This window comes from Glycine soja, chromosome 6 (assembly GCF_004193775.1).
Source record: "Glycine soja cultivar W05 chromosome 6, ASM419377v2, whole genome shotgun sequence".
Lineage (NCBI taxonomy): Eukaryota > Viridiplantae > Streptophyta > Magnoliopsida > Fabales > Fabaceae > Glycine > Glycine soja.
The window spans coordinates 16,789,353-16,844,259 of record NC_041007.1 but is presented as its reverse complement, the minus strand read 5'-3'; the positions used below and the strand labels follow the sequence as shown (position 1 = coordinate 16,844,259).

The window sequence follows — 54,907 nt, the reverse complement described above, 5'->3', positions numbered from 1 at the left end:
CATCTGCAAATCAATTGTAATAGAATTATATTCCATACCCATTCTCTTATCGTTCTGTTATACTCTATGCTGGCCAATGATTGACAATTTCTCCTCATTTGTAAACACTATAAATATCACCCATATTAATGAAATTAGCAAAGTATTTTTCCATAATTCCCATTAGCAATTTAGAAGTTAGACAATTATCTTAGATAGTTATCATATCAACTGGTCCAACCTGCCAGAGGCACCCTTCACACCATGCTTGAACACAATACTCGTTAGGCAACTATTGACTGCCTCGAGGAGGCTGTAACACGCCAAAACCATGCCACCATGGAAGTTAGGCTCAACTCCATCACAGACTGCCTGGCCGCCCTTACAGTCACCCTCCTCCCCCAAAACCCCCCCATGCACCTACCCCACCTTCTTCTTCATGACCTCACATAAAGCTCGAGGTGCCGCGCTTCAATGGCCAGGATCCCATGGGCTGGATCTTCAAAATTTGTCAGTTCTTCGACTATCAGAGGGGCCCTAACCATGAGAGACTAACTGTCACATCCTTCTACATGGAGGGCCCTGCCCTCTCATGGTACTAGTGGATGTCGAGGAATGGGTTCCTCACATCGTGGCCTGCCATGCTTCAGGCGCATGAATCACACTTCGCCCTTTCATATTATGATGACCCTTAGGGTGCTCTATTCAAGTTAACTCAGTGAGGTTTTGCCAATGAATATCTCACTGAGTTTGAGCGCCTCGCGAACAGGATCGTGGGCCTTGCCCCTTCTTTCCTCCTTAGTTGCTTCATTTTCGGCCTGTACCTGGAACTACATCGGGAAGTTCAAGTGCTCCAACCTCATTCCTTGCTTAGGCGGTCACTCTCGTCGAGCTTTAGAAGGACAAATTAAGGATCATTGTCGTCACTTTTGCACCCCTGTTCACCCTTCGCCTTCTACACTAGGTGTTGTCACTTCACCCAACCCTAAATTCTTAGTCAAAAGCTTGACCACGAAAGAGATGACAGTCAAACATAACAAAGGTCTCTACTACCAATGTGACGAGAAGTGGATCATAAGGCACCGCTGCAAGCCTTGCCTCCACCTTTTCATCGCTGATGACGATAAACCCTCGGACTGGGACCACCCCAACACGGAGCCACCAACTTGTGCTGACGATACACCACCTCTTCCCCAAGTCAGCTTCAACACTCTCTCGAGGATTTCGGTGGCCGAAACATTCCGTTTATATGACCATATTCGTCATCATCGCGTCACCATTCTCATGGATGGCGAAAGTACCCATAACTTCATCCAAAGTCGCGTTGCTAAATTTCTGACCCTACCCGTAACTCCAACACCAACTTTGCATGTTATGGTGAGGAATGGAAACCGATTGACCTGCGACACTATATGCCCCAAGTTGACATTGTCGTTCAGGGCCACCAATTCACCCTTGACCTCTTCCAGCTTCCCCTTTACGGTGCTGATATTGTCCTCGGGGTCTAGTTGCTCCAAGAACTGGGCCTTATAACCACTAATTACACCTCTCTAACTATGTCTTTCACCCACATGGGTCGGCCCATCACCTTACATGTGGACGTCCCTCTTCGTCTTAACTCTGCCTCAACCCACCAACTGAAATGCTATATGCACACCCAAAGCTTATCAGACCTGTTTCAATTGGTCCAAATACCAGACCCAGACCCTCCACACACAACTGGCTCTTCTGCACCCCAGCTTCGTCATCCATACCCCTTGTCGTCACCACTCTGCTTTCGCACTTTGAGCCCCTATTACAGGAACCTTCACAACTACCCTTTCACAGTTCAATTTCCCACCACATCCACCTTGTACCCAATTCAGCCCCAGTCAACGTCAAACCTTATTGATACCCATATTGCTAGAAGTCAGAACTTGAAAGGCAAGTAGCTTCTACGCTCACGGCTGGTCTAATACAACCTAGTCATAGCCTCTTCTCCTCGCCGATGCTACTAGTAAAGAAGAAAGAAGGATCATGGCGTTGTTGTGTTGACTATCGGGCTCTGAACACCATCACAGTCAAAGACAGATTTTCCATGTCCACAATAGACGAGCTCCTCGATGAGTTAGGAAAGGCTTCTTGGTTTTCCAAGTTAGACCTCCAGCAAGGATTCCACCAAATACATATGGTTGACGAAGACATCCCAAAAATGGCTTTTCGTACTCACCATGGATATTTTGAGTATAAAGTCATGACGCTCAGACTATGTAATGCCCCTTCGACTTTTCAGGTGACCATGAACAATCTTCTCAGATCGTTCCTTCGCAAATTTGTTACAATCTTCTTTGACAACATCCTTGTCTTAAATCCATCGATTTTTGACCACCTCGAACACTTGGAAATTGTCCTCACCACCTTATCTCGGGGCCAATTCTTTTTTCATTGTTCTAAATGTTTGTTTGCTCAAAAAAACTTACACTACTTGGGGCATATCGTGTCGGCTGACGGCATGGCCCCGGACGCAGACAAGATTCAGGCAATAATGGCATGGCTAACCCCTTCATCACAATCTGAATTGTAAGGATTCCTCAATTTAACGGGGTTCTACCAGAAATTCTTCAAGGGATATGACACAGTGGTCTTGCCACTTACCTTGTTGCTAAGGAATGACCAATTTATATGGCATTCGGAAGCCCAACGGACCTTTGAAGCTCTGAAACAATGTATGATTGGCACCCCTATTTTGGCTACGCCAGACTTTTCACTTCCTTTTACCTTGGAATTCGATGCTTTAAGCGTTGCCATGGGAGCAATCCTCCTGCAAAACTCCCACCCAATTGCTTTTTTTAGCAAACCTTTTTGTCCTCGTCTTCAATGTTCATCGACGTATGTTTGCAAACTTCACACCATAACAACAACAGTGTGCAAGAGGAGACACTACCTTATGGGTCATCCTTTTGTGATTCTTACGGATCACCAGAGTCTCAAAGACCTCATGTCTCAGGTGATACAGACTCCCGAACAAATACTTACCTTGCCAAACTCCTGGGCTATGATTACACAATCCAATACAAGTCTGGCTCCACCAATATCATTGTTGATGCTCTCTCCCGGGTTCCCTCCAGTCAGTTGTATTCTCTGTCGCTTCCCAATTTTGAATTCATGGAACAACTCCAAGCTTTTCTGTTGGAACACTCGTCATACTAGGACTTAATCTCACAAATTCAACAACACCCAGAAGTCCATCTGAATTTCACAATACACCATAATCTCATCTTCCTCAATGACAAGATTTTGGTCCTGGCAAACTGTCCCTTCACCTAACTTTTGTTGGACAAATTTCATCAAACACCCATTGGTGGTCACATGGGAGTTTCTAAAACTCTTCATCGCCTTCATGACAGCTTCTTCTAGAATGGTATGCATTCAGACGTTTGCCGCCACGTTTCTCATTGTCTTGTCTGTCAACAAACCAAGTATAAAACCAATAAACAGTGGGCCTCCTCCAACCATTGCCCACACCATCTTCGATCTGGGAGGTTTATCCCTACATTTTATTTCAGGCCTACCGTTGTCGAACGGTTTGACCACTATCCTGGTGGTGGTGGATAGATTTTCGAAAGGGTTCATTTTGGTGTCATTCCCCCACATTACACTGCGCACAAGGTAGCCACCCTCTTCATGGACATTGTATGCAAACTTCACGACTTCCCTCGTAGTCTAGTTTCTGACTGCGATCCCCTGTTTATCAGCTCCTTTTGGCTCGAATTGTTCCACCTAAGTGGCACAAAGTTATGGATGAGCACTGCCTACCACTCGCAAACGGACGACCAGGCGGAGGTCCTCAATCGCATTCTCGAACAATACCTCAGAGCTATTGTCTATAACAGTCCCGCATAGTGGCTCAGATTCCTTGCACTAGCGGAATGGTCTTACAACACCTCCGTCCACTCCGGCACTGGTTTTTCCCCCTTTGAGGTCACATACAACAAACGTCCTCCTTCCATTCCCAATTACCTGATAGGATCATCACCAGTGGAGGCCATTGACTCTTTACTGACCACAAGAGCAAACATTCACACCACTCTGATCTGACATCTCGCCAAAGCCAAGCTTCCATGAAACAATTTGCAGACATTCATCGATGCGATGTCCAATTCTCTGTTGATGATTGGGTGCTCATTCTCCTTCGTCCGTATTGCCAAACATCACTTACGCCTACATACACAAAACTAGGGAAACACTTTTATGGCCCTTTTCAAATAGAGGCACACATTGGTCCAGTGGCTTACAGCCTCCAGTTGCCTACTTCTTTCAAGATCCACTTGGTCTTCCATGTCTCGTTGCTGAAGTTGTATCGCGGTCCCTCCCTAGTTGATCAACAACCTTTATCCCTTGCAGCTTGTGATAACCATCTGATAGTTGAACCCATGACTATTCTGGACTAGAAATAGGACAAAACAACCACTCCCCCTACCAAGTTGGCACTGGTTCAATGGTTTGGACTCCCACCTGAGGACACCACGTGGGAACATTGGAACGAGCTCCGGGACTCCTACACCTTGAGGACAATGTTGTTCTCCCAAAGGGGGGGGGGTAATGACAACAATCTAGCTAGCAACACAGACAATACCAGGCCCAAGAAAACATGCATGAGGTCCCAATACCTCAGTGATTTCGTGTAGCTACTAGAGCAGAAGAAGACAAAGCCAGTAGATAATTACTCCACTACAAATCAGTCGTAACAGAATTATATTCCATACCCATTCTGTTATCATTTTGTTATACTTTTTGTTGGCCAATGATTGACAATTTCTCCTCATTTGTAAACACTATAAGTACCACCTATAGTAATGAAATCAGTAGTGTATTTTTCAACAATTCCCATTAGCAATTTAGGAGTTAAACAATTATCTTAGATACTTACCATATCAAACTCCCTTATCCCTATGCCCAAAGCTAAAGAATCTAGCATCTAGAACAACACATGAAGAAATGAATGTCAGACTATTGAAGTTCGAGAACAAGTAAACTAGAAAGTCAAGTAGATTAAAACTTAGACTGTGTTGTGAAATAGAAAGTAATTAAAAACTTTTTTTATTTTTTTAAGTAAACATTAAAATAATATTTGATAAAAAAATAATATGATTATACAATATAAGTCATAATTAAGTTTCTATGAATTTTTGGGTTAATTATAATGTTCTAGATTAAGAAAATATTATTTAATCTGACCTCGAATGTATGCTTTATGAGGATATTTTCTAAAAGTACTAAAATAACCATAATTAATCCCTACACATGTTTATTAGTTAAGATACCTTTTATGTCATTAGTGTTGTAATTATATCATGAGATACACTACTAGCTAAATCAAGTCTTCCACTTATGGCAATGCTTTTCTTACTCAAAATTAGCTAAAATTTTGAACCAACAACCCATGTGAGTCTGCACTACTATCCAAATGATCCTTCCCTCGAGGGAGGGAGAACTTTAAATTTACCATAACACATTCAAGTTAAATGCATTTGGGTTCCACCAAGCTTTAAGGTCTAAAAATCGTAAACATAAAGTTATTTTCCTACCCAACACTCACGTATTCTCTCCCTTTTAGCTATTGGCCAAAACAACCTAACTTCTTCAGCTTTTTCTTCCATGGAAACTTAACCTTTAAAGATCTCCACCTTTCCTAGTTTTCCTGGTTGGTATTGGCTCAAAGCCTTCATTAATTCTCTCCATCCTCCACAAGTTAGGCGAGCTTCTTCTTTCTTTTCTTTTGAGAATAGAGATACACACAATTTTAATTTATTCCTCTCCTTGTCATAGTTTTGTAAGTGCTATGGATGGATTCATACTCTCCTACCAATATTTACCAAATATTTATGATTATATGTTTTTGGTGTTGTTTTAAGATGTTTTAAACACATAATGACCAAGTTCTTGACGTTTCATCACACACAAAATGTATACAATGAAATTTGGACCAAGACCACATTATGAATTCCTTTAGACCAAGGAGAACAAAGGCTCAAGGTTGTTGGACAAATGGTAAAAAGATTAACTTGAGAATCTTAATCAAAGATGAAGTAGATTTAGTGAAAGTTTAACCTCTAAAACTTATGAAAAAGGTTTGTCTTTGTATAGAACACTATATTGAGTGAATTTCTATACCTCAATACAATAGTATTAACTTAAATTTAAGATTTATAAATAATTCATTTAAGAGTTGGTAGACTTAGGAAAAAGATTGACCAAAAGTTAGCTCAATCTAAATTAGTTTTAGTAATTTAATTAGTAATTAGGTTAATTAATGAAGGGGAAAATGGTAATTTTGACCAAATAAAATTAATACTATAATTAAAATAATGAATTTCAGTTGTAATGAAAAAATTTAGGGTCAAATTTGAAGGTTTAGTAATTTAGTAAGTTACCTTTAAAAAATAATTTTATAAGTTAATTTAAGTTAAAAAAAATATGTATTATAATGAAAATTAACTAAATAAGGGTAAATAAATTATTTTGTCATACTTTAATTAATATCACACTTAAAATAAGTTATTTTATATATAAATCATCCACAAAATTGCTCAACCTTATTCATGAGCTCATTCGAGTTATATTCTCCTTGTTATCTTTCTCATATTGAGTGTGAGAAAATCTCATGCTTAGTGTGAGGTCCTTCCTCTATATTAGGAGTGCTCATTATTTGAGTGTTTATCTAATTATAATCATATCTAATAAATAATTAGACTATAAGTGAGTATTATAACTATAATTGATCTATGAAGCATTTTAACATTAAATTAACACCTACCAACTCATGAATCATGCATTTCAAGAGATATTTCCCAAATCTATCAAGTTAGAATTCAAATCTGACTTTCCCAAATTAAAGAACATAATACATGATCAAGAGAAGAAAAAGGGAAGGAGATGATGCTAAAGGTGTGAGTGTATAGGTGTGGCTCTAATCCTCCTTGCTTCTCTTATTCTTCTCTTCTAGCTATCTTCTCCAATGTTATTAAATTCGGTCTGGATGTGCTAGTCTGATTGGTAAAAATCTTATTGGACTGCATATGCAATTTACCCGACATTGATATCACTCACTTGATCTAAAATTGGTCAAAATCAATGTCTTGTCTAGTTCAATCCTTACAATTTTTGGTTTGTCCAATTTTAATGTTAGTCACACTTCTCCCATTTACTTTTTCTGCACCTGACTCTCCTTCCCATGTATTGATTGATGTTGCATGTTATACATAACCTACCCTATACCATTTGCTTTTGGCTTTCCCCATATGTTGCACTTCCTTATATTGACATTGTAATTTTTCAAATTTAATATTTGTACCTTACTTAAGGTGTCACCCATTTTTAATAAAATTTTGTAAAAAATTTCATGTTTTGGGATTAACCTTGGTCCCATGGTTAACTAAAACAACGCTTCCAGTTTTCCAATGTATCAACTTAATATAAACATTGCAAATAAAATTTATATATTATATATGTAGTATAAAACTTCATAATGCAAATCGATTTATGTGGTTCAACTATTAACTAATTGGTTCGACCATTGACCCATTAGCTCAATACCTTGATTGAGTCAATGACATATTTGATTTTAATAACTCTTCTTTTCTCGCTCCCTTCTCCAAGAGCAAAGTGTGGAGTGTGGAGTGTATGTAGAATGAGGGGGTTGAGAGAAGGTTTATAAGTTTTAAGTGGATCTAAGTCCCTATAATATTGAGCCTTATGAGCTTTTTCTTTTAGGCAATTTTTGGTCCACTCTTTAACTCATAATTTAGAGTATAACTCACATGATGTAGAGCAATTATAAATCACATCATATTATGTACTAATAATGCAACATTGTAATATTATCATTAGCACCCTATTTTGTGGTCTTACATTTGACATTCTACATAGAAAACCAATAATAACATTACCAAGTTCCCCATATTTATTTTCTAACAATGAGGGTAGAAAACTAGCCGCCTTGGTTCATATGATAATTATCTTATGACAATGACCATAAGAGCATCTCCAATCCACAATCCCACCAAAGTTTCTCTTTTATTTTTTTGATAATATTTTATACTTCCTTATAATGCCACATCACTTCTCTTACTTTAAACAACCTAATCAAAGTTTTACTACAACCAAACAACTCACAAAATTTTCTCTAATGGACCTCATAATAAATCTATTTTTTATATTTTATTATTCATATGTTTTTAAGTTAATATATTTTAAATGATAATTGTTAAATAATAAATAAATATATGATACATTTTAATTAAATAAAATTTAGCTTTCAAAATTAAAATACATAAAACATAATGCAAATTAAAATTAATAAAAATAACTTTTAAACTACATAAAGAAACATAAATAACTATCACTAAAATATAGTTCAATTTTTGTTATTCTCGCATCCAAAACATTCTCATATATATTCCACCAAGTTTGCTTGAAGATGACAATATATTTCCTTTTGACGTATATGTGTTATTCTTTCTAAATATCTTCTAAAAGCTCCATGATGTCTATTAAAAACTTCAAGTGTTGAGACATCATTACTTGGACCATCGTATGAACAATCAAAATTGACTCATATTCTTCTCGTTCATTTTTGACAATCTTATTATGCAATATTATGCATGCATCCATTATCTACTTCAATGTATTTGTGTTTCAAAATCATGTCAGTCCATATATAATTACAAATCGTGATTGAAGCACTTCAAAAGCTCTTTCAACATCTTTCCTTGCTGCTTCTTGATGTTGTGAAAACAATTTTCTTTTTTCTCCTAGTGGCCTTGGGATGGTTTTTATGAATGTAGCCCATTTTAGATAGATACCATCTGCTAAATAATACCTCGTGTTGTATGTGGTTCCATTTATTGTAAGTTGTACCTCAAGAGCTTGTCATTGCAAAACTTCAACAAAGACACCAGATTGGTTAATGACATTATGTTGTTATTTGAACCAACAACACCAAAGTATGTAAGCCAAATCCATAATAGTTTCTTTTTCGTGATCTTCTCTTTGTTATTGACCTTTCCATGATGTAGGACACTTTTTCCATTCCTAGTGCATACAACCAATGCTACCTAACATACCGAGAAAGTCACATGCATATCCAATTTTTAAAGCACATTCAATGTCATTATAGTTGGGCTTTCTGAGGTACTTGGTCCCAAATACCTAATTCACTCCTAGGACAAACTTCTGTAAGCATTCCACAGTAGTGGTTTCACCAATCTGAACATACTTATCCATGCTATCTGTCAGTGATCCATAATTCAACATACGAATTGCAACAATACATTTCTACAACGATGAAAGACTCGCTCTCCAAGTTACATCATTCTGCAAGTGGAAATACTTGTCATTGTTACTACCTTCTTTGACAATATGCAGGAATACATGCCTTTGTATTCAAAACCTTTGTCACAATTGATTATCGATGTATATTGGACTTGTAGAGAAGTAATCATTAAATAAATGAAGACAACCTTCTTCACAATTTCTTGGTATATGAATTCTTTTACGAGCGTGTTGCTTGGAGTTGCTACCTTTTCTCACACGTTTATCAATTAATTTTTTAATGCACTTATGTTGGTATCGAATAACACTTAACTCATTCAGTAAATTTTCAATCAAGTTCACTGTCAAAATGCGAAATGTAAGGATCCATTTGACAAAAAAGGCAAGAAATAGTACACATATACAATTAAAGAAAAGAGAAATTAGGGAAACAAAGTGGTGTGATACAAAATGACATCATTAAAACAATATATACCAAGAACAATATATTTCCATTCGTGGATTAGGAAGTTATCTATATATGTAGTTGGGTTTAACATGCTTTAAAAATGTAACTGTTTTTCAAAGTTAAAATAAAATGTTGTAGTGATTGAGTATTGTAATAGTTGAGGGTAAAAACGTTCAAAAAAAAGATGACACCTGTCGCAACCTACCCTTCGGCGGGAGGGCGACGCGTGACTCGCGGGATGCGTGTTCCCCGAAAGGAATACGCGCGGAGTCGCCACCAACGTTTATTTGAGGAAAACGTCGGAAAAACCGGAAAAGACGCGATCTACGAACTTTTAAGTGAAAGGTTCGGGAGTTGTATTTACGCACGGGGAAGGTATTAGCACCCCACACGTCCGCCCCAAGGGACGGCAGCCTTTAATCGAATGTGCAAACATGACTTTGATTTTTTATGTTCCCTTTTTATGTCTCTATATCCTTTATACCCTTTTTATATTTTTTCTTTTTTGTGGTCGACAAGGGTGTTTCCCTTTGCTCCTACGTATTCCTCAATTTGTGATGAGGAAATCAGACCTACGTAGTTCTTTCGGAACAAAGTGTTTGGTTAAGTTGTTTTTTGTCTTTTTTGCAAAAAAGGTCATTTAAGGTGTTGAACCATTAAACGGTCTTTTGATTTTGAAAGGGGAGAAACGTTAAGGCGTTGGACCATTAACGATCTCTTGTTTTTGAAAGGAGAGAAACGTTAAGGCATTGGACCATTAACGATCTCTTGTTTTTGAAAGGAGAGAAACGTTAAGGCATTGGACCATTAACGATCTCTTGGGGTGGTCGACAAAAGCGGGGCTTTTGCTCCTACGTATCCTCAATGAGGAACTCAGACCTACGTAGTTCTTTTTTATCAAGTGATTCTTTTTTACTTTAAGAGGTGATCATTTTAAGGCGTTGGACCTTAGAAATGATCCATTTTACTTAGTGAGAAAATGAAATGACAAACTTCAAAAGCCTATTTTTATGGACGAGCTTGACTAGGCGAATTGATTTTAGCCTTTAGTTTCACTTTAGTTATTAATCAATTCGATTAAGAATGAGAAATCCCAAAGAGAAAACGTCCGATTGATTTTCCGCTTTATTTTACTAAAAGATGTCTTTTTGATTATTATATTATTTTTTACCTCTTTTTGATTTCCAACGTGGTTACGGCACGACCGAACGGTCGGAATTTATTTTAACCGAAGTTAATGGATAATACAATTCAAACGTTCGGTGGAAATTTATTTTATTTTTAAGTTAAGCGAGAAATGACTTAAGTAAAATGGCTTAAGCACGTCAACAGGGGGTATAAAAAGTAAACAAAACGAGAATAAAAATGCACGAAACACAATGTGGACCACTACGGGTACATAGAATGAATCGAAAAGCTTGGTTCGAGGTACTTACCCGTTGAAGATCGAAGAACGATGAAGAACGAATGAAGAACGTCGAAGAACGGTTGAAACCTTTGCGAAATTCAACACGGAAAACGTTACGGAAACGTTTCGGAAGCGCCTCGGCTTAGATTTTCTTCACGGAAACGATTTTTCCAAGCAAATTCGAAAGAGAGAGAAGTGCCAAAGGGGCTGAACCCTTTTCTTCTTCACTTCCTCCCCTATTTATAGCAAAATAGGGGAGGTGGTTGCCGCCCAGCTCGCCCAGGCGAGCTCAGCTCGCCCAGGCGAGCCAGGTTGCTTCCTCCAGAAGCAACAGCCTTCTGGAGGAATATTCTAGAGGGCCCAAGTGGGCCTGGGTGCTATTTGCACCCCCATTTTTACTAAGTACACCCCCTCTGCTGTTTTTTTTTGGTGATTATTTTTTCGTAAAGTTACGGAAACTTACGAATTTCGTAACGATACTTGTTTTCTTTCCGTAATGTTACGGAACCTTGCGGATTACATAATCATCCCCCTTTTGACTTACGGAATGTTACGGAACCTCACTTAATTATGCAACGATGCTTCCATTTGATTTCCGGTGTGTCACGGAAACTTACGGATTGTGCATCAATATTTTTTTGGTTTTTTGGCATGTCCTGGAATTTCATAAATTGCCTAATGATGGGTGCCAAGCACCTCACGAGGACCAAAGAATGGTCGCATGTCATCAAGCAAAGGTCCCCGGACGAAATTAGGGTATGACAGTTGCCCCTCTTTACTTGTCTTTTATTGGAGATAAAAGGAAAGTAAAGATAAGACACTAATTTCGTTCCTCTCGATTTGACGAGAGTCGCAGGTGACCATAAAATCTCCACATGCAAATGACTTGTTGTTCCCAAAATTCCACAAATTGCCTAATGATGGGTGCCAAGCACCTCACAAGGACCAAAGAATGGTCGCATGTCATCAAGCAAAGGTCCCCGGACGAAAATTAGGGTATGACACTAATTTCGCTCCTCTCGGTTGACGAGAGTCGCGGGTGACCATGACTTGTCGTTCCTAGAATTTCACAAATTGCCTAATGATGGATGCCAAGCACCTCACAAGGACCAAAGAATGGTCGCATGTCATCAAGCAAAGGTCCCCGGACGAAAATTAGGGTATGACACTAATTTCGCTCCTCTCGGTTGACGAGAGTCGCGGGTGACCATAAAATCTCCACATGCAAATGACTTGTTGTTCCCGGAGGAACAAAAGGTGCAGAAGACTATGTCAGCCTCTGCATGCTATCAAGCGTTCTGTCTTACAGATAGCAAAAGAATGTTTATACGGATAACCACTCGGGTATTTCCGCGTATCATCGGGCCCGCCGCCTCTGGATGATACAAGGGTGCAGAATGACCAAATTTGGTCTCTGCTTGTCATCGGGCCCGCCGCCTCTGGATGACAAAAGGGTGCGGATAACCGTAAGGTATCTCCGCGTATCATCGGGCCCGCCGCCTCTGGATGATACAAGGGTGCAGAATGACCAAATTTGGTCTCTGCTTGTCATCGGGCCCGCCGCCTCTGGATGACAAAAGGGTGCGGATAACCATAAGGTATCTCCGCGTATCATCGGGCCCGTCGCCTCTGGATGATACAAGGGTGCAGAATGACCAAACTTGGTCTCTGCTTGTCATCGGGCCCGCCGCCTCTGGATGACAAAAGGGTGCGGATAACCGTAAGGTATCTCCGCGTATCATCGGGCCCGCCGCCTCTGGATGATACAAGGGTGAAGAATGACCAAACTTGGTCTCTGCTTGTCATCGGGCCCGCCGCCTCTGGATGACAAAAGGGTGCGGATAACCGTAAGGTATCTCCGCGTATCATCGGGCCCGCCGCCTCTGGATGATACAAGGGTGCAGAATGACCAAACTTGGTCTCTGCTTGTCATCGGGCCCGCCGCCTCTGGATGACAAAAGGGTGCGGATAACCGTAAGGTATCTCCGCGTATCATCGGGCCCGCCGCCTCTGGATGATACAAGGGTGCAGAATGACCAAACTTGGTCTCTGCTTGTCATCGGGCTCGCCGCCTCTGGATGACAAAAGGGTGCGGATAACCGTAAGGTATCTCCGCGTATCATCGGGCCCGCCGCCTCTGGATGATACAAGGGTGCAGAATGACCAAACTTGGTCTCTGCTTGTCATCGGGCCCGCCGCCTCTGGATGACAAAAGGGTGCGGATAACCGTAAGGTATCTCCGCGTATCATCGGGCCCGCCGCCTCTGGATGATATAAGGGTGCACGTCACATGACCTCAGGGTCAGTATGACAAAGATTATGTGGCGGCCGACAAAAGCAAGGCTCTTGCTCCTACGTATCCTCCAATGAGGAACTCAGACCTACGTAGTTCTGGATAACTTGTGAGACTTGAAAAGTCTCCATCGGAAAATGCTGACATCTCCGGAAAAGGCGCAGATGACCACATTGGCCTCTGCTCGTCAATCACACTTGGGGTCACTGAATAACGAGGTGCGGATAACCGTAAGGTGTCTCCGCGGGCTACTAGCTCTTGAGTCATGGCAACAAAAGGCGGTATGGTCAACAAAAGCGAGGCTTTTGCTCCTACGTATCCTCCAATGAAGAACTCAGACCTACGTAGTTCTGGATAACTTGTGAGACTTGAAAAAGTCTCGGTGTTTTCTCCACTAAAATGCAAACATGCTTTAGCAAGGAGACAAATATTCCAACTGATTTAGAGCAGCATATGCTTTTTTGAGTGAAAAACAATGCGTCTACCGGGGAAGGAGAGCCTGCTGATGAAATCTCCCATAACCATAAATGAGATTTTGGATGTTAGCATTTCGTTTCTAAATGACCATTTAGAGGAAACACTGGGTTCGACAAAAATAGAAGAAAATCACTCAAAGTGTATCAATCTCGCACAGGTAAGTGTTTCATCCTAATTCCGAACCATAGATATGTCATGACTTGACTTTGCAAATTATTTCCTATCAAATCAAAAATTACATGCGTGATCATGGATCAATAGGGCTTCCCTTGGGAATGGGTTCTTTTGGTGGTTTTTTTTTTTCGGCTTTTGTGTGTTTTTGGCTTTTGATTTTTCTGGCTTTTTCTTTTTCTGTTTTTTTTTGTTTAGTGCGGGGCGAGAAAAAAAAGTCGCTAGCGCACGGGATTTTGGTTGGTAATCAAAGGGAGAAGACCATTTTAGGTCGTGGTTTCCTTTCCTTTTTCTTGTTCATTTGGTGACAATTCTGTACTGTTCAGATATTGTCTGGTCCAAAGACCTCTCTGCACATTTCTTCTGGTTTCTTTGACCAGGAGCTTCCTTCTTTTTTACTTTCTCCCATTCTTGGTTGGGAATTTTCTTTCTTTTCTTTTTTCTCTTTCTCCCACTCTTTGATTGGGAATTTCCTTTCCTTCCTTTTTTGCTTTCTCTTTGATTGGGAATTTCCTTTCCTTCCTTTTTTGCTTTCTCTTTGATTGGAAATTCCCTTTCCTTCTTTTTTTTTGCTTCCGAGGGTAAGGTTTATGGTGAGTCAGGATTTTGGCTCAAGGCTTGTAGAATGGCTAGACATGATACATGTCAGGGTTTGGTTTGGTTCAAGGGTAAAAAGGGATGCCCCACATTATTTCCATGACACAAATGCAAAAATGATGATTTGGAAATTTTATGCAAAACTGGCCACGCATGCACCTATGTGGACACTCAAGTGTCAAACTTTTATGGTCATGTGATGCTAGGGCTCAGGATTCATTTCCTCTATTTTAAATCAACCCAATGTTTCCAAAATATGTTCTTTTATCAATTTGTGCATTCATCCGAGTCCATTTCGGGCGTCCGGGGAAATTTCATAGCATTCACCCTTCAGGTGTACACATTTTTTTCTCTTCAAAAATCGGTTATGATCAATGAATTTTTTTCGAAGAAGAGTTGGAAATCATCTCTTTTCAAAAGCATGTCGGTTTTTAGCTAGACAACTTATTTTCTCTTTTTCCACCTTTTTCCTTACTTGCCTTCTTCTTTTTTCTTATTTGCTCTCTTTTTCTTTACTTGCCCTCTTCTTTTTTCTTATTTGCTCTCTTTTTCTTTACTTGCCCTCTTTTTTTTTTTTTTTTACTTGCTCTCTTCTTTCCCTTTTGTTCTCTTTTCCATTTCATTTTCTTTTCTTTTCTATTTTTATTTTTATCATGATTTTTTTGTTTATTTTACATATATACTTTTGGACGATGTTCCTAAACGAAGAACTCTACACGGTTCCAGAATTTCAAACATCATCGATAGTAATGATATATAAATACTAACGCAACAATCTAAACAAAAATGTATGCGCTGTACAAATGACAATCGAAACAACAAAAACAAACATTAGTCTCTCAAGTCAAAACAATAACATAGAATAAAAATGACAAAAGAAATATGAAAGAAAACATGAATCTGGGGATCTCCCAGTCACGTATCTCCACTCCCTCCCAAGAAGTCAAGCAAATCGGCCATCTCCTCATCCTCGTGGGCTTCTTCTCCATCGCTGGGAGCTTCTGGGGGTGCCTCTCCTGCTTGGGCCTCGGGCCAATCTCCGGGCCATGCAACCTCTGCCCTGAACTGGTCTGGAGTAGGGCATGAAAAAGAAGCGAAGCCCTGGCTCTGCATGCTAAGGCTCATCTGGTACAGACAATCATGGGTCCGTACATGTGCTCGGTGGTTGGCCGCCTGCTGGCGAACCAAATGCCGTAAATACTGCTCCATGTCAAATGCCCCAGCCTGGCCAGCCTGATGAGGTGGTGGGGGCGCGCCTGCGGCCTGTGGAGCATCACCCTGAGCCTGTCTCTGGGTACAGTACTTCTCAATAAAAGCCCGGGTGATGGGCGGCCGAATCACCTTGGTAGGTGCAACGGGGACTCCGAACGACTGGCAGAGTCCTGTGATCAGTGCGGGGAATCCCAGGGCCCTGTTGGACTTATCTGGGTCCAAAGGATGCCTAGTGGGCGCCATACCTGCAAAAATATAGATGACATCAGCGATCAACTGAGCCACATGGATGCTCATCCGTGTCAGGATGGCGTACACCAGCTGGCACTTCGGCATGGGGAGGTCGGAATTATGATCGGTGGGCAGGATGTTGCTGAGGAGCAACGTCATCCATATCTGGGTCAGGGTGGTCATGTTGGTGCGCATGATTCGCACTCGCCTCCCTGCAGCAGTCCGGGCAAAATCCTGTCCCGGTATACATAGCAGCTGGGCGATGGCCTCCTCATCGAACCCGTCAGACCGGTTCCTCCTCTGGCCATACTCACATTCCTGGCCCTCTTCCAACACCAACGGATATCCTAGGAGTTGGCCGATAGCGTCGGCATCAAACGGGATCCACTGACCCCTTACCCAGGATCTCATGTCACGCACGCCCTCCTCTGTTGGCCAAGCATTGGCATAAAACTCAAGGACTATTTCTGGATCAAACTTGGCCATGGGAGTAACCAGTGATGCCCACCGCCGGCGCCCTATTTCCTCCTGGAAATCAGTATACTCGACGTCCCTGAGCTGGACGCGTCGCTCCCGGAGAAACGACCATCCCTTGATGGCCTCGAAGCGCTGCTGGTGTACAGCACTCCTAAAGCGGTGACTATCATACTCCGGAGCGGAACTAGTTCCTTCGGCTGCCTTGTCCTTCCTGGACCTCTTTGAGGCAAGCTTCCTCGGGGCCATTTCCTGCGAAGGAAAACATTTGGAAAGTTAGTTTTACCAGTGGGACACTACTCTTAAAACAAAAATGACATACAACCTCCTCCCATAAATACAAACATCAATGTAAATTTAGAGCAAGCTTATGCGCATATTTCCCTACGAACGTTCACTTGCACAAGACATTCTATTAACTAAGAAAAATGCACCCATATACAATCAAGGTAGCTTCATTACCTAGATTATTTACATGTACTTCCAAGGTGTATTTGTTATTTACATCACACACGCCTCCTTGGCTAAATTTACATACATGCATACTCAAAGCATTTTGGGGTACCAAAAATTGCACATGTGCACATCTTGGTATTTCTAATACCTATACATACACAAACTTCATGATGAATATTGACTATCTACACAATAAAGTGCTACATTTCATGCTTTTTTTTTCAAGTTTTTGCTACCTAAAGCCACATGCAAATTCAAGCATATTTTCCTTTGCTGACTAAAATTGTATTCAAATTAGAAGGTATATATTTTTTTGTAATATGTTTTCTTCACATAACATGCAACACATTTATATATATTTTTTGTGAGACATTTTGACTACCAAAAATTATATATACATACATCCAAGTATTTTGCTATCATACCCAAAGTGTAAATTGCCAAAGGTATCTTGCTACCTATTCTAAACCTACACATTCATGACGAGCACAATTCCTAAACATCTAGGCGTAGGGAAAATATTGTAGTGTGGCCCAGAGCCGATTGCTGGCCAAAAAGGGTAACTTTACCCAATATGCTCCTCCTCTTGTGTTCTTTTTGCATAAAATTTTAGTTCCTAGGCCTAGGATATATGCGGGGCAATTACTCTAGCCTTGTTCAGGAATGAATACATATTCCAAAAAAAGAAAATGTGTACAAACCAAAATGCCCCATGGGTTGTTTCCTTACAAAAATCACGCGCTAATGCCATTGAGGCATTTCACCGAACACTTGGTGGGCGCGCGTTTAGGCGTCAATAGCAAGAGAACGGGGACAATGTGGCATGTCCCATTGTTCAAAAATGCATTATAGGCCTAGGGCCATCCCATACACACCCCTAATTCAACCTAATCAAGCAAGAAAACAAACCAAAATTGCCCTATATATTTGAGTATACTCCCATAATTTAGAGCACCAAAAGGAGATCAAAATACACCAATGAAAAACTAGAAAGCTTAGGGATGGAACACTTACTTGTTGGTGATGAACAAAAGCGCAAAACGGAATCAAAAATGCGAAAAAGGATGGCCCTAGGGCTGCAAACTCGTCAATCCCGTGGGTATGGCTTTTGAAAGGGGGGAAAAGAAGTTTTTGAATGTTAAAACGCCCCCCCTTTCGTCATTCTTATAATTTGGTGCAGGGGTGGCTCGCCCAGGCGAGCCCAGCTCGCCCAGGCGAGCTAACCTGCACATTTTTTTTTTTTTTGAGGGGAATATTAACCATGTCCCCTCCCTTCTCATGGATTAGCATCTTGCCTAACTTGAACTTACTTAGGTTAGAATTAGGCGTTGATTACTTATTTTTTTACTTTTTAAAACAAACAAAAAGTAAAAGAAAGCTGCAAAATACAAAGGATACGGGGCTGCCTTGCAGCGACATTCTCTGCTTGTTTCGCACAGAGAAGGGCAACGATCGGTCGGTCGTGACCCCATCCCCACTTGCGTTCGTCCTTAAGTACCTGCAAGTAATAAACAACCAGGTATGGCCAATCTTGACCGCGTCATTACCCTACCTTGATTGGTTTCTGCCGTTCATGTTTTGTCTCTACTCCAGAAGGTAGCCCAAGGTGATCCTGCCCCTGTTTTACCACAACAATATACATGCGTATGCGTATGCGTATGCATGAATGTTTTCAAACGCAGAAAATTTAGGGAAAGTTGGTTCAGGTTCAATTCTAATTAAGCGCTTGAGGGATCCCATGAACTGAGCGGAAGGGCTCAGGTGATCACAGATTAACGCAAGGTGTGAAACTAACGTGAGGACTAAAAGCCTCGAATCCACGTTCATTTCTTTGAAAGATTGTAACGAGAGATACAACAGACAGGAAATCCCTGGGGGAAATCCAGAAAACGCATAAAGATAAAGAACATGCAGCGACATCCTTAATTGCCCCAGCTTCTAAGCATAATATTGTTTGACGACATCAGAGTTCACGGGTGAAGGTAGCTCTTCGCCATCCATGTTGGTAAGCACCAGGGCTCCTCCGGAAAAAGCCCTCTTCACAACAAAAGGCCCTTCGTAGTTCGGGGCCCATTTCCCTCGATGGTCCTTGACAGCATGGGACATTTTCTTTAGCACAAGGTCTCCCTCATGGAACTTGCGTAAGCGTACTTTCTTGTCGAATGCACTCTTCATTCTTTGCTGCTATAAGCGCCCATGACTCATGGCCGTTAAGCGCTTACCCTCAATGAGGTTGAGCTGATCATAGCGTGTTTGAGCCCACTCTGATTCCTTTAATCCGGATTCTGCCAAGATCCTTAATGACGGGACTTCTACCTCAAACGGTAACACAGCCTCCATCCCATATACCAATGAGAACGGCGTTGCCCCAGTTGACGTTCGCACTGAAGTCCGGTAACCGTGTAACGCGAATGGGAGCATCTCGTGCCAATCCTTGTATGACACGGTCATCTTTTGGATAATCTTTTTGATATTCTTATTGGCCGCTTCCACGGCTCCATTCATCTTTGGCCGGTAGGGCGTGGAATTGTGATGCTGGATTTTAAACTCCTTGCACATTTCTGCCATCATCTTATTATTCAGGTTGGTGCCGTTGTCCGTGATAATCTTCCTTGGCAAACCATATCGGCAGATGATCTCTTTCTTAATGAACCTGACCACCACATTCCTCGTGACATTGGTATATGAAGCCGCCTCGACCCACTTGGTGAAATAATCTATCGCTACGAGGATGAAGCGATGACCATTCGAGGCCTTGGGCTCAATGGCCCCGATGACATCTATTCCCCACATGGAGAAAGGCCAAGGGGTGGACATGACATTCAGAGGATGTGGTGGGGCATTGACATTATCTGCGAATGCTTGACATTTGTGGCACTTCCTCACATGGACACAACAATCACTTTCCATGGTAAGCCAGTAATAACCTGCTCTTAGGATCTTCCTGGCCATAGCATGTCCGTTGGCATGCGTTCCAAACGAGCCCTCATGGACTTCTTCGATCATGTGATTTGCCTCATTGGCATCCACACACCGCAGGAGTGTCATGTCGTGATTTCTTTTATACAGTATGCTTCCGCTCATGAAGAAACCGGCTGCCAACCTCCTCAATGTCCTTTTATCGTTGTCGGCAATCTCTGGCGGGTATTCTTTGCTTACGACATATCGCTTGATGTCGTAATACCAAGGCTTTCCGTCCCGTTCCTCTTCCACTTGGCAACAATGTGCGGGTTTGCCACGACACCAAAATTCAATGTAGGGTAGATCCCCGTGCGGTGTTAGCTGGAACATAGACGCCAACGTAGCAAGTGCATCCGCCATTTGATTTTCCTCGCGGGGAACATGATGGAAGGAGATCTCATCGAAAGTCTTAGCCAATTCCTTGATATAGGCTTTGTAGGGCATCAACTTGGGATCTCTAGTTTCCCATTCCCCTCTCAGCTGATGGATTACCAACGCTGAGTCGCCGTACACCTTGAGTAGTTTGACATTGGAGTCAATTGCTGCCTGGACGGCTAGGGCACATGCTTCATATTCGGCCATGTTGTTGGTGCAGTCGAATCCTAGCCTGGCTGTGAAAGGTACACATTGATTGTCCGGAGAGACCAACACTGCCCCAACGCCATGACCTAGAATGTTTGACGCTCCGTCAAACCATACAGTCCATTTGTCCCGATCTTCGTCCAACTTTTCCTCGAACAAGGCCATGATGTCCTCATCCGGGAATTCCGGATGCATGGGCTGGTAGTCGTTAAGAGGCTGTTGAGCCAAATAATCTGCCAAAGCGCTTCCTTTTATCGCCTTTTGGGTGACGTAGACTATATCAAACTCAGATAGCAAGACTTGCCACCGGGCGATTCGTCTTGTGAGAGCTGGCTTTTCAAAGATGTACTTAACCGGGTCCATTTTGGATATCAACCAGGTAGTATGGCTCAGCATGTACTGCCTTAGGCGATGGGATGCCCATACTAAAGCACAACATGTTCTTTCGAGCAAGGAGTAATTCATCTCACAGGTCGTGAACTTCTTACTTAGGTAGTAAACAGCACGCTCTTTCTTCCCGGATTCGTCATGTTGCCCCAGCATACACCCCATGGACTCGTCCAAGATTGTCATGTACAAAATGAGAGGCCTTCCAGGTACTGGTGGCATAAGCACGGGAGGATTCATTAGGCACTTTTTGATCCTTCCAAAAGCCTCTTGGCAATCCTCATTCCACCGATCAGTTTGGTTTTTGCGCAAGAGTTTAAACAACGGCTCACAAATGGCGGTGAGCTGCGATATGAATTTGGCAATATAATTCAAGCGCCCCAGGAAACCTCGGACTTGCCTCTCTGTACGGGGTTCTGGCATCTCAAGGATAGCCTTCACTTTTTCGGGGTCTACCTCTATCCCTTTCTGGCTTACAATGAAACCAAGCAATTTCCCTGATTTGACCCCAAAGGTACACTTAGCGGGGTTCAACCTTAATTGATATTTCTTAAGCCTTTCGAACAATTTCCGCAGGTTGACAAGGTGTTCTTCCTCGGATTTAGATTTAGCAATTATGTCGTCCACGTAGACCTCGATCTCTTGATGCATCATATCATGGAACAAAGCTACCATGGCCCGTTGATAAGTTGCCCCGGCATTCTTGAGTCCAAAGGACATCACCTTGTAACAGAACGTTCCCCACAGGGTGACGAAAGTAGTCTTTTCCATATCCTCGGGCGCCATCTTTATCTGATTGTAACCAGAGAAACCGTCCATGAAGGAAAATAAAGCGAAATTGGCCGTGTTATCTACGAGGATATCGATGTGTGGTAAAGGAAAATTGTCCTTGGGACTGGCCCGATTCAGGTCCCGATAATCTACACACATTCGTACTTTCCCATCTTTTTTAGGAACTGGTACGATGTTGGCAACCCATTCTGGATACCGAGCGACGGCCAGAAATCCAGCGTCAAATTGCTTCTTCACTTCTTCTTTTATCTTCAAGGATGTTTCGGGCTTCATCCTCCTCAGTTTCTGTTTTACCGGGGAACACTCGGGATTTAGAGGTAATCGGTGCTGTACAATGTCAGAACTCAAACCGGGCATATCTTGGTATGACCAAGCAAAGATGTCTTGGTAGTCTTTTAGCAGGATTATTAATTCTTCACGGATAGGTGCGGTAATACCTGTACCTATCTTTACTTCCCTCTTTCCACTGCCAATTCCTAAGTCTACTAGCTCTGTTTCTTCTTGATGAGGCCCCATTTCTTGGTCCTCATGGGCGACCATTCTTTCTAGTTCTGGGGGAAGTCCCACATCCTCATTTCCTTCATCTTCCGTTTGATTCATCTCTTGCTCGAAGTCGATAGACGGGTCCCAGGTATTAGTACCTTCGGGGGACTCGTCATCGGATCTGCCGTTTTAGAAAAAGAAGTAAACATGCAAATGAATGAGAATGGGTAGAGACCAGGAACAGATGAAGAAAGATCCTTGTATTATAAATTCAAAAACAAAAGACACAAAGCCTTAACAAAAGGAAAAACTCTAAAGCCTAGGCCCAACTATAGAGCTTTTAAAACCGTAAAGGTTTACATTATGCTTGTTGCGTAAATGCCGGGGCGTTCCTCCACTCGCCAATTTCCCAGCTGGAAATCAGGAGGGCATGGTCGTACCAAATCCAAAGTACTCGGAATATCATCTTCGCATATCGCGAACGCTTGACCTTTGTCTCCCGAACCCGCGCTTATAAAGCTTCTACTTATGTGGCAGGGCGGGCTTCCTTCACCTTCTTGTCTCCAACGCGAACTTTGACCATTGTTCTTCCTTCCCGCGATGCTTCTTTTCATGTCCGCCTGAGTGGGCTTATAGCCTAAACCATACTTCCCACGATTTCCTTGGGTATTTATCAGGCTAGTTATGCCGCCGTTGTTTTTTCCTAAACCCATCCCGGGTTCATAACCGTTCCCCAACATAACTCGGGCCATCATTACCGCTGCATCGGACAGACAAGGCTGCCCAAAGAGGGAGTCCACGAAGGAAATGCTGACCACCTCAAAAGACTGGAAAGCAGTTTCTAACGATTCTTCTGCGGCTTCCACATAAGGCATGGAGGATGGGCAGCTTACCAAGATATCTTCCTCGCCTGACACGATGACCAAGTGCCCCTCCACTACGAATTTCAGCTTTTGGTGGAGTGTAGAAGGCACAACTCCCACTGAGTGGATCCACGGGCGCCCCAACAGGCAGCTGTAGGGGGGGTTAATATCCATTATTTGGAAGGTGACTTGACAGGTGTGAGGGCCTATTTGTACTGGGAGATCGATCTCTCCCCTAACCTCTCGGCGAGTGCCGTCGAAGGCCCGAACCACCATTGAACTTGGTTTTAAGTGGGAAGCATTGAATGGTAACTTCTCCAAAGTGCTCTTAGGCATCACGTTTAAACTGGAACCATTATCGATGAGCACCTTGGCTACGATATGGTCCATACACTTGACTGATACGTGTAAAGCCTTATTATGCCCTCTCCCCTCGGCGGGGATTTCTTCTTCGGCGAAGGCAAGATAGTTGTTGGTAGTGATATTGTTGACCAGCCCTCTGAAACCTTCTACCGAGATATCTTGGGCCACGTGAGCCTCGTTCAGCACTTTTACTAGCAGAGCCCGATGAGGCTCGGAGCTCATAAGTAACTCCAACAGCGAGACCCTAGCCGGGGTTTTGTTGAGCTGTTCGATAACCTTGAATTCGCTCTGCTGAATTATCCGAAGGAACTCGCTGCCTTCCTCTAGCGACACCTCCTTTCTACCATCCTTTTTCTCCGGGGGCCCCTTTGCTGGAATATCTTTATTCGAAGCGTGGGGTGCTTCGCCATCTTGTTCCTCCACCACTTTTCCTTTTCCCTTGACGTCGGCGGGTTGGACTGGTAGGTCCAGAGGTGCGAACACACGACCACTACGGGTAACACCACTCAGTCCCGTGATATTTGTTACTTTAGCTGACAGCGAGCTGACGTCAGTGACTTCTTCTTCCTTCTTCCCCGGAGGTGTATATCTCCACGGGACCGCGTGACTATTTTGGTACGGGAAAGGAACAGGTTTGGCCATTAAGGGGTGTCCGGGCTTTTGCGAAGCTGCGCTTTTAGTGAAGTATATCACCAAGGGTTTGGGCTTCGCAACACCGCTCCCCTCCGTAGATTGCATGCATATATGCTGCTATTCTTTTCCTTCAATGCCGACTTCCAGTCGACCTTGATCTATCATCCGCTGTAACAATTCCTCTACTTCCAAACACGTCTCCATGTCATGCATCTCACCGGAATGTAGCAGACAGGAATCCTCCTTACACCCACTATGGGGAATCACACCTCCCTTTTGTAGGGCCTCAAAGATAAACCTCCTAGGGGTTGCCACATCCCTTAAAGGTTTAGACCTGTGCGGCCTATCGGATTCAACTGCATTAACTGCTCCCCCTCCATGATTGGCGAGCGGGTTGGTTCTCACATTGGGCCGATCCTCTTGGAAAGTCAGCCATCCAGCATCCATTAAATGTTGGACCTTGTATTTAAGGGCCAAGCATTTTTCGACGGAATGCCCCGGGACACCCCCATGGTACTTGCAAGTTGCGTTAGGGTCATACCACTTCGGGAAAGGGGGTTCGAGGACCCTTCCGGGAGTTACCACGGCCAAATGATTGGCGATGAGGGATGGTAGAAGATCTTCGTACGTCATTGGGAGCGGGGTGAATTCCGGCAATGGCCTCGGAGGGAAGTTCCTTGTCGTGTTGGAATTACCGGCCGGTCGAGTCGTGTTCGGAGTTGGAACTTGGGGAGCTTCCCTCTGGGTGGGTGCCTTAGGCTGCACGGGTGTTGAACTAGAGGCGTTCCCAGCATGAGCCGAGAAGCTTGGGTGATGTTGCGCGTACTGATGGGTACCATGAGGTGTTTGCTGGGGTTTGACCCACGCGGGTGTTGAAGAGACGGCATGGGCATCTCCTTCCTTCCTTTTTGCCCCTGTTGCCCCGATTCTTTTGGCATTCACGTTTGTGGAGGAAACGTAATCAAACTTTCCTCTTTTCAATCCAACCTCGATTCTTTCCCCGGCAAACACCAGATCCGCAAAGCTGGACGGCATGTAACCCACTAGCTTCTCATAGTAGAACACTGGCAGAGTGTCTACCATCATGGTGATCATCTCTCTCTCAACCATGGGAGGAGCTACTTGTGCCGCCAAATCCCTCCATCGCTGCGCATATTCTTTAAAGGTTTCACCCTCTTTCTTGAACATATTCTGCAGTTGAGTACGGTCAGGAGCCATATCAGAATTGTACTGATACTGCCTTAGGAAGGCGGTAATCAGATCCTTCCAAGTACGGATACGGGAAGCTTCCAAATTAGTGTACCACACTACCGCAGCTCCGGCCAAGCTATCCTGAAAGAAGTGTATCAACAGCTTTTCATCTTTAGAGTGGGCGCCCATCTTACGGCAGTACATTTTGAGATGGTTTTTGGGACAAGTCGTCCCTTTATACTTGTCGAAGTCCGGCACTTTGAACTTCGAGGGAATAACAACATCGGGTACTAAGCAAAGATCCGTCATGTCTGCGAACGGATAGTCCCCAAATCCTTCTACGGCCCTCAATCTTTCCTCAAGGAGATCGAGCTTCCTTCTTTCTTCAGTTGCTGGGGGCGGCCCTTCCGTGGACAGAACTATTGGTGGTACTGCGATGTTGGGTTGAGGCAACGTGCCTGGTGCCGGCCCTTCGGGGATCGGGGGATAGAACTCGACATCCCTCCGAGCATAATCTTGAGGGTCTTTGTGGACTTCGTCGGGCTGCTGAGGAGGCTCTCTTTCATGGACGGGAGAAGCAATGTGGCCCGCATCTTCTTGCAAGACGGGTGGTGAATAGTTGGGCGGCAATCCATAAGGGTAAGCCGCTCGGTTGTATCCCAGGTGAGGGCTGCCATCGTGCCCCAGTGTGTCCCTTCCCCGTCCTACTATGTTTGAGGGAGGATGGTGCGTAGTTGCCAAGAGAGTCGGGTCTGCTTCGGCAGCCGAACTGGCAGCGGCGGCGGTGGCCGCGTTCTTCTCTATGAGCTGCTTCATACTTAACATGGCCTCCATCATGGAGGCCATTTGTTCTTTCAGAGCCGACATGTCGGCTTTCATCTGTTCCTGCGTCTCCTCTTGATCACCCATCGTTCTAGATTTGGATCTGGTGCGATAGGGATCCCTTGCGGCGCGTTTAGTTATGGTGTTTTTCCCTAAAAAACCAAACGTGAGGAGTGGGTAAAGAAAGAAAATGCATGCTAGAGATGAAATGTAGGAGTGATTTGATTTGCACAAGCTTTTTGGAGTAGAAACATGGGACCAACTCATTTTATTTCAAAAAGGAAGTCGTATCTAGTCAAGGTCTTAGAGACCATACAAGTTTCCTAACGATTTCTAATTATATGGGCCATTAAGTCTATCATATGCTGACAATAGCCGAGAAGCCCATGAATCTCTTCGGGGGCGGAGTAGGTGTCTGCCATCGCCTTGGCCTTGGCTAACAATCGGGGAAGTTCTTGACTCCCGTTCAAGGTAAGAGCAAACCGATCCATCCACATGGTTGCCTCTTGGTGTAAAGAGTCGATCACCCTTCCTCTAGCCTCTTTTTCCGCGTATACTTGGGCATATTCGTCCGCAATCCTATGCTCGTGGGCCGCGGCTAGACCTAACTCTTCTTGGTACTTGGCGATGATAGCTAGCATGTTGGTCTCCGTCTCGCATAAACGCTGAGACAAGCTTCTTTTGGACCTTGAACAGGCAACTAACTCCTCTTTCAAAACCATGCTATGTGCTCGCGACTGGTCCCTTTCTTCCTTTCGCAACTTGAGTTCACTATTGCTACCCCATAGAGCTCCGCGAAATTTGTTCCGGCCATACTCTTCCTTGCGAGCCCTCTTGGTCTCTTGTTCAAGGGCTCTTGCGGTAATTGCATTCTCTTCCCGTAACCCGGCACACTCCTTCCGAACGTGTGTAGCGGCCAACTTGAACTTCTCCTTGGCAAGTTTTGCCTTTCCTAACTCGCTTTTGAGAGCTTGGACTTCTTCGTCCTCTTCCGGTGCTTCAAAACTCTCTTCGCTGACGACTTTTAACTTGGCGAGCCAATCTAAACCTCGTATATGAACTTTCAGCCATTCGTGGTACCCACCAATGATGCCATTACGAATGCCTCTAAGCTCTTGATCTTTCCTTAACGGGGTTTCCCATGCCTTATGGATTCTTTGTATAGTCTTGGAACTTTGTGCGCCGAGATCCCTCACAAAGAAAGGAGACATGCTTTCTTCCGTCGGTGCTCCCCTCATGGGGTACCCTAGTTGTCTTATAGCGAGCGCGGGATTGTAGTTAATACAACCCCTCGTTCCTACCAGCGGAATGTTTGGGTATCTTCCACATGAGAAAAGGACTCCTTCTTTTCCTTCCTTCCATCGAGGGAACCAACTGATTGTTCTACCTCCTATCCCGGCCAAGAGCTGGTCCCAATCTATTCTCCTCTTTTCAGTACACGAGCGATGGCTCAGGAGCGGACATGGATGTCTTGTGTCTTGTTGGAAAAAGTGTGAAACCAACCAAACACAGAGGGCGGGTAAGCAACAGATGATCCGTGCGCTACTCTTTTCGCACCTTCGGTCAAATGTGTCAAATAGATCTGCCAAGACAGCTACCACCGGACTTTCCTTGCTATGGTGGTAGGCAAGGAAAGCGTCGATTGCTGCTAGGTCTACCAAACCATCCACGTTTGGAAAGAGGACGACCCCAAAAATTAGCAAAGCTAACACATCCATAAACGGGACCCAGTCTCCTTGATTGGCCATACCCTTCGCCTTGTCTTCTAGGTACTTCTGTGGTAGGCCCGCTATGCCGTTCCGAGTCTGTTTTATGCGGTCCAAACCTCTTGCTGAATCCTTGACCACAGTTGCAATTCTGCTCAAAGAGGGGAGACACCCGGAGGAAAGATATGGTTTTCTTCCCCCAAGAGGACATCCTAGAATTTCCTCAAATTCTTCAATGGTTGGTACTAATTGGAAGTCTGCGAATGTGAAGCACCTCAAAGGCTGGTCGTAGTATTGGGTAAGTGATGCAATGGCTTCTATGGACACCTCTGCTATGGTCAACTCTAAGATCTTTCCGTAAGTCTTGCGGAAGGCTTGCATTTGGAGGGGTTCCATCAACCGTCCTAATTCCTTGATGCTGGTGGTATTTAGGCTTTTGACCTTGACTTGGTAGAACCTCTTGCCGGTTTGATTTGTTCCCATGCTTACTAAAGTGAGACAAAAGCTGGTGCAAATCAAAACTCCGATATCTCATGGGTGGGATGGATGAATGCATGATGGAATGCATATGACACAGATGCAATCTAGGAATGCGGGGGTCCGGGGAATTTGTCCCCTTCTTAGATACGACGTCTAGGGGTAGCGAAATGCCCCAAAGCACGTTTTTAAGAAGGCGACACGGACCCTCCGTTGGTTTGTTTACAGTAGGGATCAAGACAGAACCTATATGCAATGCCTATGCAAAAGACACAATGCGGGAATGTGCACAGTATGACAATATTTACCGAACATAAGCAAAAGGGTATATGATACTCATGCATGGCAGTGTGAAAAATGGCACGCAGCGTGTTTGCTCCGTGCCCCTATTTAAGGGACCTATAAGGGAGAGGACTAACTAGGCTTTTAGCAATAATCCCCAAGGTAGTTATATCTCTCTTGATGGTTTCTAGAGGTATCATCCCCTTTGAAGAACATATTGTAGCAGTAGGGACTACTAGCAACAATAGGTTTTCAAAGAGAAAAGCTCTAGATGAGGGTTCACTGTAATCAAGCAAGTCAGAGACCTAGCATGATCACAGATTCACCTCCACTCCTTATGCTCCCATGAACCCGGGTATAGGGCCCTTTTTCACTCACAGTGTGTGCAAATAGTGTTGGTGTTTGTGTGCATCAAATGAATAAATATTTACTTCATGCATACATTTAAAATGCACTAAAAGCAACAAAGAGTTTATATACACAAGAACATAATGAAAGGAAACCAACAAAGGGGTAAGTCACGGTAAAACTTTGCACAAAATTAAATGGTCTAACTCTCTAAAAACAGTCCCCAGTGGAGTCGCCAACTGTCGCAACCTACCCTTCGGCGGGAGGGCGACGCGTGACTCGCGGGATGCGTGTTCCCCGAAAGGAATACGCGCGGAGTCGCCACCAACGTTTATTTGAGGAAAACGTCGGAAAAACCGGAAAAGACGCGATCTACGAACTTTTAAGTGAAAGGTTCGGGAGTTGTATTTACGCACGGGGAAGGTATTAGCACCCCACACGTCCGCCCCAAGGGACGGCAACCTTTAATCGAATGTGCAAACATGACTTTGATTTTTTATGTTCCCTTTTTATATCTCTATATCCTTTATACCCTTTTTATATTTTTTCTTTTTTGTGGTCGACAAGGGTGTTTCCCTTTGCTCCTACGTATTCCTCAATTTGTGATGAGGAAATCAGACCTACGTAGTTCTTTCGGAACAAAGTGTTTGGTTAAGTTGTTTTTTGTCTTTTTTGCAAAAAAGGTCATTTAAGGTGTTGAACCATTAAACGGTCTTTTGATTTTGAAAGGGGAGAAACGTTAAGGCGTTGGACCATTAACGATCTCTTGTTTTTGAAAGGAGAGAAACGTTAAGGCATTGGACCATTAACGATCTCTTGTTTTTGAAAGGAGAGAAACGTTAAGGCATTGGACCATTAACGATCTCTTGGGGTGGTCGACAAAAGCGGGGCTTTTGCTCCTACGTATCCTCAATGAGGAACTCAGACCTACGTAGTTCTTTTTTATCAAGTGATTCTTTTTTACTTTAAGAGGTGATCATTTTAAGGCGTTGGACCTTAGAAATGATCCATTTTACTTAGTGAGAAAATGAAATGACAAACTTCAAAAGCCTATTTTTATGGACGAGCTTGACTAGGCGAATTGATTTTAGCCTTTAGTTTCACTTTAGTTATTAATCAATTCGATTAAGAATGAGAAATCCCAAAGAGAAAACGTCCGATTGATTTTCCGCTTTATTTTACTAAAAGATGTCTTTTTGATTATTATATTATTTTTTACCTCTTTTTGATTTCCAACGTGGTTACGGCACGACCGAACGGTCGGAATTTATTTTAACCGAAGTTAATGGATAATACAATTCAAACGTTCGGTGGAAATTTATTTTATTTTTAAGTTAAGCGAGAAATGACTTAAGTAAAATGGCTTAAGCACGTCAACAGGGGGTATAAAAAGTAAACAAAACGAGAATAAAAATGCACGAAACACAATGTGGACCACTACGGGTACATAGAATGAATCGAAAAGCTTGGTTTGAGGTACTTACCCGTTGAAGATCGAAGAACGATGAATAACGAATGAAGAACGTCGAAGAACGGTTGAAACCTTTGCGAAATTCTTCACGGAAAACGTTACGGAAACGTTTCGGAAGCGCCTCGGCTTAGATTTTCTTCACGGAAACGATTTTTCCAAGCAAATTCGAAAGAGAGAGAAGTGCCAAAGGGGCTGAACCCTTTTCTTCTTCACTTCCTCCCCTATTTATAGCAAAATAGGGGAGGTGGTTGCCGCCCAGCTCGCCCAGGCGAGCCAGGTTGCTTCCTCCAGAAGCAACAGCCTTCTGGAGGAATATTCTAGAGGGCCCAAGTGGGCCTGGGTGCTATTTGCACCCCCATTTTTACTAAGTACACCCCCTCTGCTGTTTTTTTTTTGTGATTATTTTTTCGTAAAGTTACGGAAACTTACGAATTTCGTAACGATACTTGTTTTCTTTCCGTAATGTTACAGAACCTTGCGGATTACATAATCATCCCCCTTTTGACTTACGGAATGTTACGGAACCTCACTTAATTATGCAACGATGCTTCCATTTGATTTCCGGTGTGTCACGGAAACTTACGGATTGTGCATCAATATTTTTTTGGTTTTTCGGCATGTCCTGGAATTTCATAAATTGCCTAATGATGGGTGCCAAGCACCTCACGAGGACCAAAGAATGGTCGCATGTCATCAAGCAAAGGTCCCCGGACGAAATTAGGGTATGACAACACCAAATGAGATTATTCCTTTTATAATAGTTATAGATTATAGATAATAGATATAGACTTATAATAGTTATAAATATAAGGTTTAGAAACTAATGTTATGCAACAACTACTTTGACTCCAATAGCTAGTTTGACGCCCAACAACTAGGTCAACCCATGTTTTTTTTAATTATTTCACACAAATGATTGTGATATTGAAGTTGTGTCTTTGTCATCCCAGTTGTATCTTTCATGAGGGTGGCAAACTCCATCAAAAGTAACTTTCCCTCTCGATTTTGGACTTCAGTCTCCTTAATATGTATATGATCTTCTGATTTTGTCAATACCTGACTCAACAACTCTTGCATTGCCTTAATCTCCATGAGGTCAAAATTTGTTTCTTTAGACTTCTCTTTAGCTTTCCTTTTTGCCATTTTTGTTCCCATCGGACATTGTAAAGATGATGTTGGGTAAAATTCACAATTTGTTGTTGTGTTTGATTGAGATGATGATGTGTACGCCCATGAAGCCGATGTCTTTGTTCTTTTTGAATAACCTTCACCGTACATTGCAAGCCATTTAGCCTGGTTCCTCACTTCATGCCATGCACACTCATATTTGAATGCTTCTCCTTGATCTTGAATAAAAAAGGCTAAAGCATCATTGATGACATCATCCTCAAAGCTCGTACTTTTCTTCATCTAAACAGCTTGTGCGTAACAACTACAAAACTTTTGAACATCATTCATCTTTGTCCAATGAGAATTTAGTGCACCTATTCTCCTCTCTCATTCTTGTTAACACAATTTTCATTATAATATATATTTTTATCCTTAACCAAAATCCATCTCCCTTTTGATTAACTCCAACAATTGTGTGCTTTGAAACATTCAACCATGTGCTAACGAATAGTTTATCCTCATCCATTCGAAACCTTTGTTTAGAATTCACATGACCACTCAAGCTTATATATCTTCATTGATTGCAAAAATTTCCAAGTTAATTTGGGAGGAAAACAAAGGAACTTGAGACTTCGATACAAATTCCATTAGTGTCTACACTTGTTGATCAGAGCAATCTCCGCCCCTACTCATCGTTGAAGCACCACCAAACATGACAAGGCTAGTTGTTGGGTTCGAAAAATTCATTCCTCTTTGGCCTGACATTACATATGGATGACTCATATGACATGTTTGGTGGAAAGTAATTAGGGAATGGAAATTGGGAAAAAGTTTCTCATGTTTGGGTTATTTGGAAAATTTGAAGATTGGGGAGGATTTGAACATTTTGAGCATTTGGGGATTGACAATTTGACATCCAATGGAAGCCAAATTTGGATTGTTATGAGTATTCTGATCCAATTGTGTGTAAAGAGAAAAAAAAAATTTAAGAGAATAAATAAATGAAATGAGATTATAAAAATTGAGAGAATCATTGTAAAAAAATGTTTCCTAAATGCATTATTTATACTCCATAAACTTATCTTGCATAACGTTTAAAAAAATTTACTGTTATATATAAGGATTGAATTCACTATTAAACTATTTTTTTATGACAATATTAATTTGAATTACAACCATCTCTTTTACCGTTAAAAAAATATTGTATAATGATTGAATTCATTATTAAAATGCTTATTTATAGCAATTTTAATTTAAATTACATTCATCTCAACAACAATAAAAATCAACGTTGTCCGCCACGGGAAGAAAATAGAATGAATTGTATATCTAAATAAAATACAAGTTTATTCATACAATAACTCAATTGGTCCCACTTGACGAGTAAAGAATCTGGTATTGCAGTTGGAACCCATTTCATAAGCGGGACCCACAATGACACGTCTCCAATCTAAATTTTTCATTTGGGTTTCTTCTAACACACAAACAGTGAGGGTTTGGGTTTCTCTAAAAGCAGGTTTTTCACGAAAGAAAGAATAACTAAACGGCTTAGTTTTGAAATTTGAATTTCGAAAAACCTCTCTCACGTTGAAGAACGCTGCTGCATCCAACCCCACCTCGACCCAACAAAACCCCCAAATCTCGATTTTTCATCGCTGTCTCATTCACCACCCTCATATCCTATCCGTTTATTACATAAAGCAACACGAGACAAGCCAACCTTGTAATATAAATCCAAACGACACAACATCATAATCACACATATTTCACCCCTCATCTCAACTTCTTTTCAATTCTCGCATTTCGGAATCAGATATGGAAGAACCCGTCATGGAACCACAACCCTCCGCTGCTGCTTCCTCTGGTATGCCATTTCTCACTCTCACACCCAACTTTCTATTCTTTGTTTGTTATATCATTCTTTTTTTTATTGGCAAATGTTAATTTGTTAGTTTTTGTTAGCCGCTACCTTTCCTCCCTTCCCTTCTTTCTTAACCAACCACCCAACTTTCTATTTTTGTTTGTTATATCATATACTGTAGTATGTGCAAAACAATAACGGTTTAAATGGGTTGTGTTCTGTTATGGTTATATTCAGGGAACACCACCAGACTCAGGCTTCAGAAGTATGCGCTCCGATCTGTCAATAAATCGAAGGAAGACAAGTCAGAAACTCCCAATTGCTCCAATCCTACTTCTGAAACCAAGAGGTAATCAAGCAATCCGAAAGTTTTTTACTTTAATATTATACACTGTTACTAATAATAGCCGTGTAAGGAACTACGGATGGTTATCTAATCACAAATTATCATGATTTTGGTAACTTTTAACTACAATTACCTTAAAAATTGTACTTACTGGTTACTACTATAGTTTCTGATTGGTTGAGTGTTCAACGATTTTATACTGAAATGCATAGTAGTTAAATTAAAAAATGTAGGATCTGTTTACTTGGGAAGGTGTTTTATGTATAATTTCCTGTTTTTATTTTAATTGTAGAACTGTCACATTGTTACAATCTGTTCAAAAATTTGTACGGGATAAACAACTTATGTTTTTGGTCAATTGAGAATCTTGTAAATATGCATGTTTAGTTATTATGTGAAAAAGGAAATGATTCTTGAACACCAAAGAGTGTATATGCCTTGAGAGAGATAGAAAGATAGGAGAAATAAGTGATTGATAAGATTGATGATATGATGTGACATGAAGAGAAAGATAAAGAGAAATGAGAGGTGTTGATGAGGATTTTGTAAGTTTTGGGTGTCCAGATATCACTACTCTTATAAAAATTTAGAATTGGTGATTGGACGGCTCAATTTGATATATGCCTATCTTTTAAGAAGTTTCATTTTTATTTTTCAGGGGGAGAAGTGTAGGTGCTTCAAGTGTAAGTAAAAGTGTGAGTGTTCTTGATTTTTCTGGCAAGGACAAGTCTGGTAGTGCCAAGCCACCAAGAAGGCTCTCAATTCCTGCCAAAACACCAGCCACTTCAAGACCCAAGCTGGGTGGCAACATTATCCCAATCACTGAGACTACAACTGGGAGGAATGCTTTTGGTCAAGGCAGAAGCAAAACACCAATTTCTGACATTTCCAAGACATCTACCCGAACCAAGTTAAATCTCCTAACTTCGGCTTCGTATTGGTTAAACCAGATCAAACTCTCTGAATCTGCCGCCAAGCACTCAATTTCGCTTGGTTTCTTCAAACTAGCTTTGGAGGCAGGATGTGAGGTACAACATAAATCAAATAATCAATACACACAAATACAATGCACATCTATATGTCATGCCATATTTTCTTAGGACAAATTGCATTTATATCACCAAAATCTAAGCATATTTGTCTGACATACAGATCTTTTGCAATTAATGTCCCCCTTTCTATTAATAGACTTCCATCTTGCAAAGAAAGTATATAGTTTGGGATCATGTGGTCCTGACTAATCTCCACATAACCACATTTTTTAATTTATGAAAAAGAGGCGTGTGCCAGGTAGAGATTGGTCGAGATTATATGGTCTGGATCATGTAAAAAATTCCCCTTGTTACACAACTCCCTGATTTATTAATTGAGGGACCTCCATGTAAGGTTAATAAAAGGAAGGGATATTGGATGCAAATAACAGTTAGTTTAAGGAGTATGAATGCAATTTTGTCATATTGTTTATGGATCTGGTATAGCATATTGGCAAAGTCACTTGTCTGCAAATGCAGCACCCTTATTTGTTTGCTCATTAACTGATCCAAATTTTTCTAATGATTTATTTTTCTTTTGAATATCAACCACAGCCTCTCGGGCCAATGCAAGAAGGGCTAAAATCATATGTGGGGAGACATCAGCTTGATGGCCTTGAAGAAACTGTGAAAGCATTGTTTGAGAGCTATAACATCTCAGAAAGCATGGAGCAGTTGCAGGTGTCTGAGACAATTTCACATGTGCCAGAAGAGGGTACTCGCTCTTCTGATGATGATGTGCATAGCTCTTCTTCTACCGTGGGGACTAGAAAATTGAAACCAAAGTGCTTAAACACTGATTCTGCTCAACTCACACCTTCAACAGAGTCAACAAAGAAGGAGACAAGTCAAAAGAGTAATCCTGGATCCAGGTTGAGAGGGAATCTCAGCACAAACACTACAACTCCAAGGTCTGCTCTAGACAACAGGAATAATAGGTTGGTTAAAAAATCTGAGAAGCCAAGCAAGCAAGAACCAAATAAGGAAAAGGGCATGGTAAAGAGGCAGGGAAAGAAATCTGATGTTAAAGGCAAGTGAATAATTGTGCACAGCAATATTTGTTTTGTGATATATGTGATACATTTCTAGTTCTGTTAGTCTAACACTTACATGATTTTTTTTCTGCTCACAGTTACTGCTAGCACTCCAAAGGGAGACAAAGAAAATATGGTAGGTGGCTTATTAATATTAAAGTATAGTTTTTAAGGAGATTTTTTTTGCAATGCAAAAGATAGTTTTTAAGGAGTTGATGCAGTGAAATATATGGCTTATGTTTTTGTGCTACTCTTGTAGGAAACTCCGACCACTGAAGAGAACAGTGTGACAGAAGTGGTGTAATCAATCTCATGAGCTTGCAATTCTGAAATTTTGTGATTCCCAACTTTGAAGTTTGCCTAGGGTGTTCTCTGTGTGGAGCGTGCTTTTGTATTATTGTATAGGCTGCATTTCTCTTCGCTTGGTCACTTGGCATAATTTGTGTTTGTGTTTGTGTCTATAGAGGATTCCATATTATTTGTGAAGGCAAAAGATTTAATTCGATATAAAACTTTATTTTCTTCTGTATTAGTTTACGAGAATCTATTTTCTGATCCTTCATGCGAATTTAAAGTATATATGCTAAATTTAAATTATAAATGTTAAATGATTATTATGCCCATGTATAGGTTAGGTGACATTTATATATGCTACAACACTGTCAACACGAGAAAAATCACTGAACACGCACATATTTAAATTTGTTACATGTAAAAAGAATCATTCTAGAAAAAGAATATTTAAATTTAAGAAGTTAAGAATTCACAGTTATCCTGTCGTCAAATTACAATAAAGAATGGAAATTTTATAGATTTTTACAACAATTTTAATAATAATTATCATAAAAGTTATACCAATTGTGGTTCGATTGATGGTGTAAATTTTCTTATACACTAATAATACATTATCATTGAACTCAAAATTAAGTGCATATTTTTGTCTTGCCATCGATATTGGTTTGTACTTTGGTTTTTTAATTTTTTATAAAAAAGACTAAAATTTTGAAATTTAAAAATTAAATACATTTTTTTTGTCTCACTAATCATCCGTTTGTACTTCGTTTTTTTAAAAATCTTTTTTATCATTAAAATTGTCTCCCTTTCTCCATTATAATTTTTTTTATCTGAATTGACCAGGAATAGTGGACCACCATTCACACTCAATTTGTTTTCCATTTCATTCCCGATTCTCTAACGTATCATGGACAATTTTAATGACAAACAACGGTATAGGAAAACAAAGCCGAAAAGAGTGCAGCGGAGACGAATGGACCGTTTTTAGATAATAACACTCTTGAATTTTAAAAATAAAATTAAACAATTAATTTTCATATAATAATGATTTATTTAAAAAATAAGAATAGAGTAATGAATTAATTTGGAATTTTAAAACAAAAAATATGGTAATTTTTAAATAATAATTGACTATCTCCATTATCCTTAGAAATTTGAAAAACAAAATTACTTTTTTCATCTCCTTCCAGCGATAAAAAAAATATCAAGCAGTTTAACATAAAATAGATATTAAAAAATATGGTTGTGAATAATAAATTTTCAAGAAAAAAATCAAGAAATTCATTTATTAGATTTAATTTGATCACTTTATTTTTAAACGTTTTAAGTAGGTCCTAATTCTATAAAATATATTTAATTTAGTCCTTTTATTTTAAAAAAGTTTCAATTACTTTCCTTATTTTTTAAAAGATTGATTTAATTTAGTCATATTTTAAATCAAATTTGATTGCATGTTTTTAAAAATGTTTGAAGCTAATAGAATAAAATGAGATTAAATTGAATTAATTTCACATAGAGATTAAATTAAACCTTTTAAAAATAAAAAAACCAAATTCAATTTATATTAAAAAATAAGAGACCTAATTAAAACTATAAAAAAATAAAAGACTAAACTGAACATAATAAATAAATTAAGTAACAAGAAAAATAATTTACCTAACATTTATAACTGTTTTATATCTATGTATATAATAAACATTTTTTATTCTACAACCCAATAATTAGATAAAATATTTTAATTTTAGTGAAAAAATACGAAATAAAAATGTAAACACATGCATGATTTTGCATTTTTTTAAGGTAACTTTCCATTTCACTAATTATCAAACTTAGATATTTTTAATACTACTAAAATCCGATAAACTATGCCCAATACACAAGATAATATAAGTAGTAAATAAATTCATATAAATCAATATGTATTTAAAAAATATATTAAACTAAATTTAATATACACATCATTAAAAGATGATAAATATAAAATTAATATAGCGCAATAGAAATACTAACATAGGCACTGTCGTCGTGCCTCCGGACGCAAGTTTAACATGAAAATATCAATGATAGCGAGAGCAAATTGTCGTCACCAAATAAAATTTCACTTTTACTGGCATAATAAATTAATAATTACTATATGGCTCACACAAGTACACAAATACCAAGGATGGCTGAAAACAATGTCGCAGAGGGGGTATAATGGGTAAAGCACTCATGATCCATTGTAAACCAAATTGAAGCTAATTTTTTCAAAAACCTTGATGAAATCATAACCAGTTCAGCAAACTATAATTTTCATGTTGAATGTCTGACAACAATCGAAAGTAAATTGACACGCATAATTCTATTTTACATTAGCTGACATATGCAATGCAGAAGCTATAATAAATTAAAGATAAGATGATGCTATCATTCATATCAGCAGAGAATATAAATGTGATGAGTTTGCACAATCATTCTTATAGTTGCCATCACTGCAACCAAATTCATGCCTTCAAAGCTTCCCATGCATATAAGGATGAACTTAATCTGCTGTCCAACTCTGCTCCACAATTTCCCTCACTCTTCGATTGTACTCACGCTTGTTCTCACTAAACATTCGAGCTGCTTCAGAGTTTGCAGGAGAATTTGGGTTGGGATCACAAAGCAATGACTGCAAAGGAGGAAAATTACCTTTTAGAAAATAATTATAAAATGATGACTACTGCATAGCAGGATACTTGCTATATATTTTATTTATTTCAGGAAATAAAAGTGCCAGACTTCCAAATGCAATGTGTTGATGCCAAATAGTATAGACTTAAGATGGTGTATGCACAATGTTGGTGGGATGGTGAGTTTGCTTCTAAGATCAATAGGAGGAAGCTAAGAAAACAAAGGGTACCATAAAGTGTGTGTAGGAAGAAATCATAGCATAAATTACTGGAATCACATTCCAGTCAATTGCCCCGCCCACTTGAGCCAAAGAAAAAACAAAAATCCAAAGCAACTTGTATATCCTTCAGATACCCAGAGCCTCAGCAACATGCAGAATAAGATAGAGATATTTGAATTGGGCAGATACAGCAACCAATCTCCAAAATCCCAAGCTACCAAAGTTGTCAAATGCAAACGGCAGTAGCTACTTGTTTCATAACTTTCAAAGAACATAATAGAAATTATTCGTATTTAATCCTATTCCTATCAAGTACAAAATGTCCAGACAAAAAGTCTCAATCTCAGACATAAGTTGGGCATTCCAGAAAATTACTTGGGTAGCCTTGGACAAGGCTTTTTTTATTTTTAAAGCTACTTAAAAATTAAAACTTAATGACCAGTAACCAACCCCCATTTCTGAACTGCACAGAACCATGAATGATCCATGTCCATCGCTTGTTAGAGCCAAGCCCAGCCACTCAACACAACAAATTACTGCAGACCCATGCCATGTTGGGGGGAAAAACACACACGATATGGTTTGGGACCTCTTGGCAATGCTCACAAACACTCCAACAAAATATTCAACATCACAAATAATACACAAGATTTCTGAACAAACTAGAAAACCCTCCCAAAATACTGTTTCAGCCTACAAGCCCATGTCTCTAAAAAATTACAATGAATGATAAACACTCCCTCACAACAATAGTCCCTCTCACATCTCTTCTGCTTGGGTAAATGACCCCTCTTCAGGTTGGGATGAATCTCCTCATCTCAATGACATCTATTTATAGTGGTGGTGAATAACCTCTCTGAAGACTTCATGGATACCCCAATTAATTAGTCACTATTCATCTCCCTTAGAAATTATCGTCACACACTTGAATTAACGTTTGAAAATTTGCATTTGACATTCCCAAGCCCCAACAAATCAGCACCATTGGGAGTTGTGAAATGATTGAGGGGATTGGTTGAATTTATTCATGGACTGATTGGATGGTTAGCGAATAAATGATGCTGTTGCCACCCCCAGTTTTCCCCTAGAATATGCTATTCTGACAGAAGGTCCTTCATCAAAATTTTCCAAATCCTCTGAGCTACACTGAATAGGATTTTTTTAGAGGGGTATATAATATGTAGGATACTTAATAAACATGCCATTCTGAATGTTATAAGCCCACACAAGAAAAAAGGTCACTCCCTTCCAATTGCCAAGCCTTTTGGAAGTCTTTTTGTCAAGAGGATTTCAAAATGAAGCAGTACATCAAAGATAACTGCAGATGGGGATGGCAAAACTCACTGTTAAGGCAGATACCCAAAGAGATTTCCCCGGGATCTTTTGACCTAGGGCATAGGGAAACTATTTCCATCTATGTGTCAATGACATTCCTAGATTAACACTTAGAAGAATTCTCAAAATAATTGTCCCATTCTTTCCATAAAATTAACAAGATGAGAAAAGACAAAAAATTCTTGATGGTTCCATAAGCATAATAGAGCACATGGAAGACATGTCACAGTGAAGGAATTCTACAAATAATTGTCCTAGTATTTCAAAATTACCATTCTTTGACCTCTATTCAAATTACCAATGAACCAAGGCATTGTCAACATACACAAAAGCACATTTTGAAATAAAGGGCAATGCTAACTGCTACATGTCAACTCTAAGACCATAAGGCATAACTAAGAAGCAGAGTTACAAGATTTCATTTCAACTTGAGCACAGCAGAACAGTCTGACACTGTACAGATCCAGAGGTACATGACTCTATTAAGATGCAGAGAGGAGTATAACTTTTTCGGATTGAAAGCAAATGGAAATTCTAGGGATAGATTTAATGATGTAAAAATATCTGCTTGCTTGGTTCATTTGTAAAATATACAAATGAAATACTAGATGATACCTGGATAGATGTGAGTATAGCAGCCACATCATAAATAGGACTCCACTGATTTTGTAATATATCCAAACAAATACTTCCATCAGCATAAACTACACACAAAGTTGAAAAAATGAATTAGAGCTACACAGCTAATTTATTGATACTCCAAGGTAAAGATTTTCCAATTTCCACCCAATACTTACTATTTGGATGAAACATGCGAGACACAAATCGTACAGTCGGTGGTTTATTTGGATAGTCCTCAGTAAATTGGAGTGTCAACTTGAACGTGCCTGAATAACTCAAAATATGCCACAAAGTTATGTAACACACAAGATGGAAAAAAAACCTAACTGACACTCGACAAACATTTCATCATTTCAAAATTGTTTTCTAGTAAGATCTTTGGTACACAAATTCACTCACCTCCATCCCATGGAGTATCATCAGGACTGCAATCCAAAAATCACTTATCCATCAATAATTAAACAACATAAGAAATAAAAAAAAATGAATAGACTAATTGACTATAAGTTAAAACAACATGGGATCTATATTCAATTTCAATTCAACTCACCCAAATATGACAGCGTTCCACAGCATTATGTTGTTATCCTGGGGGGCACCACTGATCCCTGCAGGCGGGTCTTGTTGCAGCCTCTTGAAGTCTCTCATCAGCCTCTTCCTAGCAGGAGTCGACATTGTCGCCACCTACAAAATCCAACACCCACAATAGACTTGAATCAATCGAGTGCTTTGTATGGGGAAAAGAAAGCCTCCAACATAGCAACACCACATAAGAAACAAGCCCAATATTACTTAAACATTAGGTCTTTTAACAAAAAAAAAAAAAAAACAACTTAAATTCCACCGGAAAAGAATCGTCCATAATTCATTCAATACGTACATATAATTAAAATAAATAAATAAATAACCATCAGATTTACACAATCAAATAGTATTAGCATTAAGAGAACTAGACAAAATAGGGGAAATGAAGGAAACCAAAAACAAATTTTGTTTTAAAAAATTGCAAACCCTAGAATTCAACAGGGAAAAAAATTCCCCGTTAGTCCTTAAGCAAGAACTTCAAGTCCGAAATAGAATCATTAAGTTACCCACTAATTCCACATCAGAACTTAAAGAAACCCCAAAATTACAACAACATTAAAAAAAAAATCAAAGAAAAATAGGGCTTGGAAGCGGATCCTCCCTCCGTGTCTCTGATCAACGCGGTACAGAAGACAAAGCATGAAATCGTAAACAGGAAACGAAAAGATTAACAGAAAATAAAATGAATGAAAAAAAGGAAGAAGAGAATTGGCTAACCAGAGGAAGGGAAGAGCGAGTGCGAGGGGGTGATTGAGGATATGAGAATGATGAAAAGGAAGAGAAAGAAAGAGGGTTATGATTAGGGGGCGTTGATTTGTTTAAAGAAAACAAAAAATGTTACTGCTCCGTTGTCGGCTTCGCGTAATGATGGTTAATCGCTTTTACTTTTACGCCTTTGCCGCTACCCGCTGCCTCCTTATTACGTTTTACGTTACAGCTTATTAGGAGTGCGCTATTGACAGGTAATTTTTCACGTTTTGTTAGCTAGTGTTGGGTTTCTTTCGGTGTATATCAGATCAAAATTTAAAAATTGGTGTGGGTTTTCCAACTTTTTACATCCTACTCTAATTCATGTCATTTTCCTTTTACACTCATTCAAATTAAATATATCTTAAAAGAAAAAGTATTTTATTTTTTTGTTTAACTATTATGTGGGTTCTCACTATCAATTTTTTTTAATTAAGTTCCTGATTTTTTTTAATTAGGTCTCTCACATTTTCAATTTTTTTAATTGGATCCTCTTGAGTCTTCACTGACTTTTATTGTAAAAAATTAAAATTAATCACAAGCACATAATTAAATATACATACTATAGACTCATATTTCTAGAGTATATATTATAAGTATAATTAAGTCAATGATATGAGTTTTCTCATTTCAATCAATCTTTGTAGCTCAAATTTACTTAATATTATTTTATAAGAGTTTCACAATTATTTGGATCTGCAAATAATAATAATAATTTTGAAATGTAAATTTAACTTATATTATTAATTAAAATATAAAAAATTAAATAATAATTATTCAAATATTTTTAAATAAAAGTATTTGAATGATAATTATAATTTTAAAAATATTACATACTTTTTTTTATAATTTTAAGAAAAGTAACTACCTAAACAAAATATATTTTTTATATAATTTAGTTAAAAATATGTTCTTATAATTTCCACAATTTAAACAAAATAAAATTTAATTTTTAGAAAACTATATTTAATTTCAACAAAATTATTCCATAAGTATTTAAGACAAATACATATATAACACTCAAATCTAGATTATTAATTAAATTAAAAAAATTTACGTCAATTGATTCACGTGCTTATAGTATTTATTAAAAGATCAAGTCTTTTAAAAATAGATTATGAAAAAAGATTTCAAATATGATTTATTATTAAAAGAATTAGATTCTCAAGTCTTGAGCAAATTTTATTATTCAGTAAAAAAAGGAAAATTTTATTCTTGTGCAAAGGGGAAAAAAATCATATTCTCTTGAAAATATGAAAAGTTATTTCCTATCACACTTATAACTTCTACTTTTTTTTAGTGAACAAAAAGACTTCAATCCCTAAAATAGAGATTTTTAGGTATCGGAAAAATCTTTTCCTCAGAAAAAAATATTCTTAATTATAATATTTCGAGAAATATGAAAAAATATTTTCTATCACAATTGTAACTTTTAATTTTACTTATTTTATATTTAAATTTTTTAGAAAAATTCAAGAAATATTATAATGTAACTAATAATCTTTTTAAATATACTAAAAAATAACATTCTTCGTTATAATATTTCTGAAAATATAAGACAGCTTTAAAAGTCACGCTTCTTTGATTTCTTTGATTGATAGTATAATAATGTATAAAAATTAAATTATCATTTTTATTGTAATTTTTTAAAAGCTTCCTCTAATGTTTTCATGCCTGATTTTGTCTTGTTGTGTTTTATTTTTATTCTTTAATTAATAATTAATGTTCTTAAAATAGTGATTAGTATCTGTCTTATTTTATAATTTATGTTACTTTTCCCAAAAAAATTAATGTTTTTATTGTTGTTTTTGTCTTTCAGTTTTTAGATTCTAATTAATCGTCTTTATACCAACAAGTCATTTAGAACTCGACTTGTAGCCTTAAATAAGATTTTAATTTCAAATTTTGTTAATGAAAAATATTTAATTAAAAGAAGAGATTATATTAAAAATAACCAATCAAATTTTTTTGATAAATATTAATTATCAATAAAGCACATAAATAGTTTGCACCTGATTATTAAAATCAATCATCTTTGTGATTAAAATATTTTTATAGCTTGACGATGATGTTTTGTTTTTGGATATTTTTTAGTTTTTGGGTTATATCGTTGATGTGATATTCAGACATTCAGTAGTATCACACAAATAAATTTCAATAATTGTAAATATTACGTTATCAGACGATTTTTTTTATTTGATTTAATTTAGGATTTGATAGCAGTCAACGAAAAGTTAATATTGATTACGTTTGAAATGTATTTGTCTTTTCTCGAGTGAATATGTCTTATTTTGATTATTCAACAAAATAAAAATGTCTTATTTTGATTAAGCTTCCCCTTCCCCTCTAATGCATAATTTTCTTGAGAAAAGTCATGTAAAAATAAAAGATTAATACCGCAGTAAGATATTTTTGTTAAAGTTGCTCTTGATAATTTTAAAAATTCACTCATAATGTTACGAAGACAATTATTTGAAAAATATAATATTTTAAAAAGTATAAATGCACAAAATTATATATAAAAAAAAGAAGTAAGAAAGTTAAAATAAAAGTAGAGAGAGAAAGATAAGGGCATCATAATTCAGTTACAGTAGCCGACAAAATAAAATATAAAATAATAAAATTGATAAACAATGTGATGGAGATGCAGGGGATCGAACCCTGTACCTCCCGCATGCAAAGCGGGCGCTCTACCATTTGAGCTACATCCCCTTTCTTAAAATATTTAATGTAAAATTTAAATTCATTAATAAATACAACAGAAAGCTATTTCCCCATTTCTGAATAGACTCTCATTAAGGAAAGCAGCATATATATATATATATATGTTGATTGTTGACCCAGATTGAAAATCACCTTATTATTTTTATTTTAAGTAGGAATGACAAAAGAAGACAGGTAGGATGGGTTGCTTCAATAATCAATTTGGCTAGGTTGGGTCCAACTATGTTATGAACAAATACAATGTTGCGGAAATATTGAGAAAAAAAAATGTTGTGGAAATTAATAAGTGTATTTTTCAAAGACATTGTTTTTAATTTCTTCGTTCTAAAATAAAATGTATTGTATTAAACTCCATGACTTATAAATAATTAAGAACCGAATAACAAAATCTAAATTATTATTTAGTAATGATGCATATCACATTATAATTTAGATTTGGTTGGTTCTTAATTATTTGTAAGTTGTTGTTTGGTTCTTTAGAGTCAACATAATGTTAAGATAAAATATAATTTTTTTTTTCAAGTAACAAAATTCAAGAAGAAAAATTTATTTAGAACCAAATGTAAAATTTAAAAAGTTTTTAGAGAACAAAAGTAAAAAAAAGTCTATTAGTTAGGAGCCAAATATAAAATCCATTTTTTTTAAGAATAAAAATATATTTAAATCTTTTAAATACAAACAATTATATATATAATTAATTATTGATATAATCTAATTTTCATTTGTTCTAAACACCGTCTAAAGTAAACAAATTATGAGGTATGAGCACAATACGGATTATTCAAATATACGGAACTGGGATTTTATTTAACAAATCATGTTACTATAAGATTGTTAGACTATTTTTTCATACAATAATTTTTGAAATTGAAAGTGTGAACTTCATATATATATATATATATATATATATATATATATATATATATATATATATATATATATATATATATATATATATATATATTTGGGGCAAGTATCTAAATTAACACAAGTTTAAGTTACAATGTAAAAGACAGGAAAACCAATTTTCTTATCTTCATCAACATACCAACTAATTAAAATGTGATATACATGATCACTAAATCAAGAGGAGAAATTTTATGTCCAGCAATCTTGTTTAATTTTACATTCTCTAAATTATTTATCCATCATAATTACACAATTGCAAGCCAACTTTGCTACCTAGCTAGTCAAACTTTAACATGATAAGGTCATATTAAAATCATGTGTCTATCTTCCATTCTACAATAAATAAATAAATTAACACACGATTTAAACATGACCTCCCATACAGAAAAAACATGATCTCCCATATGTATGTGAGAGGGTATCCATTCTTCAAATATGCCAATAATCAATTTCTCTTGTCTATATGATCTCCTGGAGACCCAGAAGCGCTTTTGGGGCTAGAAAGAGGCAAAGGTGGCTGAAGAAACATCAAAGCTGTTCCTGGTTGTGTATTAGCGGCTGATTTGTTCAAGAAGCTTGATGCACAACCATTGACTTTTGTTGAAGATGAAGGTAATGCAGAAGAAGATGAAGGAAACAGTTCACCCCATTTCATTTTCTGACTCAGATTTTCCCCTGCACCACCATGGTTTCCTTGAGTAGTGCTTCCAGAACCAATAATTGTTGTAAGTGCTGCTGCCAAAGCTGATTGAAAATTGGGGTCTGCAGTGATTACTTTTGTCGCTGCAGCTATGGTATCTGGCAGAGAATGTTGTGGTGGAGAGATTGGAACATTGTTGTTCCTTTGCATGTAGGAGTTGTAGATGTTTTCCATTGGTTGTTGTTGTTGTCTTCCAAGGTTTATGTTGCTAAGGACATTTGTCACATTCCTATTGCTATTATATGGTAGAGTGTTGTTGTAGCTGAGGAACCCATTATTGCTCCAAGAAGTTGTTGCATTGTTGGATTCTGAGGAACTGAAGTTTAAGCTTGTGGAAAGAGGGTACCTTTGTGTGTTATTGTAGTTTGAGTTTGAAGTGAATTTAACAAGAGCAGCAGAAGATGATGAGGATGGATTATTATTGGAAGTTAGGTCAAGAGTGATGGTGGGGTGTGAAGGTGAAGATGAGAGTGCTGCAGGATGGGACAGGTAGTATTGCTTTGATAATTTGGAACCGTCTGATAGGAAGAAGTTCATTCCATGAAGATCTGCGGTGGTCATGGCTGTGGAAGGCCTTGTTCCGGAGTGTGAGGTTGATGAGCCGGATAATAGCATGGATGCAGCTGCTGAAGTGGTGGAGGCCATGGCTGTGGCTGAGAGTGGAAGAGGGTGGTTGTGGTTGCCTTCGTAGGTGGTGAATAATATGGACATGTCTTGTGCACATCTTTGCACCTGAAATGTTTCATATATAGGAACAGTGTAAGTTAATATACTTAATACACAACACATGATATTTGTAGGAATATCAATTTATATAAGTGTCCTATGAATTAAAGATTAATGTAATATTTTATTATAAAATTTAATTATTTATCATATTAAATTATCTAATAAGTGTAATATAATATTTTATTATGATAAAAAAATTAATTTGAGAAAGTTAGAGTCTCACCTTTCTCATAATTTTTGTAAAAAATGTATTAAAAAACATTTATTGAAAACATTGTTTTCTGAATATCGTGTTTTAAAAATAAATCAAACATAAGAAACAAATTAAACATATTTCTAACTTCATATTTTTGAAAACCTAAAAAATTTCTTGTAGCAAACTTTCTTTAAAATGAAATAGTATTTACTTTTCATTATATTGTTATTCATAGAGCATATTTCTTTTATGCATATGCCGTCTTTATACTACTTCTACACATCTTTTAATTTCATGATAAAAAAGAGGTTGAGGGAAATTTAATTGAAATTAGTTTTTTTTGTCATGAAAATAAGTCTGGAATAATATATAAAGGAAAATACTACATAAACTATGACAGAGAATTCGGGCAGATGGAAAAAAGAGAAATACGAATAAAAAAGAAAATATTAAAAAATAAATATAAGAAAAAAGAAGATAAATGCAATGAAAATCAAATAAAAATTGTTACAAATTGAAATCCAAAGAGTGCCAGCTGTCATAGATACCTGCTTTCTTACTGGGCATGATGGTGCAACCGTGCAACGATAGTAAGCTCGAGGGCAAGGATTTCCCTTTGAAATCTTCTGTCCATATTTCCTCCATTGACATCCATCGTTCATCTGTTAATTTCAAGAATATATATATATATATCAGTATATATGTCAAAGAATATATAGCATTTTATATCAATTGGAATGAACAATGATAAGAGATATTTACAGTTGGAGTGTCACATCTTGCCCTCACACAAACCCTTGCTTTCTTTGCTGGATTTTGTTGAGAAACTTCATCCTCTCCTGTAGCATCTCTAGCTGTCTTTATTCCCTTGCCAGGTTGCCAACTCTCACCAGCTGCTTCTTCCTTTGGCACTTCTTCAACACTATTATTAGGGCTTTGATGAATTGGCAAATATTCAGTTGTGCTTATTCCAGATTTTGATGTTTCAAATTTGCAGTCTAATCCAAGGGACAAGCCTTCTTTATCTTCTTTTTCTGCTTCCTCTTTCAATGGTTTATTATTAGGGACTTTATTATTGTTTCTTGTTGGAAGTCTTCCAAGACTGAGGGAAACTAGGTTTGATTCATCTATTTGATATTGGTCATTGTTGTTGTTCACTTTCTGATCAGAAGAATCTTTTGTCTCTTGTTCAACTATGTTGTGGAATTGCATTTGGAGTGCGCGGTAATCGTTCAGTATTCGGTTCAAACACGTCTTTAGTCGTTGGTTTTCTTCCATCACTTCACCCATTTCGGCTTTGGCAACTTCAAGTTCATCAACAGCCTGCAGCAACCATCCATGCATAGGTCAGACGACAAATCATACACTATAAAAAAGTGTTTTGTTTCGTTTTTTTTTCTTTTTCAATTCTTGAAATGAATAATAAACATAGAGCGATGTAAAGAAGAAAAAAGAGAAGACAAAAAAGACATAGAACAGAGAAATACAAATGTAATAGATGATATAATGCAAAAAGAGTGATTAATTAAGAAAAAAATTAAAAATACCATTTAAGTGTATATGTACTATACGACTGTTTATATAGAATTTATAGTATTTTATACTATGGGCAAACACAGTCCCATCCTACATCCAAAATATATCAGGACTGAAATTTAAATCATGATTTTTTTAAAGTCAGTTTTTTAAAACACATTTTCACTCGTCATTGTTTTTTTTTATATTTTTTTCCTACATGACTCGTCATGTTTTTCAATTAACTCATGAGTTGTTGAATAACGTGTATAAAAGAGAGGCTGAAACACATTATTCATAATTAACAGAAGGGCACGATTGTCTTTTCATAAGATTAACCCAATCATGTACTGTAAAATGAAGCTTGCTTCTAGTTAAACTCAAACGAGTACATTGTAATTATAATTAGTTGCTTTTAATTGTATATAAAGTTTGACCAATGAATTGAAAAAGGCAAACTAATATTATAATTATAATTATTATTGAAAAAACTAACCTCTTCCTTTTTGGTTAGGGAAGAAGCATTTGGCCCAGCCTCCACTGTGGATCTTTCGGTAGTAGACAGGGGTGGCTCCTGTAAGCATACCCAAAAAACATTAAAAAGTTAATATGCATATACAAAAGCAATTTTCTTGTTACTTTTTCTTTTCTTTTCCCCTTTTATGCACGTATATTACTGGGGTTTTACCAACGGCTTATAGTTCCTTATTCTTCACATAATGAAAGAAATTTGGGAGTACTTGCATTCTAATGCCGGTGGAAACTAGAATTCAATTATTGCGGAATGAAATAATGAGCAAAGTGTGTATGCAATGATGATGCAAGTACTAACAACCTGAGAATTTTTTTCCCTTTCTTTTATGGTATAGGAAGAAACTGAGAATCTTTCAGTTTTGCATGTGCAAATGAATTGTCATATTTTAGATATCAATAACATCAATGCTAACTTTCTCGGCACATGCATGAGTCAACTCTTATCAAAGCCGCAGATTAATTATTGAAATTCTTTTGAAGCTATAAACCAATAAAATGACTATATGTTGAATTGTATATATGCGTGGACATGTGTATTACTTTCAACAGACTTCAATTTTCATTAAACCAAACAATCATCAAATATTAGTGTATATGCTAAGGATAAGCACTTTGGTGCATGCAGATCGATCTAGTATGATAAGATAGATAGAACAAGTCATGTAAAAAACACAGAAAAAGATATGCAGAAAGTAGAAATTCAATTTATCTTTTTAATAGAATACAGATCACTAGATCTCTACTATCTTTTTAATATTCTCAAATTTTTGGAATTTCTTATAAGCTATCGGAAAATAATACATAATCATCAATAGAAAATACAAAACTGAAAAAGAGATTATTATATATCCAAATTGCAATGAATTTTCTAATCATATCATAAAGGAATATATGATGCATGTTAATTTAGCATATTAAGCAGTTATCACAACATGAATTTATAATCTTCTACCAAAATCCCAAAAATTTTCAACCTATTAGGGCTATGCGCAAAATAATTTCATTAATTAGCTAGTTTTTATCTGTAGATTTAATAGAACCTAAAAACACACATGCACCCTTGCTTATATATATATGATCGAATTAAGTTTAACTATATTGCATAAATAAATAAACAGTTTGAACCGCACGTTTAAACAACAAGGATGGATTCAACATGTGTAAATGATAATTTTATGTTGAGATTAATTAGAAATTGATTATCCGAGTGCTAACAAGATGGATTGCAGATGTTGAAAAACAATAGAATTTCGAGATCAGAACAGTTTCATTAATTATTTTTAAACCTTTTGACTAATTAACAAATCACAAACACCAAACTCACAAAGCCCTGAGTCAATTCAACATATAGAAAGAAAGATATAGATATTTTGTGAAGTTTAAAAGCTCATCATGGTGTGCTTAATATTAGATATTAGCATAGAAATAATTTTCACCTGCGTAACAATCTCTTGTTCACGACGATCTTCTTCATCTCCAACACTAGATTCACTTCTCTTCTCATCCTTGACTTCATGACCAGATCTTTCTGAACCAAACTCCATATTCAAAGAAGAGAGCTTTTCTTTTCCTTTCTTTCTTTCTTTCTTTCTTACTTGTTGGGTCAGCAAACAAGGCCCCTCTTCCTATGTTAATATAGAGAGGACCTGCATGAAGTATTTGACTCTTGAAAATAATAACAATTAAAAATTAAAATAAAAGAAGACAATTATTAATTAGAGCTCGAGGGTAGCCAACACGGATACACACGTACAACTAAAATGTCAAACATGGACCAATCCAGTTGCACTAAAAGAAAGAAAACAACGAAAGACATTGTAAGAGTAAACTATTGTTTCAAACTGGAAAATATGTATAATAAGTGGAAGAATTCAACTTCAACGTTTGAGAAAAGATGTCAGAGAAAGTGAAAGAGGGGTTGAAGCCGCAATGGTCGGACACCGCCTACTATCCAAGTGGAATCGTTGAACTTTCGAACATTGCAAGAGTCACATGGGAGCCAATTAGGGTTTCACGGTCAAACTTTTTGCCACCGCTCATGACCAGATTAACCCTTTCCTTTTACATGAATAATTCTTCAACTTCAAAACTAGTATTTTAAACTCACAAACCTCAAAGGGATTAACGATTTAACATAATCATTTAAGAATTTATACCATTCACATATATCAAAATGATTTATTTAATAAGAGAATATGTATTTAATTTTTATCGTATGTAAAAAATTTTAAGACAATAAGAGTCACATACAACGAGTGAAATTAATCTAAGATCCAATAAATTAAAAGATATCCGTGATATCTGACATAAAATAAAAGAAAACTCACAATTAAAAGATTAAAACTAGTATTTTAATACATTTTTTAATTATTTTAGAATGAATTTTATGTTAACCTTGTTACTTGTTAGAACTACTTTTGTCTTGCCTTGGCTTGTTATTTTTAAATATCTGCCGAAGAGGGCTGACTCCATAGATAAAACAAATCATCCATGAGACTTGTTATATGTGCTGACTTCAAGATTAACTAAATTAATTCCAACTCTCTTAAATGCTTTTACTACCTAAAGAATAATATACCCACGTTATCCCCTTTTACTTTTCTCTTTCGGGGCTATATATCTATCCCCTTTGTTTTACTTTGTCTTTTCCCTTTTCCGGCGAAGAGTGCAACCACACACATACACGCCTAAATATATAGAAAGAATTGAGACGTGTCAAAGTAGGGCATATGACAATAACGCGCGCTTCCTGATTGGTGCATGCTATGATCTATTAAGGATAAGTATCTAGGGTTTCAAAGTATTTGTTTATGCGTACCATATATATTTTAAAGGGTTAGTTATTGCAGTCTAGATTTTTTTTATTAAAATTTTGATTTTTAATTCTTGAAAACAAGTTTGTATGGTCTTAATCCTGAATATTTATTCCGTTAATTCCTTTAGCTCTTATTGTCAAATTAATATCATCATTAATTAATGATTAGACATTAATTTTATTTATATTGTATTGTATTTTGTGGCAATTCATTTTTTTTAGCAGTTTTGAATTTTCAGAAATTACTTCACAATAATCTTTAGTAAGTAAAATCCATTTTCACCGCCAGAATTTGCCAAGTTAGATCTAAAATGGAAATTACTCAACCTCAAGTTCTCAAATACTCTTTTGTCCGTTTCTCCCTTCATTTTTAACATAATAATTTCTGAGTAATGTCATACAACCTAAAATAAATACTGATATTGAAGATCTTGTTTCAGATCTGGCTGTGGAATTTTTAATATATTGTAGATGTTCAATGAGTGACCTTAAACTCTACTTGACTTCACTTTAAGCACCTTTACGATATATTATGGATTGATCAATATGTAATACAATTGTATTATGGATTGATCAGTACGTATTTTTTTTGTATTACGGATTGAGTAATTCGTAGTACAAAAAATATATTACAGATTAAGCAATCCGTATTACAAATGTATTAGGGATTGATAAATTTGTAATACAAAAAATGCATTACATATTAAATAGTCTATATTAAAAATATATTACGGATTGATCAATCTATAATAAACACCAATTCAAGATTCCCCTGGAGCACTTGACATTCCAGGTTGAGTTCTACATCAAGGACAACATGTTTGGTGCTGACTTTTTTGGAATTGCCACCATCCACAAAAGGGTCATCCACGTCAAAGAGTAAAATGGAAATAAGAATAGATTAATTGAGAAGAAAAAGGTAACAGAGACTTTACAAATATTGGGGGTGCACCAAGCAAAAAATGAGTTGTGTCAAGATAGAGGTTATCTCAAGTGGCTCCAGACCCCAAGTTGATGATGATCAAATTATTAGGTTCATCTCTGATTTGGTTCATAAGGCCTTAAACATATCTTGGTCTGCTTGTAGGAATTGTAACTAAAAAAGAGAATAAACTTATCATGTAGATGTAGGAAGTGGAAATAAGCAGGGCGCTAAATGATATACAACAAAAGAAATTTACGGAGGAGAAATAACTAATTAAGCTTCTCTTCAATAAATTTCTTCTGTTGCATATCATTTATGACCTGCTTATTTTCACCTTGTCAATGTAAAGACAAATACCATAAGAAATAGAGTTGAATTGTGATTTTAAAAAAAATTAAACCTTTTTGCAAAGACAAATGTTATCGTTTGAAAAAAAACTTTGAAAGACAGATAATTGATTTTTGCAAACAGACACAATCAGACGATCGAAACAAATTTTGTAAAAATAAGTTTTTCAAAAACAAAATCAAATTCAAACCCAAGGTCAGTTAAACATAGAAAAAAGATAAATATCAGACACAAGAAGTTTTATATTGGTTCATTTCTCTCACTAAGACTACGTCTAGTTCTTGTCAAATCACAAAGTTCTACTAACTTCAAAAAAGTTACAAGTATTTTTCATTACCACTTTTGACTCTTACAAACCAAGTTTATCACCAAGCTTAAGCAACCCAATATTCTTTGTCCTACCAAGTCACTACTAGTTCTAAAACAAATAAGAAGATTTGTTGTTTGGTTGTTCACTAACTAGTTCTTAATTGTCTCACTGACGAATATGCAATCTAAACTCTTAGTTTTTTTCTCTTAAGATGTTCAAGGTGTTTTGAGAGTGTTTGAACTTTACAAAGAATATACAAAAAACTTTACAAGAAGAATTCAAAATAATAGCATGTAGGTTTGTGTATTCATTTCTTCAAAGCTTCTGGTATTTATAGGTCTTCTTTTTCAAGTATTTGTTGTCTTTAAACGGATAAAATTCTTCACTTGAGCTCGTGTATGAAGACGTGGCCATTGGGGACTTTAATGCTTGAATTAAATACACGTCTTCTTCATGCTAGAAAACCACTCTCTTTAGCTTCCTTGAAGAACACTTCAGTGGAAAATCACTTGCTTCTTGTCAAAGCAAGTCTGTCACAACAGAGTGCGCCTTTTGATACTATTTCAAACTTCAACATGATGAACTTCATTTAATCTTCTAAGGATTCAACAGATCATAGGATAATGTCTTATAAGGTAGTTCTGCAAAATGAATCTTAGACATAGAGTATTAAAAGAAGTCTTAAATGTTTTCTTAAATGTTGCATCAGATCATAACATATATATGCTTATGTATGAAACTCCAAACGCAAATTCAAGATTTGTAATTTGATCTCACATAAGACATAATTTTTAACCTTTATAGTTATTTGAATCTAATCAAAATAATGATAAGACATAATTTGTTCTATTTTTAACTTGATTTGTCTTAAACACAAATGTATTTTGATTTAATAGACAATGATAAGCTCATTCAAGAAACTATATCAAGCCTAAGAAGAGTTATGA

General features: G+C 37.9%; 3 protein-coding genes and 1 non-coding gene across 4 annotated transcripts; 1 reads left to right on the top strand and 3 right to left on the bottom strand.

Annotated features, from left to right (window-relative positions):
- The first annotated feature begins 33,023 nt into the window (after positions 1-33,023).
- Positions 33,024-36,356, top strand: LOC114416522. The gene is made up of 6 exons (XM_028381412.1): positions 33,024-33,393; positions 33,628-33,739; positions 34,395-34,764; positions 35,323-35,797; positions 35,900-35,937; positions 36,061-36,356. The coding sequence occupies exons 1-6, from the start codon at positions 33,345-33,347 to the stop codon at positions 36,103-36,105; spliced, it is 1,089 nt and encodes a 362-aa protein (XP_028237213.1). The 5' UTR covers positions 33,024-33,344; the 3' UTR covers positions 36,106-36,356.
- A 1,958-nt stretch (positions 36,357-38,314) lies between these two features.
- Positions 38,315-42,382, bottom strand: LOC114416521 (ubiquitin-conjugating enzyme E2 2). Its single transcript, XM_028381411.1, has 6 exons — positions 42,226-42,382; positions 41,474-41,607; positions 41,323-41,348; positions 41,100-41,189; positions 40,918-41,006; positions 38,315-38,745 (listed from the first exon to the last, which is right to left on the bottom strand). The coding sequence occupies exons 2-6, from the start codon at positions 41,596-41,598 to the stop codon at positions 38,617-38,619; spliced, it is 459 nt and encodes a 152-aa protein (XP_028237212.1). The 5' UTR covers positions 41,599-41,607; positions 42,226-42,382; the 3' UTR covers positions 38,315-38,616.
- Positions 42,383-44,894: 2,512 nt separating this feature from the next.
- Positions 44,895-44,967, bottom strand: TRNAA-UGC. The gene has a single exon. It is a non-coding gene; the product is annotated as a tRNA-Ala (tRNA).
- A 1,087-nt stretch (positions 44,968-46,054) lies between these two features.
- On the bottom strand, positions 46,055-51,177 carry LOC114416520 (probable WRKY transcription factor 61). The gene is made up of 5 exons (XM_028381410.1): positions 50,999-51,177; positions 49,525-49,602; positions 48,276-48,836; positions 48,062-48,175; positions 46,055-47,320 (listed from the first exon to the last, which is right to left on the bottom strand). The coding sequence occupies exons 1-5, from the start codon at positions 51,104-51,106 to the stop codon at positions 46,334-46,336; spliced, it is 1,848 nt and encodes a 615-aa protein (XP_028237211.1). The 5' UTR covers positions 51,107-51,177; the 3' UTR covers positions 46,055-46,333.
- Positions 51,178-54,907: the final 3,730 nt, after the last annotated feature.

Coding starts and splice junctions, on each gene's coding strand:
- LOC114416522 (XM_028381412.1), top strand. CDS start 33,345: ATGGAAGAACCCGTCATGGAACCACAACCCTCCGCTGCTGCTTCCTCT. Junction 33,740..34,394: donor CCTACTTCTGAAACCAAGAG/GTAATCAAGCAA, acceptor TTTATTTTTCAG/GGGGAGAAGTGTAGGTGCTT. Junction 35,798..35,899: donor AAAGAAATCTGATGTTAAAG/GCAAGTGAATAA, acceptor TTCTGCTCACAG/TTACTGCTAGCACTCCAAAG.
- LOC114416521 (XM_028381411.1), bottom strand. CDS start 41,598: ATGTCGACTCCTGCTAGGAAGAGGCTGATGAGAGACTTCAAGAGGCTG. Junction 41,007..41,099: donor TCGCATGTTTCATCCAAATA/GTAAGTATTGGG, acceptor CTTTGTGTGTAG/TTTATGCTGATGGAAGTATT. Junction 38,746..40,917: donor CTATACTCACATCTATCCAG/GTATCATCTAGT, acceptor CCTCCTTTGCAG/TCATTGCTTTGTGATCCCAA.
- LOC114416520 (XM_028381410.1), bottom strand. CDS start 51,106: ATGGAGTTTGGTTCAGAAAGATCTGGTCATGAAGTCAAGGATGAGAAG. Junction 49,603..50,998: donor AACAAGAGATTGTTACGCAG/GTGAAAATTATT, acceptor GTATGCTTACAG/GAGCCACCCCTGTCTACTAC. Junction 48,837..49,524: donor CCCTAACCAAAAAGGAAGAG/GTTAGTTTTTTC, acceptor TGGTTGCTGCAG/GCTGTTGATGAACTTGAAGT.